Source organism: Anopheles marshallii, chromosome X (assembly GCF_943734725.1).
Source record: "Anopheles marshallii chromosome X, idAnoMarsDA_429_01, whole genome shotgun sequence".
Lineage (NCBI taxonomy): Eukaryota > Metazoa > Arthropoda > Insecta > Diptera > Culicidae > Anopheles > Anopheles marshallii.
The window spans coordinates 12,277,192-12,330,176 of record NC_071325.1 but is presented as its reverse complement, the minus strand read 5'-3'; the positions used below and the strand labels follow the sequence as shown (position 1 = coordinate 12,330,176).

Here is a 52,985-nt window from a genome sequence, read left to right as displayed (position 1 = left end):
ATACACCGTGTAATAATGGTGCAAAAAGGAAAAGGTTAGAGATATATCAATAGTTCTAATAATACGTGCGCGGTTATGCGTAACCACCACTTCTAGGAAGCGGATAGGGCACTGGCGGTTAACAGGAGGCCAGTTTTGTTTGTGTATGTGATGATATCAGTAAAAAGGAACAGTTGTTTTTTTTTTATATATTTTCTTCGCCATCATGGCAAAACTTTCTAAATAGACGTTATATATATTGTAATGTGTGTCTGTGTGCATATGTGTGTATTTCTGTTTGAAATCATCAGAAACATGTGTATATTACCAAGTAACAAGCAAACAAACAAAACAAGTGCGCAAAACCGACCCATATCGAATGGATCAAAAGACACAAGGAAGGAGTTAGAACTAATTTGATGCAAATGAAAAAAAGAAAGATTTGTAAGAAACGATATCCCCACTCACAACACACATTTGTAAAATTGTCTGCATTGCAATGAGTTGTCCTAAAGAGATGGGTCATGTAAAAGATATACGAATGAGAGAAGGAAACAATGTACAGCAAATCCCTTGCAGTACGCCACACTTGATATACGCGATTTTTTTTTTTTTGAAAAATGACAGTACATAGATAGTCAAAGGAATTTTGCGAATGGTAGTGCTCGAAATTTGGAAACGCAGTGAAACAACAGAACAAATAGAAAGTTATGATAAATGTGCGAATTCCTCTCAGCTCCGCGTAATTTAATAACGAAATTTTCACTGACTCCTTATACATGGTTATATTTCAACTGGTCAATATGAAGTTGAAGCTGAATGTTTTTTTTAGAAATGAAAGGAGAACTCATTGTAGACAGACAAGGTCAGTTTAACCCCGTGCTTAGGAACAAAAAATCTGGTTGCAACGAACACACACGCAAACTCACACACCAACAAAGATCATCTAAAAGAAAACCGGATTGATAAAGAATCGAAACACAGGAGAAAGTTAGCTAATTGGAGACATAAAACACAGGTGAATACTTTTACATAATGTTAGTTTATGTTTGGAGCAACAAAAAGGAATACAGAGTGATTTTGAAAATGAAAAATCCAAGGATAGTTAAAGCAAGTAGCAAACCCCCCTTCCCACACACACACACACAAACAAATACGAATAGTAAGGGAACATATTTTAGAGAACGTGTGTCTGTTTGCGTCTAGTTGGACAGAACCGTAAAGGAATTAAATCAAAAAATGGAAAACTAGAACAAAAAAAAACATAGAAGAAACAAACGGATTTCAATGTTCTGTGTATTTGCCGCCAACAAATGGAATGCCCCAAACCCGATGAAGTGTGGATCTTATAAAAGGAGCATAAGTTTAGAGAAACACAGGATGAGATTAGGATGAAGCTATGCGCAACAGGGACATATAACGAAACACACACATACACACAGTCGACAGGCTTTGCGGTGATTGTGTGGGAGTAGACAGTTCTATACCACTACTGGTTCGCCAGGTGGATAACGTCCATCCTACCAACGTACCGACTCATCCTTTACCCTGTGTTCTTTCACCTTTGACACTAGTGATGTGTACTACAGAGTGGATTAATGAATCCACTCCGACAAAACCGGATTCGAACCCATTAAAAAACTGGAGTCCGGATCCGAATTCGAAGCTTAATCCGGAGTTGAATCTGGATTAATCCGGAGTTGACGCCGGATTACTCCCGATTAGTTCGGATTAATCCGGAGTTGATTGCGGATTTTATTCTCATTTTTACAATTTTATTAGTTTAATTCACATGTATAAGTGTTGTTTGCTTATTAGTTCACATCATAATTGGAACGCTAGGAACATATTCCAAGCGATATGCAAAACCAGAAACGGGAGAAGGCAATCCTTCAAAAGGTGCATCAACAGAACTCAGCTTATATTCAAACGAAACAGTTCAAAAGATGAAAAAAGACCCATTTCTGTGGTCGAATGTCCACAGTGGATGGGTGTTTTTGAAGCAGAGAAAATGTTACAGAAACTAATTCGCCTAGAAGGAAGTAAAGTGAAGCAACAGCAGCAACACAATAAGGAGTTTGCGCAGTGTAATTGTGATGTGAACTAATACGCTCATACGTGAGAATGTTTTTTATTTTTTTTGGGTGAATCAGGAGGCGGCCGTCCCTCTGCTGCTCGGACCCTCGGGGATTTAATATTCCGGAGTTACTCCGGATTGACCCGGAGTCGGGGAATTAATTCGGCACGGGAAAAAATGGATTTTACCCAACACTACTTTACACCATATGATTAATCCGCATTAGTGTTTGCTTGTCAAACCGCAATGATCCGTATGTTTAGCTGGGTCATTTACCCGCGTCATCTTGGTATACCTGATCTGTTACGTAGTAGGCAAGACTGTCTTATCCGGAAGTTCAGAGATTAGACCAAACACACATATACACAACAAGCGAAACAGAGAGATATAAATGTATATTTAGCGGCGGAACGGAACGGGATAGAGAGAGAGCCTTTTTTGTAACTAAACAAACGAAATGAAAACGAAAACGAAAGAGTGCTGGACACTCCCTATTTTTTCATCCCATTTGTTTTTAAGCATATTTTTGAATACTACGACGATAGCGAAATACAACAAGAAACAAAAACCGGAAAAGCGGGTGTTCCTCCTCCCTTTTCAAAGCAAAACACACACAAACACACACACACAGTGAGTGTGGGCTTCTGGTAAACGGAAACAAAAATAACATAAGCTAAAAGTTAGGGAAAAGGTGAAACTTTTGCAATTATAATTTTATCCAATTGAAGCAACAAAAACACAAAAAACAGAAAAATGGGCAATACGTATTTGTTTTTTTTCTTCTTCTTTAAGTTAGAACACGGAGCCCGGTTTGATATAACTTTAAAATCAGCGTTCCTTTCTGTGCCCATCTCCACATCTTAAGCCTGAAGATGGAGAAGTAAAGATTGTTTTATGTTTTTTTTTTTATTTAAGTTAAAGTAAAGATTTTGTTTTTTCTTTTGTTGACGGTGTGTGACGCCTTCGTTGGTTTGTGCTCTCATTCCTCTACACATGTAAGAGTAAAACAATTTGAAACGTAACTATTAAACAATACGCACTAGAATGACACTTTCACAACTTGTTCCTCGTAGTAGAGCTGGAACTTTGTTTGTTTTATGTTTTGTTGTTGTTGTGATTTTCCTTTCTGTCTCTCTATTCTTCTTTTACGTACGAGATATCGACCGGTACTTTTAATAATAAATATTCTCTTTTTTTAACTTTCGCACCCTTTTTTAAAGGCTGTTAATAGAAGCTAAAGCAAAACTGGCAAATGTTTAATGATCGATTCGTTGTTTATATTTTCGTGTTTTTGTTTCTTTCCCTCGCGCGAATTGCAATTGGAGTGCAGAGAGGTTAAAATGGATTAAAGGAGGGGAACATTCTTGTTGCGAAGCAAAGTGAAGAAATTAACAAACAGCAAAGAAACACAAACCTGTGGACACAGCCGTTGCGAAAGAGAGCGAAAGAAAGTGAACGAGGGAAAACTAGCGTGTCGGAACATAAAACAATATATACTTGGAAGCATGTTGCTAAAGAAGCAACACACATAATAATAAATCATCTTGAGACATTCCTATTAAACAAAAACAAACAAAAAAAAACAATGTTGTTATTCTAAGAGAACAAAAAGTATTTTATGAGAGTAAAAAAGAGTATAATAAAATATGTTATGCATAAAATAGCTCAAGTGGTACATAACTTACGTGAATTCTTTGGAATACGAACACGATCTCGTTACTTTTCGCCATCCATCTGAGGAGGCGCCCGGTAGCTGACCCCCAAGGTAAGATTCAAAGTCCCTATAGAAACGAGCTGTTTTCAGATTTCTAATACCACGAGAAGTAGCTTTCTACAAGGTAACACTAATACACCTTCGGCGTGCATGTAGCTGTTCCGCTTTCGCATGTTATCATTGAGCGTGGTAGCAGATCTACTAACACATTGGCTATTGCATACTGACAATTGCAAGTTGCAATCGTTGGTGCAAGCGAGATAGGGGAAATGGTAAGCATCCTTTATCTCTCTCAAACTTCCCGTCGGCTGATACGAAGTTCCATACAAACGGGCCGATTTTCGGATAACGATAGGAGATGGCATTGATTTACCTTCAGCGTGCCTGTAGCTGTTCCATTTTCTCATTGTTCATCATATTGCTTGATCCGTCACTGATTCCGAACGCATATAGCAAAAAGTAGAACAGGTGTATTTTGTTGTTGCTGTTCCGATTTATTTCGCTAAAGTTCATGTAAATATCACTTATCGTTCTGAATATATATGTGGAATCGTTTTGTATGTGTGTGTGTGTGTTTTCCTTAATAGTCTATATATGCTCCAGAGCGACACAAAATAAAACTATCTGTAGTCATTAAATGAAAATGCAATATCCTGATCTTAAACGTGTCGCACCAGCAGGCGAACGATAAAAGTTTTCACTATAACAACTAATTCGTCTTTTTGTGTTATTGCTTCCTGCAAATCTGCATGAGAGTTTTGCGCGCATCGCACGGTGCGCGTAAGAAGTGATGGTTTCACCTTTCCCGCTGCTTACACTGGCCATGGATTTATAAATTGTGCTCTCTGCCTTCACTTCAACATCAATCCGTTAAACAATGAGATAAAAAACCAACAAAAAAAAAAAACAGTACGGAAAAGTATCCGCGAATGTTTGAGATTTGTTCCGTGTGATTTTTTGATAATATATGCTAATATATCGATCAACGTAAAATTAGGAAAGGAAAGTGTCTTATGCTTCCAGGGTAGATTATATCTCCCTTTAACAATGCCTACCTAAGCTAGATTACATAAGTATCGTGAGTACAATAAGGATGATGTGAGTTTTTTTATGGCTTGGATGATTTGATCCAAATTTCTTAATTTATTGAATAAAATAAACGATAAAGTGGGTTGTTAACAAGGATTTAAATATTGTATAGCTTTTTCTTTATAGGTCGCATATTAGTTTGAAGAAGTCATAAACGGCAATAATTGAATAATTGAAAGCGAACCTGTAGCATAGGTAAAATAAATGGTATTGGTTGAAAAACAATGAATGCAAAATCAATATAATCTACCCTTAACGTATCCTCTGTCTCGCACTAACTGCTGTCTATGGTTTAGAAATTATCGGTAGTCAAAAGATGTGGAAATACTTAATTGAGGAAGTCAAAATTCTTGCAAACTGGCGGTTGCGCTTTGGCTTCGTTGATTATCTTAAGTAACGCCACCCGGAAGGTTGAAAAATCCTGTAAAGAAATGATAACAGAAATGATTAATTGACCGTGTAAAGTTTAGGACAACATTCGCTGGTAACATACCGCAGCGGTTCGGAGCATGTGAAAGGTGTTCAGGTCGTGGGTCATACCCAGACTACATATGATCGTCTTCAACTTGACCGGATCGACATCTGCCATTCCGTAGAGCACCTTGATTATTTGCTCTACGTGAATGAAGCCTGGGTTGGAAACTGCCAGCTTTAGCAGCAACTTCACGAAATGCTGCATTAAGTGTTCTGAGAACTGCTGCAGGCGGTATAAGTTTCGCCGCATATGCAGCGTATCTAGCGACCTTAATACCGTTCCGACCACCAGCGAATATCCGGTGTTGCTTAGCAACGCGTAACCGTACGCGTTCATGATGGCCAGAAATGCTTCGGGTTGTATGATTCTGCGGACCGCCGGATCCATCCGGCCCAGGGGGTTCGTTTCGACGAAATACTGCCAGCGATGATGCAATAAATCATGCAGCAGATCATACAGCCTGTTTAAAACATCCTCATACCGAAGCGATTCTTCCTTTTCCGTATAGCGTTCGTCGGAGGCGACCACTGGGAGCAGTTCGTCAATGACGACGCGTATGATGTCTGGTAGAAGCGTGCGACTGTGCGGGTCCATCACCAGTTGCCGGAATGTGTTCAGGAGGGTTAAGGCCGACCGTAGCCGATGCACGCCAATTTTCTCCTCCGCAGTGAATAGCTCTTTCAGCAGCTGCACTATTTCCTTCAACAGAGGCAAATCGCGCTTGAACTGCACGGTGCTTACCGAGTAGCTGCAAAACTCCAGCAGCACTTTGAACAACCGGGAGCTCTCCTTATCATGCGTAACCCACGAACTGGCAGCGAGCGAACCGCGGAAAACAATCAGGACATGTTCGATCACTTGGTACATCGCACAAGACAATCGGGAGCGCATGATGCTGCTTTGCGATTCGTAGTACGACATGATATACGTGAGGTGTTGCAATTCGTCGGTAATGGCTTCTATGATCCGCTTTTGGTGCTCAAATTCTAGGTGTTCCCATAGGGTCGGCCGCGAATCGAGCAAAACCGTTGCGATCATGCAAATGTACTTTTCCAGCACTGCGGACGGTAGTATTTCGTCCGTATTGGCGATGTTTTCATCGTACATCATAAGTATACATGTGCATACGGTCCGGTATACCAAGCTGCGCGTTTCCTTTTCCAAGTGAAATAATTTTGAATGCATAATGTCGCCTTTCAGCACATCAAATATCATCGAACTTGTTTTCGGGCCCAACATTTTTTCGGACAGGTAGACGTTAAGTAGTTTGATGGTCGCAATAATGACACGTGTCCAGGCAGCAGGATCGACGGAATTCTGGTGCATGATGTATCTGGGAAGTTTTGTTACAAGCATGAACTTCTGCTCGTTTGTAACGATATCACATATTTTACGCGTTGCATAGGTCTGGCCTTCGTTTGATTGTGTGGATGAACTGATCTGCATGCACAGCTTTATTTGCATAATGAGGCGAGCCAACCTGCAAAGATAAAGAAATACATTTAGAAAAAAAAAATTATCGGCACTGTACATGTCCACCGAAGTACGTTTTACTTACGCAGGAAAAATGTAGGGATTGAAGGAAACCATTCGTGTGCACATATCTACCACGGGATCCAGAGCATCGGTAATCTCGAAAAACAATTGAATGTGGCCGACGGTTGTTTGGTGCAATGCAAAATCAATCACCGGATGCCTCCCGTACAACACCATCGCCATTTCGACCACCAGGTTACAGGCAGTTATATAATCCACCATGCAGAGACGCGTCATACGTTCATCTTCATACCGTTGGAGCAGTTGCGCGTTGCCTTGCGTTGCCTGGGCCATCCCTCGGAAAAAGGTGTTACCATCCACATATGGGCTTGACGAATTGTTTTCCAGCAGCGCCATCATTGTTTCCTCCAACATCGGTGGCTCCAAGAAACGCAACAGCTGACAAATCAAATCGATACTCTGATTTTGGAACCGATTCAACTCAGTTTCGGACTGCAAAAACAAACGTATAGGAAAAGGGTCAATCGGAAATACTTTTGGAGGCATTGTCAATCTCCTTACATTATCATCGAATTCATCGTCGTCGAGCATTTCCAGATATGCAAAGGAGCGAAAGAATAACGTTGTCGTTAGAAAGCCCATCAGTTGTTGAGCAAACTCTGGCGAAAGGTCCGTCCCCACCAGGCAATGTTCGTTCTCAATGTCCTCGGCGTACCGCGAACCACACACGTGCGACCAAATGTTGATTCGATCCATCAATGCATGCGGCGTCTTTATGCAAAGTGTGATCTCCAATAGCCGGTGCAACAGACGTGATCTATCGCCTTGCTCATATGGCCAACCGCGCTTAATGTATTGCCGGACCAGATCGCACACTTTCTCTTGATACAAGTCATCGGACGCTTTAATAGTTTCTTGAGCTAAGATGTGGTACACGCCTTGTGCCAATTGCTGTCCTGCTTCATGTGTGAGGGATTCGTTGCGATACAGCAACTCAGTTAATGCACCGATCGCTTCAATCGCTCCGTCACGCAGCATTTGCCAAGAGCAGGCGATGAACGAGATGTTGCCGACCATCAACGGTTCCACTTGCTCCAACTTCATCCAGCTAAAATACTGCTGTATGATGTTCAACAGTTGAGAGCAATGTTGATTTTTTCGTTCATCGTTCATGGAATCGAAAACAGTTGGCTGACTTCCACCTCGTACCAGTATTACAAAGACGGTGCAGTATTTGTTCAGTGCCTGCATAATATTCGGTGTGTGACGGCTTACAGTGTCTGTAAAGTTTGTTGCTTGAGTGTTCTCCGCTGACGTAACGGTATCACCGATGGCAGCAACTAGTGCCATTCCAAGGAAAAACTTGTTTTCCATCAGCTGCAGCACATGGGTTACAAATTCCTCGTAGTTATTTTCGTTGCTGATGCACTGCTGTCGTGCAATGGTCGCAATAATCTTGGCTACCTTGTCTCGTTGCAGAGCCGGCACATCTGTCGGGTAGTTAATGAACAAATCGAACAACCCCGTGTGAAGTTGTGTTTGATCCATCGGGTTGAGATGGTTCCACAGAAAGTTAACCGTACGTTCGATCGTGGTGGCAGCAAAAAACCATAAATGCGAATTGTCGAATGTATTCAAGTATGCCAAACAAGTGCGCCAATTAAATGATGTAGTTTGCAGCTCCTGTAGTTGTAATTCTATGGCTTTTTTTTCTTCGTTATTAGTTTGCGAACTATAGAAACGCGAGAGCAGCTCTTGCACGGCGAGCAATAACGACTGTTGCTAAGATAAGAGAGCAAAGCATTGGATGAAAGTGCAATAACAGAAAAATTAACCTAATTTATCAAAAAGTCTACTTACAATCACAGTTGCCATGTTGATTTGATGTATGATTGATTTCTTTCGATCAGTCTTGTCGTTTACGAAGGTTCTTTTCTTTTACCTACTGCTTTTCTCGATTTTCTTTGATTTTCACTGCTTAAGTAAAGGGAATGTTGGTAGAGGTATTCGTAGATAAAATGTGAATTAAATGCAAATATCGACAACCGACGACTGTATAAATAATCAACTCAGTTAGAGCTTAGATACACGCCATCTTGAAAAAAAAAACACACGCCTAGTTCATCCGGCGTTACGATGCCAAACTGTTCGTTTTCTACTAGCTAATTACACGAAAAGCAGACAACACGCATCGCTAATACTATGAGGAATGCAATAAGGAACAAAATGCCCACAAATGACACCAAAGACAGAGTTTTTAGGACAATTCATTAAATTTTCTTCACAAAGACAAACTGCGACACCACCAAGTTCTTTCTTCAGACGAAAAGACAAAAGTGAGCAAATTTAGCAGAATGATTTGTTCTGGACAATGGTAGGCGTTCCGGTCCGCAATAGTGACATTTTTGACATATCGGACAAGGTATATATTGGACAAGGTATATATAGACTGGTATGGTCAAACCAACACATTGAAAATAGCGAAGCAACAGTACATTTTTAATTTCTCAAAATGTCTGGACATGTGAAAATGTTGCAAATGTAAGCCTTTTAGCTGTTTGCGTGCATATTGAGAGAGTTTTCACCGAGAAGTAATTCAATTCGTTAATGTTGGTTCATTAAAACCCAACCCATCGATCATCAGTTTGTTTTGGTTAAAAATCATATTTGATTAAAAATTTCTTTCCATACATCTTATCTATACCAACCTTGTGCGAATCGGAATGCAAAACTCATCCGGTCAGGAAACTGCATTCCGTCCTCTTCTTGCTTTTCGTTCTCATATGCAGTATGCATAAGAGCATAATAAACACGCCCAAAGTCGTGAATAACACTTCCGGAACGCTCGCCTAACGTCACCAAAGCAATAAACATTAATTATTTGAAATGTTTGTCAATGTCATCGAATACCTCCCCTACTCACTTTTGTTAATGGAACTGTATAACAGTTCCAACCGTCTGTATTCCACAATTTTAAATTAACGTCAATGCGACGGTTAAGAGCAGCATTTACAAAATAACTACGGAAACCAATAGCAAGTCACCGTTTAGTTTGTTTATTATTTTATTGGTCATATCGCAGATTCTGGTATCAATTCCTTGTGTGAACTACTCTAGCAACGCACTGTTAGCACGCGTCACTTCTCTCGCTAGGTTTCAGAGCGTGTTTTCTTCAGGATGCTGCCTTTCCATACTTTGGTCAGACCCGTTGCCAGCAGATTGTTGAGTGGTTTGGTCGTTCGCAAGCTTCCTGAGAATTACTCCTGTTCGACCTTTCAACAACGACAACTTTCTCCCGCAATTCTACCGGCCTTTTTTTCTACCTTTGCTTAGCTGTATAGTTAGTTTTGCGATCTTTCTGTTTTATTTATTGCTTTATCTTTGTTATACGCTTTATCTCCTTAAGTTTATTTAATTCTGCCTGGATTAACTTTTCTTCCTGCTGTTGCAGTTCACGCGTTCTTCGTGCTTCTTCAGTAGGGTGTTCATCTTCTGATTCACACTTGCCCGGATTGAGCAAGCCTTGCGACATTTCTGTTAAAGCCATTTGCTGCTTTTCGTCAATAGTCGTCTTTACTAACATATTCTACAACAACTGGGTCGAAGTTTTGCTCATTCGTGATGGCTTGCTCCTGATGGACCATTTGATTCTTCAGGTGAAGGTAATCGTCGACTGCTGGATTGTCACTGATGCCTTCGTATGGTACCTACCATTTTGTCTAGCGATATATGTTGGTGGGGTTTATCCATCCGTTCCAGTAAATTCGTTACTGACGGTTTGCCAGCTCGCCGAAGTGTAAGATTTATCAGATCTTGCGTGATCCATTCGTTTTTCAGCTCCTCAAGCTCGCAGTCTTTGATCCAGATGTTTTCCGAAGTGGCTGTAGCTTTGCCCGTCGGTGGTTACCGGGAATTTAGCATCTTTGTTTTTCTTAATATCGCTCTTGACGATCGAGTCGCTAACATTTGATGTATTTGATGTAGGAACGGCAAAGTTCATCCTTTGTTTGCCTTAGTTCACGCAGCGATATTTTCGATTTGATCGGTTTCTTTTCCTCGCGGAACAGCTCTATACTGGGTTTGTCCGCGAATAAGCTACCAATACGTTCGTCTTGTCGCTATTCTACGAGAAATTGGTCAACATCCGAAATATCAATGTGTCTATGCGCGATATGTGCTTTTGTATGTGCGTTTATCGAACTATGTCTTACAAACTCATTGTATTATTTGATCGAACCAGCTGGTGTTTTCAAAAACAAATAAACACGAATAAATGACAAAGGCACCAGCTCTGTGTTCACAGAGACACCATCTATAACCTATTTCCTTAAAAAAATGCGCCTAAAACAAAATTTGCATTCCAAGGATTACCTTGAAAAAGAAAAACATTTTTACTATTCGGTTGCAATATTTCAACATCGAATTTTTATTGAAATAAAATAAAGAAAAACAAATGTAAAATTATTCCAATCCTTTGGTATCGTGCGCAGTGGATGTGTCAAATATTTGATATAGAAAAACCAAGGTTACTAGGTCTTGTGTCAAACATTTTGTCTTCAAGAAAAGTAAAGAAAACAACAACCATATCCGAGCAAAGATCGATACAGCACCAGTGGAAAATGAGAAATTTTACTTTCAATAGAGGAGTTTCCTGTTAAAGTGATGTTATATTGGATTTCTAGCACAAGTCACACCACATTGGATTGAGAGGTTTGTTAGCTTTATGTATTTTCATATTTCATGTGATAAAAGTGTATTGAAAGCAACCTACACAAAACATACATGTAGCTAGTAAGCATAGGCAGTTGTTCTGGCTTGTTTCAAACAAATACATTCTTTCTAGCAAACATTGCTAATAAGATGATCTGGTAGAAAGCATTGGCAGAAGTAGGAGACATAAAATGGAAAGCGAAAAATTATTGATGGCCGCTGGTGTGACAGCGGCAGTCGTTGTTGGAGCATTTGTCTTTTGGGGACCGTCGGGTGAGGACTCTTATCGCTTATCACGATTGCAGTCAGTATAATAACAAGCGGCTGCCTTCCCTCTTGCAGGTTCTTCCAAACTTCGTCAGCGTCGTGGCCAGATTGCGGGACTGCATAATTTCGGAAAAACGTGCTTTCTTAACACCCTGCTGCAGGCGCTGGCTGCATGTCCGCAGTTTATTGCCTGGCTGCAACTGCACAACACAAAGGACAAGAAAAGCTTAGTATCGTCGCTGCAGAACGTGCTGGAAGTGGTGAATGGAACGCATCCGACGTTGCGCGGTGATCCGTACGCTCCCGGTGCCGTCATACGAGCGTTACATGCCCTTGGGTGGGTTATATCGCCCGAGGAACACGATGCCCACGAGCTGCTGCTGGTAATGCTCAGCTCACTGGAGGAGGAAGTTTCGAAACCGCGCAAAATAGGCTGTTTGTCCGATGCGCTTGATGATGTTGCTGGTGGTTATGTTGGTGAGATGGGATTTCATGCCATTCCGGCACGCCCGTCAAGCGCGATGCTGTCCGACTTTTGCAACGCAGAGTACGACGAATCGACTAATCTGATGCGTTATACACGCTCGGAAGCGCACACACCCGATTCACCACACTCCGTGTGCACTGAGAATGAGGAACAGTCGCAGGAGAGTTCGTTGGTAGAGTTTGGGGCTTCACCTACACACACCATCGGCGTTGCATTTTCCGCAGCTTCCGGTCGACGGTTTGGCAGCCGGCAACCAGCAGTGATGCGGCCCACACCGATGCATGATCAAGGTGCGGTTGGTGATGGGGGCAATCATTTCGCTGGTAAGCGGCATTCGGCTTCCTATCGCTCGCTAGAAAGGTTAAATCGTGGCCCGGGCCGGGTGTCTGTTTGGGGCGATAAGCAACAGGCGCAAATTCCACATCCGTTCCGGGGCGGGATGGGTAGTCAGCTGTGTTGTGGTGGATGTGGCCACAAATCAACGGTGCGATATGACAAGTTTGACAGCATTACGCTGCCACTGCCGGAAACGGCGGCACCCGGGCTCGGTATCGGCAACTTACTCTCGGATTTCATTCAGCCGGAATCGTTGGATGCGGTGCAGTGTGATGCCTGCCACGAAATTACCACGCACACAAAGACACTCACATTTAGCAAGCTGCCCGCCTGTCTCTGTATTCACATTTCCCGCACCACCTGGCATGCGAGCGGCCACGTGCACAAGCGTATGGACAGTGTGCACTTTCCAGAGACTCTCTCGATGGCACCATACAGCTTTGTGCAGCCGGGACTAAACAGCAACATCAGTACGCCCTGGGGATCGACCACGTCACTGTATTCGGCCGGACTGATGGCTAGCATGGGACAGCATGAATCTAACACGGGCAGTGGATTAGATGCGATCGGTGGCAGTGTCAACAGTGGAATTGAACCATCTGGTTCAATGAGCTTTGGATCGTACACCTTCGGCGCTATGTTTCCGCGCAATTTATACCGCTTGCTGGCCGTTATTGTGCATTCTGGCGAGGCCAATGCGGGCCATTTCGTTACATACCGACGTGGTGCACTACGCAACTCTTACAAGTAAGTACTGTGCCCATCCACCAACCAACCAAGTGTGTGTGTATTAATCCGGAGTCTTTTTGTTTTCGCTGCTTTTTTAGATGGTATTACACGTCGGACACGGTCGTGCGTGAGGTTCCTATCGAGGAGGTGCTTAACAGCTCTGCCTACATGCTTTTCTACGATCGGGGTTCCTCGTCGAAATATCCTTAAGACGTACAAAACTACCCTCCCCCGGACGAATATTTGGTTCATCGTAACTGTTTCTTTTCTTTCCCGCCCCATGTGGGTAAATTGCATCTGGCGCAAATGTGATGTACAGCACTTAAGTTAAGCTACATACGCAAGTTACTGTTAGATGAATATGCGTTCTTCTGGGCGGGGAAAACTTAACAATTTGTTGTGCACATTCAATGTTTCGTGTAGCATCTTAACATAGCTTTCCTCGGGTTTAGCTTGGTAGATACCGAAACGAAATGTTGTGACAGTGTCACTGTGGCAATGAAAAAAGGCGTGTGGAAAATACTCCATTTGTTGTTGATGTCGTTACGCTTCAGTAGCAGAAGGGACATGTTGTTGAAGAGATGACCAGCGAAACCAGTACATTTTAGAATCACAAACGCGTGAAAAGCATGACATTAAACCCGTTTTGCTTTCTACTACATCGAGAAAAAACACATCCCCATATTGATAGGCACCTAGCTTCAATCAAACATCGTTGTAAGTGTTACTAATTTTAAGCGTAAATACGGCAAATACGTTTTAAATAGTGTACATGTTACATGTAAGCTAGCAATGCAACATATTTTTCAGCTCAACCATGTCGTATCCGTAGGCGTAATTTTCCCATAATGAATTAATCGGTACAATATGTATCTGGTAACGTGTTATTGTGTACGTTTAATGAATTTTGTTCTTTAAGAAGCTTAGTTCTTGTAAACGATTTTTTTTCGATTCGATTCGATTCGATTCTAACTTTTCGAAGCAAACGTTAAATCATACCAATGCTATGTGCATTTTAAGCAAACAGCGATTGATTACACGTGCGTATTTTTTTCGCGTTACTCCATGGAAAAGCTTACTACAGTTTAAGTTAAAATGCGACATCAGGGCTTTATGAAGTACAGTAAATTTCGTTGGCTAATCCTTTAAGCCAAAGATAAACTAAACTCTTACTAGAAAAGGATGAACTATTTCCATATTATAATCGTAGCAGTGCGATGTGCAGCTAGATGCCGATGTATTGAGATTCTACTTCAAAAGCAGAATAAACAAAGCTGAAGATGTATTTTTTCGAAATAAATTCTTAAACCACAACAATCTTGCATCTTCATTCATCGTACTACTACTTCTGCTCAAGACCTCTTGTAAAACATTCGACAGAAAAATGGTAGCAAGTAGCAGGAACGTTGAGAAAATGGCGTATCAAATAATAAATGAACCAAATGACAGCGCGTAACGTTTCTTTTACGGCCGCCCAGTGGTGGATCAAGCCCCTTGGTGGCCATAGGCGGAGTGGTAGTTGGGGCGCCTTATTTCACAAAGGTTGAGGAAGAGTTATATCGAAAAAAAGTAGTGGAATTTAATTCCCTTTCGTCCTTCGAACATTACAAATGTTCTAACTTCTGATAACAAGTGAGTATCTTCTATTACATTAGTACAAGATCTGCTATTACGCTCAATGATAACATGAGAGAGCGGAAGAGCAATGCACGCTGGAAGGGAAGTAATGTGATCTCTTTGTTTTGGATGCTCTCCTATAATCAGAAATCGGCAAATGGTTCGTTTGTATGGAATTTCGTTCTCGCTCTGGAAGGTGTCATGCAAAGCGTGGGCATCGACATCCGGTGCACGATTTTTACCCGTTCTCTTAATTTCCTAAATTTTGCGGTTGACAACGATATATGCGGTTGGGGCGGCCCGGTGTCATGATGGTAGCGGCGTCGGTCTTCACACGAACGGACCGGACCAAAATCCGGGCCAATCCCCCGTAGCAAGGACTGACTATCCGGCTACGTGGTAATATAAGTCGATACGGCCAGGCCGTTCTAACGAAAAAAAAACCATATCTGCGGCAGTGTGCGAGGCGTACACCCGGCTGAAATGTGAGACCGGTAGGGTTGGATTGAGGATTAATGCGACGAAGACAAAGTACTTGTTTGCCGGGAGGTTCTGATCGGAAGCAGAGTATCAGTTAAAGGTGACGATTTTGCGGTTTTAGAGGTGTTCTGCTACCTTGGTACGATCGTAACTACGTAACACTGATACGTCCGGTGCTCCTCTACCGGTACGAGTCCTGGACTATGCTGACGGACGCAAAAGACCATCTTGGGCGGTTTGTGCGAGCAGGGCGTGTGGAGAAGAAGAATGAACCACGAGCTCGCTGATCTGTTTGGCGGAGCTGATATCCTGACGGTAGTCAAAGCCGGAAGGATACGAAGGTTGGGGCACGCATGCCCTACCAGGAAGTGACCTGTTCGGCACGAGGCGTAGAGGAGCTTAGCGAGTTCGTTGGTTCGATCCTCTTTCGCAGATGGGATGCAGCCGTGGATCGAGTTTCCGGGAAGCGGATTGGCAACCGGGCAATGTCACCACGACGTGCTCGACCCTGAGCAGACCAAGAAGCAGAAAAATAGAGTATCTAATGTAAGAGTATTTTGGGCGGTACATTGGGGGCGGCCGGGTGGCATTATAGTAGCAGCGCCGGTATTCACACGAACGGACCGGACTAAAATCCCATTCGGACCAATCCCCCGCACGCTGTATTGACTATCCAGTTACGTGGGTAAATAAGTATAATAGGCCAGAAATGGCAGGCCTCTAGACCTTTTGAGGTTGTGTCGATGAGGAAGAAGAATGTAGGAGTTTAAAGTTTCTCGTATCAGTTGACAGGAAGCTCGAGAGAGATGAAGGATCAGCAAACCTAAACCCAACCAACCTTGGGAATCCTCGAACGACACCACATCTAGAGATGAGAATAATCACTCTTTTCAATGATTTGAATCGGAGTCAAAGAGTGGGTTTAAAGATTTGAAACCTTTACTCACTCTTTTGAGATTCATTAAAAAATATTACACTGCATTTATGTTTTTACCACTCTTTTGCGTTTATACTCACTCTCACTCTCTGTGCCGACTAGAAACTCACTCAGGAGTGAGTAAAACTGTTTTATCACTCTTTGGATTATAATCACTCTGTACGAGTGAGTAAAAGAGTATTATCACTCTTTGGATTATAATCACTCTGTAAGAGTGAGTTAAAGAGTATTATCACTCTTTTGGGATTGTAAGCACCGAGGATGAGTGAGAAAACGTCCAGTAAACGTAGGAAGGGTATCCCCAGGCGGGCGGTGAATAAAATCCAAAGAGAGTGATAAAACACGTTTTCTCACTCATCCTCGGTGCTTACAATCCCAAAAGAGTGATAATACTCTTTTACTCACTCGTACAGAGTGATTATAATCCAAAGAGTGATAAAACAGTTTTACTCACTCCTGAGTGAGTTTCTAGTCGGCACAGAGAGTAAGAGTGAGTATAAACGCAAAAGAGTGGTTAAGGGAGTCATAAAAACTCTTCGTGCTGATTTATATTCATTCGCTCTCTAGAAGGTTTCAAATCACTCACTCACTCTTACTCAACGTGCACATCTCTAACCACATCTTCCATTCATCGCTCAAAGCTCAAAGCAAGTTTTGCTGAATAATTTGGAGTGATTTATTACGAATTACTTAAACCGGGAGTAACCATCGTGGGGGAACGATATCGAACGCAGTTGATTGGATTGAGCCGAGCATTACCGGGAACAACTTATCTGGAGATGTTAAAATGGGATGCTTTACCACACCCACCGTACACTCCGGATGTTGCACCGATGGACAATCACTTGTTCCAGGTCGATGGCCGGTGGAATTCAGGGCTTATGAGAAGATCCAGAACTGGCTGAATGCGTGGTCGAAAGACGCATCCTTTTATAGAAAAGGAATCCGCAAGTAACCGGAAGGATGGCAGAATGCAATAAGTAGCAATGGGCAATACTTCAATTAACCCATGTGCTGTAGATAAAAACATCAAAATTAACAAAACAAAACAAAAAAAAACAAACCGGTCGGTGCTTTTTTTTTTGCGGACCTAAACACAAGAATTCCGCAAGGTTCGTTTGGTGCATTGGCAATGAAACAAAAACACTGTGATTGGAAGCCGCATGCTTCTTGGGCGACTGTACCCCACAATTCCCGATTCGATTGTGTCTACACCGGGACGGCATCGGGAGGCCTCTCTCCAAGGGAAGCGAGAACTACCCGAAGGAACGATCAATACGTTCGACCAGTCGAAAACAGGATCAAAAACCAAAGCAAAGGAAAGGGGGGCGGGGGGGGGGGGGGGGGAAACAACAGCAAAAACCCACGGAACAACCTATAAAACCGAAGAGGCTAGCATTCGAATTTGTGCGCAGCCCTATTTAGTAAAAGTAAAAGGCACCCCACCATACGTCGTTAAGAACAAAGTCTGTCCGGAGCGTCCCTGTATGCCCTTCCTTTGCGCACCTCCTAGCCGGCCGACCCGAAGCAGCACGTTGCGATCTCTCCCGTTGCCGAACGCAACCCGCGGTGACAGTTGGCCGCGATGGGTTCTCGCCCGGTCGCGGCAAACTATTTGACCTACGCTGCGCACCACCATTTTTCGGCTCATCGGCAGCTGGAATGTTTGCGCCGTACCGAAAGGGATTAAATTTTAATTGCCTCCATTAGTGTATTGACCCAAAAGGATAAGCGGAACAACACTTGCCCAAACATTTGCGCGCGCGCGCTCGCGGAATCGATGGAACGAAAGTAAACAGTGCGGACGCTCCGTACCGATCGCCGCCCTAACCGATGTGTGTGTGCGCGAAATCGAAGGAAAGCAAAAGACAGCAACAAAACGATTTTTTTGTTGCTTGTTTTTTTTTTTTTTTTTGTTTGGTCCGAAAGAGGATCGACATGTGGATCGGGATCGATCGGATGAAGGTGGGAGGAAAAGCACGAGACGCGAGAGTTGAAGGTTGGAGGGACGGGACTGTATGGTGGGAAAAGAGGAGGGATCAAAGGGGTGGATGAAGAGGGGGAGAGAGAGAGAGCGGTGGTGGATTGGTGAGGTTTGGGGTGTGATCGAAAAAATAAAGACAGTCGGCCGGCTGCTCGAATGGATCAGTTTAAATTTTGCTATCCACGAGGGAAGCTCCAATCTTGGGAGCGCGTGCGTGTACACGGTTTTCGGCATTTTGTTTTTCAAAAAAACAAACACACCAAAAAAAAAAACCAACGGATCTGCGGAAACGTTTCGAGCGTTCGTGTTTGGGATTTTTCTTCGGCAGCTTCTGGTGCAAAGCCTTGCTCTAGCGATCTGACTTTGAGTGGAAATTGTGCTTTAATTTACATTCGTGATTTGCCGCTCGTTCGCGGTTAGTGTGTCGTGTAAAGTTCGTGCAATAACGGCAGAGAGAAAGAATTGTGTGGCACAGAACATTTGACTGCCTTAGATCGTAAGTGTTTGGTGTGGCCAGAGCACAGAGGTAGGAACCGATTTCGGTGTTGCTTTTAGTCATTTTACCCTTCTTTACTGCCAAACGAATTGCTTCCGTGCGCCCAACCAACGACATGAGTTGCATCCGATTGTAGGCGGCGTTGGGTGTCGCGCGCTAACGCATCAAAACCGCGGTCTGCAATCAATCAAATTCTAACGGACAACCAGTAACAAATGCGTGGAAAGTTTGGAAATCGACTCCTGCGGCATGCTCGCGCAAAATGTGTGCCAAGTGGTGGCGGAAAGCGATGAATAATTTTGGGAAGCCTAATCTTAACTGTAAACGCTTGCTTGACCGGAGTTTTTGGTCAGGTTTTGGGACGTAGAATCTCGAGTAGCTTTCGAAGCACCTGTGAGGATTTTATTTCCACCAATGGGGGGAGGGGAGTATCAGCTATACCCAATCAATCACAGGTTGTGGGATCTTCGACAACCATCTCCAAATCCTCTCCAGGCGTTGGAAAGACTATCTGACTTAGTGAAGAGTTGTAAGCCAGATAAAGCTACTCCTGAGCTGGACAGGGTCGTCAGTAAACTCGCGCACTGATAGGCGGCATCTCTCAGGCTCTAACAGACTTCTGGATAAGCAGGTCCTACGTTTGAGATCTGAACCCAGCTCAGACATGCAGTTAGCGAGTGCCATCACCTATCACTGTTGCAGGATCACGTGCTACTCTGTCCTATTCTAGACAAGCTCATCTATCTGTCTAATGTATCTCCTAGACGAATATCACCTTACGGTTGCTGTCTTGTGAGATTTGAGATGGTGTAGCCATGGTTGAAGCCACTGGCAGCAGCAAAAGATGCACCGCTTAGCGACTGCTCCACAAATTGGATCGATTGATCGATGGCAGAGTCATTAGGTAGTCATCCGCTGGCTGATAATCATTTCACCGGAGGACACACATGCAGTCGATCAACCTGCACGCGCTGCTACTCCCTCGTTTGATTCTCTCTCTCTCGCTCTTCTTCACTGCTCACTCGTTCCAACTTCCGTCCACCTCCCAAAGCCACGCCATGTTCGGTGTCGCCTTGTGCGCGGTGTGCGTATTCTACGACTTCGAAGGTAACCGGAGCGGCGGACAGCTAGGCGGTTGATTAAAATGTACCGAGCGTAATGACACCGACCCTGTTTCGGTGGTTTTAACTAACATTAACCATTGCGCACCCTCGCCCAACGCATTCCAGCGGGCGGGCCACGTTGATAGCCAGCAGCGCGGTGGTACTATCCGCCGTATTAGCGATGCATGATGATAAACGTACGGCAGTGTACGCCCAGCACCTCATAAATACCCGCCCGTTGCTTACCGCCCGCCGGGAAGGGTGCTAGACCCGGGACCCGGGGACATCGACAAATCGTGACACGTGCGGCCGTTTATTTTAAAACCCATTTCCCCGCTACAGTTTTGTGCAAGACACTTTCGTTGTCTGTAAAGAGGTGGGAGGGAGGGGGGGGAAAGGGGGGGGGGGGGGTTTGGGTGTGTTTTCCGATTGTTGGTCAACCTTAATTGTTTCTCAAAGTGGTATCCGATCTGTATGTTGACGAGTTTGGTTGGAGTTGGTCCGACTCCTCTGGAATTCTCGTGGAGTTGGGGAGTTCTTGACTTGATCTTCTTCTTCTTCCTTATCGGCATAACAACCTCAAGAGGTCTATAGGTCTGCCATTTCTGGCTTTCTTTGACTTTATTCACGCCTAGTCGGATGGTCAGTCCTGCGGACGGAGGTTTGATCCGGATGGGATTTTGGACCGGTCCGGGCTGTGTGAAGCCTTGGAAGCTTCGCCACCAATCTACCAATTTCTACAGGACGTTCTGACGTGAGTGACGTAGCGCGAGATTGGTGATACAACATTATAAGGTATTTTCCAATATTTCGCAAATGTCACCGATGGTCATCCGTTGGACGTTGAAATAACAAAAAATAGTGCTCTTCAGTGACTCATTCTCACACTCGTGCGCAAATAATGCAAATTTTGTTGGCACACCGTCGATGTGCACTTGTACACAGGCTAATCCATCCTGAGATGTGTCATCCTTGAAAGGCGCGTCGTAGAAGAATGTTAATCACCGGATGCGAGGCACCGAGGGGTTTGAAACAAATGCTCCATTTGTTAGAAACATATGTGCTGCCTCAATGCCTCACGCACGCCCGTCATCGCTGTCGTCCGTTTTTTTTTTTATTGCACCGCCCTGTGCCTGGAGCGAAATCAGCGGCACAACCTGCACGTCCACCGGACCGGTGCCGGACACTTCAGCAGGGGCACGCGTGTAGGCAGGCGTTTTGTAAGGTGACGAACTGCAGCGGATGTGCAGGTTTGGGTTGCAAATAGAATGAAAGTGACAGCAGTTCGTGCTCGGCTGCGCCAGCTTCGGGTTGCCACCTTCGGCTTTGACGGGGGTTTTTTTTATGGTTCCTATGCGTAACGCCCAATTACTCACGGCGCCGCTGCTTGATGACCGGGCACGATCGGTGCGCGGTGATTAATTTCTCTTCCGTGCGCGGCCAAAAGCTACCCAAATGTCAAGCCGTTCAATAATATCCAAACGAGCAGTCTTCCAATGAGGGTTTCAACATGATCCGATTAGCGGAACATTGGTCGGGGTTTGGGGTCACCGACTGTTGAAACGAAGCGTATTCTAGACGGGCGAAGACCTTACTGTAAATCTGGCAGGAACAGCGCAAAACGTCATTCCTCCGATCCCAACCCACCGGAGGCACCGTACAAAGTACTATAAGCAGATGCAAATTCGTGGAGAGATTAAAAAAATTTACATTTCCCTTACATCAGCTAGCGGCCTGTGACGCGTGAAAGCGCACATATTTTGCGTTCATTGATCCGAGGCATTGACATTTTTCAAAAAATATTATTACATAGTGGTGCGTTTCTGCGTGGTCTTAAACCGGCGTACTGTGTTCTGTCATCCCCGTGGCCTGCACAGAAGTTAGGTTTTTTGGTATTTTGACACGGCGGGCACTATGCGCGATAGGAATGTACGCGATGGGTGTTAAGATTTCGGGTCCCCATAAGCATTTTATGGGGCGAAAGCGAATGTAGGTCTGTCTTAAAAATCGATATCGAACCATAAAAGAAAAGAACCCCGAGCGGGCCCGAGGGAAAGGAGACCTAACACGAGCAAATTTGTATGGTAATGGGCCGCCCCAACTCCATGCCCTGCCGTGCCGTTTGCGATGCTTGTTTCGCGGGGGGATATTATTTGTCTTTTAGATTAAATACACACAAACGTGCGCGAAACGCTGGACCCCAAGACTCTGCTCGATTCGGTGCTGGTCTTGCGGTTTTCGAGAGGGGGGTAGGGGGTTGTTGTAGAATCTCGCCCGCCGGCATAATATGTTACCGCCTGCCCGGTGATCAGCAGATGAGATCATTGTCGGGATAGATCTTGGGTCGTGATATGGGCGTGAAAGGTGCCAGCTTTTACGGGGCACTGCTTTGTACGTGAGGCTCGTCATCACTTCGCATCTATTTTAAAAGTTATTAGTTTTATCGTGTTTTCCGTTATCGATTACCGCTGACAGCCACCGTGTTCGCACGGTTTGCTGGGGATCGGCGTGGGACGGGGGTTTTCTGCGTCCGGACAAGTCGCATAATTTATAGAAGAAAGGATCGCGTGTTCTGAGTTAGGCAGCGTGCGGCGAAAGTGGGCCAACGGTTTTGGGAGCCCACCAACAGGTTTGCGTATCACAGATTCACGTCCAAGTTGGCAAGAGGATTGCACAACTTACGCTACATTCCAAGAGTCCAATTTGAAGAACTCCTCTTGAGGTAACTCTCCGGACATATCTTATCTAGATATTGTGTTCTGAGTTGGACAGTACGCAGTTAGAGTTAGATCTCGTGTTCTGAGTTAGATAGCTATTGCAAGGAATCAAAGAATGGCGTGCGACTAAAGCGGGCCAATGGGCTAGCAACAGGTTAGCGTATGATTGATTGATTTGATATGATGTAAAAGTTAGTTGGACGATTGCACAACTTACGCTACGCTAGAGCCTCAGCCTTTTTCTACTATTTGGACATCATTCCAAGAGTCAAATTTGAAGATCTCCTCTTCAGGAGATCCGGATATATCTTACCTAGATATTGTGTTCTAAGTTAAAAAGTTCACAGTTTGAGTTAGATGTCGGTGATCTAGAAGTTAGACATCTATTGCAAGGTACAACTTACGCTACGCTAGAGCCTCAGACATTTTCTTCTATTTGTACATCATTCCAAGAGCCAAATTTGAAGATCTCCACTTGAGGAACACCTCCGGATATATCTTATCCAGATACTTCTGGGTTCTGAGTTAGAAAGTTCACAGTTAAAGATAGGTTTCGAGTTCTAAGTTAGATAACTATTGCGTGGAATCAAAGCTTGAATTGCGGGGAAAGTGGGCCAACGGTTTGGGAGTCCTCCAGCAGGTTTGTATATGATAGATTCACGTCTGAGTTGGCTGGATGATAGTCAAACATACGCTACACGAGAGCCTCAGACATTTTCTTCTATTAGAACATCATTCCAAGAGTCAAATTTAAAGATCTCCTCTTGAGGAACACCTCCGGATATATCTTATCTAGACATTGGTAAGAATGTGTGTCACACACTCCTAGAACATCTAGCCATTCCAGATCTCCAACGAACAGGTATTTGCGATCGTGTGGCTATTAAATGTCAGCCTATGTAATCAATCGCTGCTAAGCATTGTCAGTCGCTGTCAAACTATAAACGGTGCACACTGTCAGCACAGATAAACGCTTCTATCCCGAATCGAGACCAAATGATCCGTCAAAATCCTTCACACAAAGCTGTCAAGTGCAATTCTCAACTTGCTCCCGCGTCGGGTGAGGCTTGCGCATTTCCTCGTTCTTGGGGTGTTTTTTTTTCGCTGCTGCTGCTTATCTGTCTGTTCCCTTTCCGTCCAATGCCATTCGCGCTTCTCGGTAACCGGACCCGTACCCGGAGCGTTCTGGCACCCAAAGCAAACGCCAAAACCGGGCACATTAAAAATGCTGAAAACCGATGGCTGTGGTTGTCAATAGTTTTTTTTTTTGTTTAAACCAGTTCCATACCAATAGCACCGCTGTCAGCGTCATCACTTTTGTGGGACCCCAGGTATTCAAGATGGAAATGTCACACGGGCCGGGCCCCACTGAGTCTTTCGAACCGTTGGGGCGCCTTGTTGGCGGAAGGGAAGGGTTGCGATCGACCAAGATCCTGATCCTGTTTTCGTGCTGCTTCCGCGGTTCCCAACTGCTCCCCACTATCCCGAGCGATCTTATCCCAACGCCGGCGGTAACCTTATCGCATACGTTCGGAGGTGCTCTTCGAAATGCAATACAGCGCCGCAGAATGCGTTTAATGCCAAATGTTATATTGTTCTTGATTCCGGCACGGCGGCAGAACCATTCTCCTCACCTTTGGCGCTCGTGGGCCGTCGCGACATGGTCCCGGGGAGGTGCCGCACGTTAACAGGTGAGTTCTGTGTGACTCCTCATAATTGCGTTTGCCCCTTCCCACACGGTTATGGATGGAGGGTATAAGACCATAAAACAAGAATATGCCAACTAAAACGAATTAAAGCGATCGCGCTTGTAAGATACTGGCGGCAGATATGGGCCCAGCCCGCGTACTTCCCGTGAGGAGGGGATTGTGCGGAACTCGGCGGAACTTAAGAACAAACAGCACAAAACAGTCAAGTGGCTTATCGAGGGTGGTACATCGAAAGCGCTTGGAAGTGTATTATACGTTTTGTTCCCGCATGTCGTCATGCCATTCGGAAGATATCCGGAGCAGTGTCGCGATACGCTTTCTCATTCATATTTACCCTCGACGGGTCTTGTAGCTTTCATCACCCCTTTTGACACCCACGCGGACCAGTCCCTTCGCGATTATTCGACCGTAAATGTTAAGGGTACTAAAAGCCATTAGACGTCCTCCGATCGAATTCCCCAAACGATCGTCACCGCCCCGCCGCTGATGATGGTCCACGTTCGGTCAGATCTGGACTACCGCTCGTGGATGAAACAGGCGAAGGCAAACAATCATTTAATATTTAAATTACCATCCGACCGGGTGTACCCCGCCCCACCCAGTGCGCAACGCTTCCCGATTGTTTTTACCCTTCTGCCACGCCACGGTACGAAAATGGACATGACATATTGGATTTGATTGTTGTCGTTATTAAGGCACATTTGACAGTAAATGAAGCTGAGGATTGATTTCGTCCCCTTGGTGTGTGTGTGTGTGCGTTTTTCTTTCTTCTTTTGCGTGAAAGATCACATAATTAGCATAAATCGTGATCGCTCCTCAGCACGCAATCCCATCTGGACGCTGCGCCGCACGGGGGTGACTTTATAATCTAATATTATAATAATACCCCTCAGAGAGCTGAACCATCGGGAGACAAATGGGTTTGTCGCGGCATAACGGTGTGCGTGCGCAGCCTCTTCCTGCTCCGTGCGGTCGGGACGTCTCCGTGGTTGGGGCAACGGATCCGCACGCTAAGCAAGATTGATACACAAACTGACCTTGGTATTTGGGTTACCGACCTTTCAGGAATTTACGATCCTGCGCGAATCGCGATGTGGGCAAAGCGCTGCAGCACCTCGGTGCAGCCGAATTTTCGGACCGTGCCGTGGCTGAACTTTATCGAACGCTGATTGACAGATCGAGCGGCGGCTGATCCAGCGTGCATCCTTACAAAACCCCAAATAAAGGAGATCTCGCTGACGATCACCGCATTGTCCTTAACATTTACGTACAATGCGATTATTGATCGATGTCATGCTGACATATGCGATAGTGTTGCGGTTTGTTCGCATCGTGCCGCACGTCTTAGCCGCACTGCTGTCCGGACATCCAAGAATCCGTTCCAACAGAACCGCCTGATGCCCGACTGGGTTCTTTTTTCCCTCCTGCTCGTGTTCCCCGTCCGGTCCGGTACGTTCTGAAGCGCTGTCCTTGTCCGGTTCTGCTTGGAAGCGCTTTGCGGTAGGCGAGGAACCTGCTATCTCGGCGACAAGTTGTCAGCAGCACGAAGGGATTGACATTTTGCGCTATTGATTAATTGTTGCATTAATTGGCTCGACCGTGCCAAACACTCCGGACCGAAAATGGATCGCCCAGGTGCGTTGCTCCAGATATCGCATGTCGGTGGAAGTCCTCCTTCGCGCCCTGTGCGCGGGATGCCTTTCGAATTCTGGCCCCATCAGGTAATCCTCAGGTCGGGTGCTCTGGGCGATGGGCGCGTGACGCTGCCGCTGATAATTCTCTAAATTAGCTCAGGGTTTTGAAACCCCCCCCAAAACCAAAAAAAAAAAGCATTTAGCGAAAACAATTTTTTAATGTGTTCTGCAACAGTTTTTTTTCCCTCTTAATAGCATTCCAAAACTGGGTATCGTATACATTAAGAAGAAAGACGTTCTATTTGTCACTTGGACGATGTCAGGATGGGCTAATGAGTTTGGTGGTCATTAGCTTGGAAACCCACAACTTCCAGCAAGAAAACATGGAGGCCGCGATAGCGAAAATGTAAAGCGTCATGAGCGTTCCGTTAATTTTTCACCGTTGTAAGGCTCCGTTTGTGGTGAACGATTTCTGCACCTTCACCGTCACAGCCACGGTTGATTTACGAGGCCGAAAGCAGGTGATATCTTGAGGAATTCTCTGAGGATAATTTAAGAATTTCGACAGCAGAAAACACCAAAACGGTCTCCCAAAAGCTGACAATTTGATAGACCAAACAAAACCCAACAAAAAAAACAACCTCGTGCAAAAACTCCTCCAAACCAAACAAATGACAGCAGCGATAGGCCAGCAAACATGCAAGATTTCGTTGCTTGTTCTTTTTTGTTTTGCTGGTGTTTTGGGGGAACCAGAAATCGTTCTTCACCCGGGCGACAGTAAATCCACCGAGAAGGATGGCGGCTACGCTCGCACAACAGCTGGGCCGAGCCGCACGCTTGTCCACTATATCACACATTCCCTCATTTCCTGAGTCGTGGCCTGATAAGCCCGGGGTCGGTGTGTTTCGGGACCGGGCGAACATCCCTTCCGCCAACGGGGCCCGCTGGTGCTCCGACCGTACGGGCCGACCTCCATTTGTTTGCCCGCCGACTTGGCCCATTCCGTCGCCTATCGGACGTATATATATATATATGCGGTGGTGATATCGTAATCACAGTATTATGCAAAAAAAGCTTGCCTTTTACCACTCCGGAGCCTGCGTTTGCCCCGCATCGCAGCAGGACCAAGGGAGGTAGCAAGATCATTTGCGTTCGAACCACGCTTCAGTCCAGGCTCAGTACGTGGCGAGGCCGCGTACGCATCTTCCCGACTTTCTTTGCCCATTTTCTGGCTGTAGTATTTCCGTGCCGCTTACCGAAAAAGAGAAGCAGCTTCGCAGGAGATTAAACGTGTGTGTGTGTGTGGGAGGGAGGGGAATTTTTTCTTCCCGCGAGAACGGGATCACAGCACAGAAAATTAAAGATTTATTTAAATTGTGGCTTAATTTATTTGTTCGTCCAAGTGGATTGGGTGTTTCGGGGTCGGTTTCGCTTTACCCCACCGTGCGCCATGTTGGGCGGATCGGGGTTTTTGGGCAAATTAATCATTCCACTGCTGATGGCCGAAATCGCGCTGCTCGGAACGCATCCACCTAGCGGCATCTCGCCGGTAATGGCCACCGACGCAAACAACCCGCCGCCACCGGACGATGGTAAAGTTCTGATTCACTTTAACGCAGCCCTCGCCACCAACCCTCCCCTCCCCTCCCCCCGGGAGGTGCCCGCAAATCACCCCAACGTCTGGGCGACGGCCACCAATCAACACGACACTAATTGAACGTCACGCTTTTGCATGTGGTGCCTGCATGCCCTGCTCGCGATGCTGGGATTAAAGTGGCAATGAACTGTCTGGAGCACACGGTAACGTCCGGGACATTCGACCGGTACTACGCGCTGGAGGACATCGGGAACGAACCGTCCGGCAGCTATCTGCTGAACGTCAGCGTCACGGTGGAGGTGCGGAACCGGCAGGAGGAGCTGGCCGTCCTGCTCTCCGGCCAGAACCGCTCGTACCAGCATCCGGACTTTGCCCGCACCTACGAGATGCGGCTGACGAACGTCTACACGGTGGTGTACCGGGAGACGCTCAAAATGCAGGCCTACCACAGCCCGACGGACAAGCTGTTCCCGGCGGACCGCTTCCGGCTGCGGTTCCTGCTCAGCCGGGACGGCAACCTGACCGTGCTGGTGAACGACAACATCCGGCGCCCGCTGCTGGCGGTCGTAGACGCGCGGCCGGCGCTCGCGGTGCAGTACGTCAGCTTTTCGTCGCGCATGAACGCGTACCCGGTCCGGTTCCTGCTCGGCTGCGGTCTGCCGCAGTACCGGGCGATCGAGGTGGCTGCCGAGACGGTGGGTGCGCCGTCCAGCCTGCCACTAACCGACGGTTCCTGTCCCGTCTGCCCGAAGCAGCGCTGCGAGGTGGTCGTGAAGGCTTGCGCGGACAGCAGCAAGGATGCGAACGGGGCCGGCGGCAACGGGGAGCTGGAGCAGCAGAAGTACTACTTCTACTTCAATCTCTACCTGCTGAAGAACAGGACCAAGTCCAAACCAGCCGACGGGCCGTAGAGCCGTTAATGTCTCAGTAAATAATAAACATATGATAATGCGATGACTTTCAGCCGTGGTACTGCTCCCGCCATTATTCGCAGGTGTCATCGCACCCACGGCACCACTACCGCAGCGACAACGTGTCGTGGCGTTACGGGCGTCTCGGTAATTTGACGGCAATGCTGCATCAAAAAAAAAAAAAACACGGTCCTACCTCAACGCGTCAAAAAACGGCCGTCCCGAAAATGTCATCCCACCGTGCGTAGGTCAAGTTCGGGGAGCGTGTGCGGATGACGACGGGGATTCGGACGGTGCTGGCACTTAATAATGTCCGCCAAACGCGATGAAACATCTTCATATCTCCCTGTCCTTAAACCGGCTATGGAGGGAGGGTGGCTCTGGGTGGCTTTTGTCGTTGTAATTGTTCACCCATTCGCAAGGGGGCACTTTCGGTCCGTCGTTCATCCTGTGAGCGGGTGCTTCGTTTTTTTTTTTCAATACGTATTTCGGTACCATAAAAGTCACACATACACACAGCCACGGTAGGCTGGGTGCCGCGCAAGGGGGTGTAAATGACCGCTACATTATTTATGGACGTCTGGTGGGCTAAGCCGCCATGGTTTTACTAGCCCGTTATGACTTACAAAACATGTGCAAAATTAAACGCACCGGAGGGACTGGGCCACACAAGACTCCTGGCACCGCTCGTCGCTTATGTGGTGCGGTGTGGGTTATTTATTTTTTTTTCCCCCAACATGCGCCGCACCTACAGTGCTGTGCGAAAGGTTAAGCCATAGCCAATTCACCCCATGCCCTATGGTGTGATTCCGCTGTACGCCCGAACGAATGGTCCATCCGTCCGGGCCGGCCGCAGGATAAGGCGCTACCGAGATCCGGTGATCGAGGACGGTCCGAAATGTCAAACAAAACAAGACGAACATTATGTATCGTTAAACGCGGGGAACTTGCGTTGTATCGCGTGACGTGGGCAGCGGCACGATCGGACAATAGCAATCTGCGCGTTATCTCGAAACCCGGCTACACCGATAGTGAATACATCAATATAGATGTAGCTGCATGCTTACTGATGCCGGTTCCCCAACGTCAGATGTCACTGCGAAACGATGTCCGGTGTTGCATGGTTTGGGCAAATTGTATTTACCGTACGGACCGTAGTGATGTGTGATTTAAATCTTCGTAGCGAGTGAATCAATTCAAATCTCCGCATGAAGAGGATTTTTTAACTCTTTTGTGACTTAACTCTTTCGCGGTGAATTAAATTATTCAACACTATTTTTATTTAACTCTTCTCACGGCGACCTTTAACTCCTGTTTTAAATCAGTTAACTCATGTGTGAGTTAACTCACGATTTAATTCTTCTCACGGCGACTTTTAACTCCTAATTAAAATCAGTTAGCTCATGTTTGAATTAACTCACGATATAAATCTTCTCACGGCGACCTTTACCTCCTGATTAAAACCACGTAACTCATGTGTGAGTTAATTCAGGATTTAAATCTTCTCACGGTGACCTTTAACTTCTGATTTAAATCAGTTAACTCATGTGTGAGTTAATTCAGGATTTAAATCTTCTCACGGCGACCTTTAACTCCTGATTGAAATCAGTTAACTCACGTGTGAGTTATTTCAGGATTCAAATCTTCTCACGGCGACCTTTACCTCCTAATTAAAACCAGTTAACTCATGTGTGAGTTAATTCAGGATTTAAATCTTCTCACGACGACCTTAAACTCCTGATTGAAATCAGTTAACTCATGTGTGAGTTAATTCAGGATTTAAATCTTCTCACGGCGACCTTTAACTTTTGATTTAAATCAGTTGACTCATGTGTGAGTTAACTCACGATTTAAATCTTCTCACGGCGACCTTAAACTCCTGATTTAAATCAGTTAACTCATGTGTGAGCTAGCTCAGGATTTAATTCTTCTCACGGCGTCCTTTAACTCCTGATTTAAATCAGTAATCTCATGTGTGAGTTAATTCAGGATTTAAATCTTCTCACGGCGACCTTTAACTTTTGATTTAAATCAGTTAACTCATCTGTGAGTTAATTCAGTTCATTAATTCATTTAAATCTTCTCACGGCTACCTTAAACTCCTGATTAAAATCAGTTAACTCTTGTGTGATTCATGCGTGAGTCGTGAATAGTTATATCCGGAATTAACTCGCACTAGTCACAGCCCCCTCCAGCTGCTCGTTTTTATTTAAAATTGTTTAAATATTTACGAGTGAGTTAGAGATTCAAAACGTTACCGTAACTCGTTGACTCAGGCGTAAATCCTTCCAATAAATTACATTTCCCATCTCTAGTACGGTCATCACCTTTTGCTGCACACTGTACAATGTGCCGCTTACCGATCGTCGCGCGTCTCGTTGCAGCTCACATTGCGTATCATCTCCTCCCCTTCCCCTTCTTCTCCTCCTTCTTACGCTCCTTGGTTTGCGATATATTACTTAACGCGGTGTTAATGTCGAGGATGCGATCTGCTTTTCCCAACCGCCGCCGCCCAACATCCTTCACGCCCGGCCCGTTCGACATCCGCAAAGCGATCTCCTTTTCGCTCTTGCCACATTTTCTTATCTATGGGTGGCTGGCGACAAAACAAAAGATTCGTTACACTCCTCGGCGGGGACCGGGTGAGGCTACCCGGGCCGAGGGGTTGAAAGGGCCTCAGGGAGTTTAACAAAGTAAGTCCGCTGCGTGTAACACCGCCAATTCCGCATCCCTGGGTCGCTGCTGCGAAAGGGCAGTGGCGAAAGTGCCGTAGAATCTTCATGCATCTTCAGTAATAAAAAAACAACCTTCCCCCTCCCCCCCACACCCCCACACCCCCTCCTGTGGTAGCTTTTTAACCTTTAGCGCAACACCGCTCGATTACTACGCGAACCGGACAAAAGGTCAATTTGACATGTCGCGCTATGGTTTTGGCGGGTTTTGCCCTCTGTGTCCTTCCCCCCTCCCCCCCCCCCCCCCCCCCCCTCATCCGACTCCCCTCCTCCCGCCTACCCAGCGGTGGAGGATGCAGGATGAAAAATAGGACCCACGATGTGATGCGCTTGTCAGCATCGGTCATCTTCGATAATCTGCGTCTGGGCCGGTGGGTTACCTCTCCACCCCCCCCTTCTGCTTCCCCTACAACCTTCTGCCCACCGTCTGCATTCTATAATCTCAGCCACCCCCCACCAGCCTACACCGTGGTACCCGTGGAGGCGACAGCATCTTCTCATCGCTGGCTCGAGATGGCTCATCTGCCATCGGGGAGGACGGTTCGACCGGGCGGGCACAATAATGACAGCAGCGGCGGCAAATGTCAAAACCACATCGCTTCCAGTTGCGGCCTTATCGAGTACTGGGGTTTTGGGGGCGAAAGGGAGGGGGCGGTCTTATATTTACGGCAGTAAGCAAAAGAGGAATTAACACATCCCGCGCGCGAACTGTTGCCCTTTTTTCTTTATTGCCCCATCGGAGAGCCCTCTTCCAATGGTGAAACAATATAGCAGAGCTTAAGGATAAACTGGACGCGACGGCATGTTCGCCGGTTCTAGCTGATTTATTAAACACACACACACACACGCAATATAAGACAATCGCTGTCGAGACAAATGCCGCTAATTGCCCCAGAGTGCTAGGGCTGACGGCCCCAGACGTGTGCCCTCCAGCACACTCCCCCGAACCTCCACCCAGGGTGCTAGACATTCCGGCACGCTTCGGCTGGCCTGGTTTGTTCTTCCGGTTACAACCCGTGGGCAGCTGGTTGATAAGCCGGCGAAGCATTCACTCTCGAACAGCCGCCATAAAGTGGTACCGGCGGAAGGCGGCCCGCGGCATCGCAACGGCAGCCCGAATAGGATTGCCCTTTTCCGGAGGCCGCCGTACACGGATGTCCTTGGCATTTAGGATCGCGTTCTGGAATCGGAACGGGCCGGCGACGGGATCGGGTTCGCACCGTTCGCTTCGCCCCGTCCTGCGTGTGAACCATTTTGCGTAACGGCGACGGGTTCTTTGCAATCGTCTTAGTTCGGGAATTGGAAACACAAAAAACAAAAAAATATACGTTCTACAACCGTGGAACGGCGAGGCGAGAGCACTGCATGCAGCTGGTTATCGTGTTTTTGTCTTATTAATACATGCGGTGCGACTACCACGGGACGCGGGATCGCTGCCTGTGTGCAGCTATCGTTATCTACGCTGCCCTACGCGTATGCGATGCCATTACACATTTCCATTACCATTGTCCGTGCGTGCGTGTGTGGGTTTCGGTTTCGGTGCTGGTGCTAGCAGCGAAATATATGGTAATGCGTCCAGCACGTTCGAGGTGAACGTTCTTGGCCAACGTTCTGATGCTTTTGTCTGGCTTCACGTTCACCTTTTCGTTTTGCCGTGCGCTTTTTTGTTCCTTGCGTTCACCAACCTGCAGACAGACATCCTCGGGGAACCAGTACACAGACAGCCGGTTCTGGATGACATTCCAAACGAGCGTACAGTAAATTAGCCGCAAATACACATTGCTACACGCCAAAGTGTGTACGTACGTCCCCCGCCCCACCACCGTGCCGTAATGGCTGTTCAATCGCGTTCGGATGACAACGGCGTTGAGGGAAGCGTCAGGATATACATACATACACACCACTGTGTTCAAGTCTGCACGAAGAATGCGCGATAGGTTTATTGGAAATATAATGTCATCATTGTAGGCATCGACTCGGTGCTACACCCACACGCGTACGCGTGGAACGTTGCGCACGGTATGATCGGCCGCAGCCCCGAGCCGATCGTGTAAAAGATCGTGTAAAATCGTAACAGGATTGAAGTAGAATAGCTTAAAATTTGCCTTGCGTGGCCATTTGCATTGCACTGGTGTGCGCCCGGGCCGTTGCCGAGCCGGACTGATTACACACCCGGTGCTTGCTGAGGACCGATATGTGAGAGAGGTGCAGTATTGGGAAGCTCCGGGGGGTTCTCTATGCGATCTGGTTGGTGGCGTCCGCCACCGGCACCTTGGTGCCCTTCTCGCTCTTGCTGCTCAGGTAAACGTTGAAGTAGAAGAAGTACTTTTGCTTCTCGCTGTCCGTACCGGAGGCCTGCATCAGCAGATCCTTGGACGTGTCGGAGCACGCCTTCACGATCACCTCGCACTTTTCCGGCTTCGGGCAGACCGGACATTTGGCGGGCTGTTCGCCGGTGGTGTCCTGCCGCGGGCCGTTGCCGTCACCGCCCCCATCGCCCGACTCGTCGTCCGGCTCGTCGCGGTCGTCGTCGGTCGGTCGGCGCTGCCCATCCTGCTCCGCGTCGCGCGTGGGGAGCGAGGCCGGCTGGGGCCCCCGTGCACCGCCCGGACCGGCCGCCTCCTGGTCGTCCGCCGGCGGCTTCCGGTGCGTCGTTGCCGCCAGCGCCGCATCGACGCAGTTGAAGTAGAACGTCACCGGGTAGGCGTTCATGCGCGAGCCGAAGCTGATGTACGAAACCTCGATCGGCGGGCGCTCGTCGTGCACGGTCAGGATGAGGGACTTCTGCAGCCCGGGCACGGAGACGGTGATGTGGCCGGCCCGTGTGATTTGGATGCGCAGCCGAAACTGCTCGCCCGGGAAGAAGTTGAAGTTGTGGCTGTGGTGGGCGGACATCCGGAGCGTTTCCTTGTAGATGACGGTGTACACGTTGCTGATCCGCACCTCGTACGTCCGGCCGTAGTCGGGATGCTGGCGGGACCGGTTGCTGGCGGACAGCAGGATCGCCAACTCCTCCTGCATGTTGCGCACCTGCACGAACAGCGTGAAGTCGACGACGTTCTGCTCGGTCCGGTTGTTGCCAATCCGATCGATGTCGAAATACTCCTCAAACTGGCTGGTCGTAGTTGTGTGCTGCTCGCAGTTCTCGCCCACTGTGAAAAGGTCAAACCGAATGAAGGGCATCCGCTCCGGATGTGCTTCCGCCTGCCTGCTACCGCTTACCGTTTTGAGCAGCGACCAGGCTGGATTCGTCAGCTCCGCTGGATGTTCCGTGCGCACCTCGGAATGCCTGCGTCCCGAGACACAGCAACCCGAACAGTACGCGAAACGCCATCCTTGTCAGGGTCAGCACAGCCCGGGGGGACCTGCAACGGGACGCAGACGGGACCGATCAACCGAAGCCCCCCCTGAGATTATGCATTTCCTTTCCCCCTCCGTTTCGCTTGCAGATGGGCTGGGGAGTGTCGAGGGTGCGACCGCTGTTGCGGTGGCTGCTCCCAGTGCTGCTGCTCGCCCGCGCACCGCCGGGCGTACGCGGACACGGCCGGATGATGGAACCACCGGCGCGCAACGCCATGTGGCGGTTCGGGTTCCCCAACCCGGTCAACTACAACGACAACGAGCTGTTCTGCGGCGGGTACGCGGTGCAGTGGGAGCAGAACCAGGGCAACTGTGGCGTCTGTGGCGACGCGTACCATCTGCGGTCACCCCGGCCGCACGAGGCGGGCGGCGAGTACGGCAAGGGCATCGTGTCGCGCCGGTACGTCGCCGGGCAGGAGGTCGAGGTGGAGATCGAGCTGACCGCCAACCATATGGGCCGGTTCGAGCTGTACCTCTGTCCGAACAACAACCCGCACGCGGAAGCGACCCAGGCGTGCTTCGACCGCTACCCGCTGTACCTGGCCGGTACGCGCGAGGTTCGGTTCTTCATTCCACCCGACTCGAAGAAAAAGGACGTGTTTCGCTACCGCGTGCAGCTGCCGTTGTACGTGAGCTGTACGCAATGCGTGCTGCAGTGGACCTACTTCACCGGCAACATGTGGGGAAGGTGCGACAACGGTACCGAGTCCGTCGGATGCGGTCGACCAGGTAAGTAGCGAGTCTCGCTGTGGAGATGTCGCCAACTGTTGTTTCCCAAAACCGTCCAAGTATTGGCCGAACCCGAAATTTGTTGCGTCTTTTTCGGGGAGTTACAGCCCACAAACCCCCCCAACAGAGTGCTTTTTTCTCTACCAACGCGAAGTTATTCTTGACGTTTTTATCCTCCCCGGAATGTTTGTTATTACTCCGCGGATTGTTTTTCCAGTGCGTACCTGCGCGTCTTTACCACTCACAATCTCTTTTCCTTTTTTGTCGTTGAATTTGCCACCAAAGAAACGTTCCGGAACTGTGCGGACATCAGCGTCGTGTCGAATACGGGCGGTGGCCGGCCCCCGCTGTTCGTCGGCAACAATAACCCATTCCTGCTGTACTACCGGGACTTCCGCGACCCCAAACCGGACAACGTGTATCCACTCATCATCCGGTACGGTTCCACCGAAACAGATTAACCCTTCAAACCCACCCCCCCACTAACACCCGGTCCGTTTTCCTTGCACCTTCCAGGGACCAGGTGTGCCTGCCCACTGCCACCTATCGCGGCTTCATCGGCATGGAGGACTGGTGCCAGAACAACTGCCTGCGCTATCCACCGAACTGCCCGGAAACGGTCTGCCACTGCCCGTAAGTATCCGGAAAGAAAAAACCCATTACGTACCCCACGGTGGTGCAATGTCTGTGGAGGCCGCTGGTGACACCCGGATACGGTTGCGCTCCCCGCTTGCTGGCGGTGTTGATTAACTGCGCTCTGTTTCTCTCTTTCCGGCCGGACGGCAGACAAACGTGCGAAGCGATCGGTGAGCTGCGAGGCCGCGAGGGTGCCGACGTGTACTGTCTCGACCAGTGTCTCAACTACAGGTCCAACTGCCCAGCCGACAGATGTCGTTGCTACTGAATGCGCCATTGCAGAAAGCGCGCGCGCGTGTGTGTGTGTGTGTGTGATTGCGTGTGTGCCGTATTGCGTCGAATGAACGAGAACCATCGGGAAGGACGAAGCGAAGGACGAACCTAGACCGCAATGGAGCAAAAAGGGCTGGAAACGGGGCGTGCTTCGCCGAACTGCTTTCGTGTGTTTATGTGTGTGTGTGCGTGTGTGTGTGTGCGGTATGGTCGTCATGTCCGAAATGTGACGGCATTCGGCAAGCGTTACTCTCCCGCACTCCCCCCCCCCCGGTGCCTGTCGTGAGACGGAGGGGGGATGGAGGGGGGGGAGGGGGAGGGGGGGGGATAGCAGGCAAACTTTTCCAAACTTCTTCCAAGCAAAAACTAGGACTTACAGCACATTGCGGCAGTCATCGCTCCGTCTGCCCCGCCTCTTGCCGCTATTATGCAGGGTTAGCATCACTGTACCACTCTCTGCAGCAACAGCAACAACCGGCTGTAGAAGGAGAGGAAGCTAACCGTCCAACATCGTTTAACATACCGGAATGACCTGCAGCGACTGTGGAGTTCAAGGGAACGGAACTTGCAGAATGCCTTTTTAACAGTTGAAATGTACGATAAAATAAATCAGTAAGCGACCCCTGTACCGAAACGTGTATAGAAAAAAAAACAACAACCCAACCAACAACAGACTTTCTGCTTTGTTTATATGTTTTATTTTATCCTTCATATGCTGAACTAGATTTATATCCTAAACCGCTCGAGACGCGGATTGCGTCACGCGATTTTTTGGGGAAGTTTATTCGCAGTGTTCTCTCACGTTCCGCCCGTTCTGGTGTTTCCTTTCCCGGGGCCCGGAACCGTACGCTCGCTACTGCGGCTTGCCGTACTGGCGTCGGGCGGGGAACGGGTTGCTGCCATCCGCGCGGCGCAGCACCTCCGCGTACGAGAGATCCAACTTCTGTAGCTTGTGCAGGTGCTGGGAGGCGGGCGAGGGTCGGAACTGCACCACCTCCTCCCCCTGGGCGTCATCCATTAGATCCGCATAGCGATTCCGCAGTCCCGCGGAGTTCCGTTTCTTCTCACCGGACCGCCGGCCGGATTTGGGCGGCATTGCGCTGGCACTCGGGCTGGCAGCATCGGGCAGGGCGGTGGCGCCCTGTTGGCTGTGACTCGCCGGGGCCGACTGTTCCGGTTTGGTAATGGCCCGGTTGTAAACGGTCATCGTGTTGCCGTTCCACTCGCCCGGCACGACGGTGGCCCCGTCCCGTTCCGGGTTCCAGGGTCGGTACGAGGGCCGGTTCTTGCGCGCACTTCCCGTGCGCGGCGGTGTCGGTGGCATGAGCTCCACCGTTTGGTTATACTCCCTCCGATGGCTTCGGCGGCGCGACTTGCGCTTGTGCACACCGACCGTTACCGAGATGTAGTCGAGCGGGGCCGCGCCGGGCACTGTGTGTTGCGGGTGCTGCTGGGGTTGCGGTGGTTGGCGGTTGGTCGGATCGTCCGCGTGATGACTTTCCAGCGGTTTGGGCTCCTCTTCCCCGTACCGACAGGCGGCCTTCGCCTGCCGGGCGATGCGGCGACGCTCTGACTTAGTGATGCACTCGGACATAGCGAACGACTGCTCGCTGACGGCGGAGGACGAGATGAAGCTGACCGTCTCGTCGTCGTCCTCCTCCTCCTCCCCCACACCGAACCCGGCAGGCGGTTCTTCGTTCGCGGGCGTTACCGGCGGTACCGGGTTGGTCGTTCCCCTGCCCGCCACCACACCAACGCCCGGTTTCGCATCATCCAGCAGCGGGAGCTGGTCGCCCTCGTCGCGGTTTTCGGCCGCCTTGCGCAGCACGCTAAATATCTCCCGGAACAGCTCGCGGTGCGCCGGACTGAAGCGGAACCGCGAATCAATGGCGCTCTCGTCCTCGTAGATGCTGAACCGCCAGTCCTTGCCGTCCGCGATCGTGCAGAGAAAGTTGCGCGGGCTCTCATCCGTCTGGGTCGCCTTGTTGCTAACCTCGTCCGAGTAGCCGGAGCTCGCGGTTTCGGTTTCGGAGCACTCGGTGGCCGCCACCGCCGCCGCCCTGATGCCCTGATGCTCGCCCGCGTGCCTTTCCTGCGCGTCGCAGGCTACGATGGCGGGATTGAACTGGATCATATAGCGCGGGGCCGGTTCACCGTCCACCGCGTCCGCCAGCAGCTGCTGCGGCTGGCAGCTGTCGACGGGTGTGTTGTTACCCGAGCCGGCCGTTGCCGCTCCCGCCGATGCCGCCGTCGCCTTCCGCACAATCGGCTGCCGGTGGACCTCCAGCAGTGCCTCATACTTTTCCACCAACTCGCGGTACGGATTACTCGGGCCGGCACATTCGCTCGCGGAAAGATCCAAGCTGTCCGGCTTCGTCGGCGCTATCTGCAACACAAAGTAGGAAAGGAATGTTTATATCAGTATTACACTCTGCACTGCACTGCGCATATCTTTCGGAATAGCCTTTTATAGCCAAACACAGTTTCTATAATCTCTCTAACTCTCTCTCTCTGTGACTCTGACTCTCTGTACGCCTTTTAAAACAATAAAAGAAAACATAAAATTTGTAAAAGATAATATTTTTGACGTTTTACGTGTATTCTTACAATCATTTGTTTCAAACTCTTCCCTCTGTTTAGTCTGTTCTTACAAAATAAAATAATAAACACCACTTACTTTCTTATTAGTAATTTATGCAAATATTGTAAGTGTGTGTGTGTGTGTGTCATTATAACTCTTAAAACAAAGTAGCAAATAGTTATACATACATACAAACACATATACAAGGTAAAAAAAAAAATACTTATCTAGCAGGATCAACAGGAACAAACATTGGTTAACAGAATAACGATCTAGAGCAAAAGCAATCCACCTACATTTAGCAGCTAAACAAAAAAATCTACACATAGCTCCAACAATTAGTGTTAATATTTTGTTTTACAATTTACAGTGACAGGATGCGGATTGCCTTTGTGTAAGCTACAAGGGGTGGACATCTGTTAAATACGGATTGGTTTATGTAAGCACCCGGTCAGCGCCCGTTTGGCCCTGTTATTAAATTACTGTTCCCTTCCTTAATTTTCTTAAGATCTGCTTTGTACATAGAAGAACCACCACTCGTAGTCCCGTAGCGCTGAAACATTGCGTGCGAATTACTGATGGAAGAACAAGTCTAGCCTAAAAGCGATGCCACTTCATGTCGGATAAATGCACGCGGAAAGCCGCAGCGTGCATTATAAAGTGCATCAACCGAGCGAAAAGAAGCCGACCCTTTATAAAGGCAAAGTATCCGAATCCGAAACCATGTCGGCACTGCTGGTATTTAGATTTTTGCGATGTGGTTTGCAATGTCCGTTTCCGCACATTCTACAGACAGTTGAGCTGCTCGTACGCTGGCAGGCTAATCAGCTGGTGTATGAGCAGCGCGGGTCGGTACAAATAATTAAGCATCCGCTTGAGGATGGTGAACTTGCGGGCTACGAGCAACCAGAGTTCGAGCAAAAGCCTAACGATATTAACGGGCAGCTCATGCAGATATTTAGACGAATGTGCGCATATTGAGCAAGTTTTGGCCTGGAAGAAGAGAAACGAAGAAGAAGAAGAAACAAAAAGAAAGAAAGAAAGATGTAAGATGACACAACAAAACAAAACGAGGCAAACAAAGTGGTAAACAAACAAAACGGATTCAACTGATGCAACGTTCAAGAAACATAACCGAGGGAAGTTGTTTTCTCTGCTCTTGCGCTTTCGCTACGGTGCGAGGTCAAGTTTGCTTGGCGGCAGGCTGGCGTTGTCCAGCACCGTTAGCCGCCATGCGAAAAGCCTCGAAATACTCGCGCACCGGAGTTTGCCCAATTTGGCACCTAACGCATGCAAATCATGCAACGAAAGGCTGCGGGTGCTGCGGGTGTTGCAGGCATATTGACGGTGCGGCAGTGCGAAAGTTAGTATGGGGTTTTTCTGCTAGTTATACTTTAGACCAGGGGTCTCCAAACTACGGCCCTCGAGAGTCTCCAGTGTGGCCCGCGAGAGTCTCCAGTGGGCTATTGCTAATGTTACCATTTTAATGAAAATGTATAATTTAGGAAAGTTGTAATGTTTTTAACTGTTACAATATTAATTACTGTAATAGTTAGTAGCATTTAATACTATAAAATGTGAAAAAATCATCTCGAGCGCAACATCTCTGTAAATTATCCGGAAGATGCAGGGTTTTACAACAGATAGAATATGACGAGCCCAATTTAATGAATCGTTTAAGCTTTTAAGATAAATGTGGAGATTGATAGTGAAACACAACACATTTAACTGAATCGCAAATGCTGGATTTGGAGTCACGAGCACAATTTCTTCTTCGTCTTCTTTTTCGGTACAACAATCTCAGGAGGTCTAGGTCTGCCATTTCTGGCTTTCTGTGACTTCATTTACCCGAAGCTGGATAGTCAGTCCTACGTACGGGAAAATTTACAATTTTAGTGCTTCGGGATTTAGTAGCACAATTTTGTGGATGTCATATCCGGCCGGGCTGTTTACGTACCTGGCGGATTCAAGAGTTGAGATATAATAAAAATAATTAATGTACAAAATGTCAAACGAAGGTTGCGCAAAATATCGGTTTAAAATAATGTTCAACGGTGATAAATACTAGTGATTAATTTCCAACTCAATTCTGTAGTTCAACGCTTGAATCCGCTTGTACGTAAATAGACCGGCCGGATTTGACTTTCACTAAGTTGTGCACGTGATTCCATATCCAATTTTAGCGATTCAGTAAACAATGTTACTTGTTTTATTTGTTACTTGTGTTAGTGTAACCTTGTTTTAGAATATCGATATTCGTGTCTACCTTATTTGTTTGTGCGAGTTGGATTCGCCATGTCCTATCTAATGTAAAATCCTGTAATGTGTAAGTGGCCCCCACTCTATCATTATTTCAACCAATGCGGCCCGCGGGCTTAAAAGTTTGGAGACCCCTGCTTTAGACGATTATTATTTTACACATAACTACAAGCTTATTACCATCGGATAGCACAAGCAAATTATAATCAGTAAAGTATTATGTATAAACAACAGTGAGGAGAGTGGGATAGAGAGAGAGAGAGAGAGAGAGGGAGAGAAAACAGAAACAGGAGTAATAGTTTGTGTACATAAGTTTTGTTAACATTATTCTTCAGACCTCATGAGAATAGCAAATGCTACGTCAAATGTTAGTCAGATCAATTCTTTGGTCAACTTTATCAAAACAGAAAAGAAACTGAAAAGGATAAAAACTGGTGAACTAGACCTTCACACGGTCAGAGCAAGTACGGCTGTTTAAACAATGAAAGCTGCCCAATCGTATCGGTACCTCTATCGTGACAGACGACCGATACACTTTCGGTATGTCCGCGGTGTGGATGAGATCCATCAGGCTGGCGTCATCGTCCTCGGTGCCAGTGATGATGGAATCATTGTCCGGTTGCTCGCCAAGATCTCGCAGGCATCTGGTACACACCTGCCCTTGCCTGTGCGCGTAGAGGAAGGTGTTTGTGTTAGGCTGTGGCCGTTGCATCAAAACCCCACCTTATGCCACTTACCCGAACTCCGCCAGCATTGACAGCTCATCGTGCACGGACTTTATTTCGTAGGAGCGCGTATTCAGCAGCTTCGACTGGAGTGCCGTATTTTCCTGGGCGATGGCCGCCAGCTGCTCTTCCAGTTCGCCCACCTTGCCTTGCTCGGACAGCAGACACTTTTGCGTACGCTGAAGCTCCTGCATAATGCGCAGCACCTCCTCGTTATCTTCGCACAGTATGTGTTCCTCCGTACCATCGTCCCTGTCGTCCCCATCCTGGCACGGCGGAACGGAACCGCTGTTGTTCGCCGCTGCGATGGACATTGATTTGCTCTGTGGACACTGGAATGGCAACAAAACGCGTATCGCGCATTGGTTAGTGAGGAAGCTCCAGCTACGCTTTGCGTGCCCCGCTTACTGATTCCTCTGTTCGTCGGCTGGTGGTATCGTCCTCCTGCGGCGAAACAACGGGTATGGCGTCTTTCGATGCATGGCTGGTTTGGCTGTTGAGTTTAAATACTGCCAGTCCCGGTAACTGTTGCTGCTGCTGCTGCTGCTGACTGAGTAACCGTTCCGTTTGCTTCGTCCTTCGATCCGCCTCGGCCTGCCGTCGAGCATCTTCGAGCGATCGCGACAGTTCTTCTACTTTGGTTTCTAAGCTCTCTATATTGCTACACAGCCTAAAACATAGTCGTCAAAGGGGGGCGTTTAGTTTGCGTCGTCACCGTTGGCATCTGTTCAGCATCCGCGTTGGACACACTCACTGTTTAACGTGCTTCTTCTCCGCCTGATACTCGAGCGCAAGTTTGTACTTGTCCCTCTCCAGATCCTGAATGCTCACCTCCAGCTGTTCGTAGATTTTCATCCGCGAGTCGTTGACCTCCCGCAGCGCAGCATTCTGTTTTGTTAAATACTGCAATGAAAACCAATCAAATTAAATGTATTAAATTAATGTAATGTAATTAAATTAATGTACTTTATGCAATTAAATTAATCAAATACGCGGACGTGCTGTTGTATCGGCAGCGAGCATTCTTTCGCGTGTCGGCAGTGCGACCTCCATGCATGGGAGGGCTCTGTGCAGTCTCTCGACTGTTGAGGGGCCATTTTGGCGTCCGGCAACCGTTAAAGCGCGCCGCGCGTTTTGCTTCTGTTACACAACCATCACCCATCCCAAGATTTCGTCGCTCACCTCTATTTCCTGTACATGATCCTCAATAATATTCTGATGGTGCTTTAGCGTTGCTTCGAGCTCTTTGTTTCGTTCTAGTAGCGTTTTTCCAAGTTCTGCTGCCAACTGCAAGTCTGTAAAAAAAAACATGGTTGAAATAACATATATTTCAGCACAGTGTAGAAGAATATGTTTTGAACTATTTTAACCACGATGTTTGGGTAAAGCAAATGAATAACTTCAACGAAAGTCGTGCATTGTCTAATGGGTGCTTTATCTTAAATTAAATAAACTACGCTTACAAAATAACCACCACAAAGAAGCATTTTATCTACATAAAGTGATGTGTATGTTTTTTTAATAACATTTGAACTGTATTACATATCTTGAGCGGTATTCTATCGATTTGTAATTTTTTTGTTTTTAACTCGAATTTTCAATCTCGATTCAAGCAAAATACCAAAAAATTGCCGCTCCTCATGCACAAAATGTCTGGGGTGCAATGTGCAGTGATATGGTGCTATGCTATCTGTGGCACTCTTTACACACACTCACACTGTTTTTAAAAAATGTAAGTAACAAAGTACGCATATGTGTCGGTGCTGTATTTTACGGTGCATTGTTTTATCGGACGTGAATTAAGTATTATTTATCGCTCGCTACAGTCGGAATGGGTACAACAGCAGTAGAGACATGGATGTAGATACCTAATGGCGTATATGGATGCGAGTGTACATGCAGGTGAGAAATAAAAAAAAGCACAAATCAAAACAGATAACTGTGATGCAAATATGCGATTCCAAGGTGTTTTACGAACAAGCTCTTGTTGGGTTGACAGTGCGGTAGAGGCAAGGACATGCAAAGGACATGCAGCGCACACGGTTGGAAGCTGGGATGTGGGGAACTTACCGTCCAGCATGTACTGTGAGCTTTCGTCGACGAGATGCTCATCGAACACGTCGCTCGTTAGGCCGCTCATAATGTTGCCTTTAGTTTCCCCCTATGTGTGTTTTTACTCTCGCTCCTATATGAAAAACCAATGTACAGATAGAGCAACTCCAGAAAAGGATGTGAGTGTGTGCGCGCGCGTGTGTGTGTGGGAAAACCGTGAAAGCAAAAAAAAAAAAACGCCGAGAAGGTTCGCGAGTAGAATTTTGAGTTCTGCCGCCGAATGTCTGCCTGCGAAAACTCAGCTGTATCGTCCTTTTTTTTTTTTGGAAGGATATGGAAAAGGATATGTTGGATGCGAAGGAAATGCAAGAATAAAATGTATATTTTACACCTTGTGCCGTATTGAAACCGGCTGACGGTTGCGCATTGGTTAGAGAATTGATTTGAAGAAAAGCTGAGGAAAGCCTCATAGAATTACACCCTTTATTTTACCAACTTGTACCGAGTCTGATCGGACACCAAATGCTGGAAAGGGAATCAGTAGGGACGTACTGAATTTTGCATCGCTCACCGGCAATAGTCAGAAGTTGCAAGTAAGGGCTGGGGAGGTAAAAATGCACACACTCACACGAAAACCTTGTACACGGTAAAACCAAGAGGGTTCACCGTCCCCTTGCTGCAGGACTTTTGGGCGATGTCTTTTCTTCCGGTACGTCCGAAGGCTGGATGCATTCGCACCGCTCTGGTTGGTTGCTGTGTTGATGGACGTGATGTTATGGCCGGGAGCTAACAAGGCCCCATCAGCAATCAGCCAAATTCCGTACAATAAGTTAGTGCCAGCCCGAAGATCCACACACACACAGGAAAGAAAAAAAAACAACTTCACAATCAGTTAGTCGCTCCCGCAAGCGTAACTCTCACACGCCCGTACTGACCGCGTACGGACGGCAACTGACGGGCAGACAGCAACGGTGCGAACTCTACTAACGTACCGACGAGTGTGCTGAGTGTGCAGTGCTGTACACGGCAGTACTCACACATAACCGTCCGTGTGCGTGTCGCGTGTGCCACGCATGCCCAATCGAAGCCTGCAAACAGCGGCCCTTTAACAACGGCGGGCATCCCTTTTGTTTCCCACACCAGCTTACAACCCCTGCAGCCGTAACGTTGCACGAACTGTATCGCAAAGGACGGCGGACCGGCGGGGACAGGATGACATGGAATCATCAACCTGCAAAGCCTATGCGCACGCTCTCCTTGTTCGTTGGTATTGAAGCAGTCCTTTCCGTTCGCCTGTTTCGTCCCCCTTGATGTCTGTCTCCCGGGGAAGTGTCCCCGACGCGACCAATACTTATTACGTCTTCCGAGTTCGTACAGCTGCATATCACGCTACGAACCACCAAAGGGCAAGCTAACCCTTTAAGGGGTGCTACGGAGTGGTCAGGCATTCTCAAGAACATTAGAATGTCTACCTTTTCTAGCGGATTTCAAGAGACACCGGAGACCATAGGTAATTTCCAATCAAAACCAGCATCTCGCAGCGCTTCAAAATGTTAGTGTCCGCGAAACGTCAACAAATGGTTTTTATACATAACCTTTGACTTTGGAACAACTATTTTTTTTTTCCACCCGTAACCACACCAAAGTATAATCGGGACAAGGTTGGAGCTAATTGTGTTTAATTACTAGCAATGTAACGCCGGGTTGCGAATATTTCCCCCTGATACACTGGAAGGTTATTCGCATTTTGGCTGTAATGCGACAAAGCTTCGCATCGATTGCATCGATTTCGTTATCATCTCCAGCGGACGGATCAGTGTCGCCTAAGCCGTCCGCTCTCGTGACCCGACTTGGCAACCGCATAAGCAGCCATATTTCGCCTCCTTTCCCATACACCGTCGCGACCATCATCTGTGGGGCGTTATCTTTCGCTGCCGTTTTTTTAGCATCGAACGCCATGCATCGTGTTGTTGCTGTTGCTTTGGTTCTACATTTCCGACTTGCCCTTTCGTTTATCGTGGGTTCGCGAAGTTTAGAGCTATTGCCGTGCGATGAGGTGCGTTTGATCCCTCGTTCAACCGTTTTTGCTTCCGTTTCAGCGCAAACAGAAGCTGAACCTTCGGTTGAATATACCTTCCCATCCCGCAATCAAGCACTTCAGATCGGTATCTTATCGCTGGGTGGGCAAACGTATCGCTTTTTTGCACAATACCGCGAGTTGAATGGTGCAAATCGGATCGGTGAGCAGCAGTGTATTGCGTTCGCGCTATTGCTTTAAGTGATTTTTTCCTCACTCATGCGTATGTATCGTTGGCTTTTTTTTTTGCTGTTGAAGCACGTCCAGTGTATCGCTGATGAATGGTCGAGATCGTGCAATGTATGCGACCGGAGTATTAGCACAGATTTGATTACTGTGTATAATTATATCGCAGCAGCAACTCAGCAGCAGCAATCGGAAGGTGATTAGATCAAGAGGTAACCAATATCATAAAAAAAGTATTGAAATAAGGCAAAAAGCGTTGAAAACAATACCGACTTGCTGCACGTGTGTAATGATGGGTAAAATCAATTTTTAGAGGAGTAGAATCAACCGGAGTAATTCAGAGTCAATACCGGAGTAATCTAAAGTCAACTCCGGAGTAATCTAGAGTCAACTCCGGAGTAATTCGGACTCAACTTCGGAGTAATTCCAAGTCAGCTCTGGAGTAATTCAGACTCAACTCCTGAGTAATTCGGAGTTAACTTCGGAGTAATTCGGAGTCAATTCCGGAGTGATTCACAGTAAACTCTGGAGTAATGCGGAATAAACTACGGACAAACCTAGAGTCAACTCCAGAGTAATCTGGACTCAACTCCGGAATAATCCGGAATAAACTCCGGAGTAATTCGAACTCAACCCGGGAGTAATTCCATGTCAGCTCTGGAGTAATTCAGACTCAACTCCTGAGCAATTCGGAGTCAACTCCGGAGTAGTTCCGAGTCAACTCGGGAGTAATCTGGAGTCAACTCAGGAGTAATCTAATCTAGTAATCTAATCTCAGGAGTGATCTACTCCGGAGTAATCTGGAATCAACAGCTCTATCCAGAGTAATTTGGAGCAATCTCCAGAGTAATCTGGAATAAACTCCGCACTAATCTAGAGTCAACTTCGGACTAATCTAGAGTTGCTGTGAGTTAGTAATCCAGATTACTCGGGAGCTGACTCCAGAGTTATCTGGAGTCACCTCCGGACTTTGGAATAAACCGGAGTAAGCTTTGGAATTTTTTTTTAGTTGAAACCAGATTTCTGGCGTCGAAGACGGAGTGGATTCATGAATCCACTCTGGAGTACACATCACTACACGTGTGCATCCAAGGTTCATCAAGGTTAGCATAAATGACTCCAGTAGGGTTGGATGCTGGATACGAATATCTGAACCCCAACCTCAATATTCAGAAGTTGTTTAATGATGTCACGGTTAAGGAAACTAACAAACACTATACTTTTCACAAAAAGATCACTTCGTATGCAAAGCGTTCCAAAGCATATCCGATGATGTCAGCTGTTTGGCCAATGGTGATTTCAGATGTTTACAATTGACGCAAACCATTAGCCGTGAGGAAGATGTCTAATGTCCCCATACCTTGAACACTGAATGCTCAAATAATGTACCTTGCAGGTTGGCATTAAACAATACAGGGAAAAAAACAACATCTTGATTACTTGCACACGTCATCACGTGATCTTTGAATCCATGTTACTTGGACACTAGCTGCTTACACGTTACTCGTGTGGAAATGGATGTACATTAGGATGTTTTATGAGCCCACAACTGACCTATATCGTGCATCTACTTCTGCCTTCCTACGCTAGTTAGACCCGGTTACTGCCAGGAAATATGTACAAGGTAAAGTTATTAGGGGTAAGCGAACCAAGGCAAGTAATATTAAACGATTAGTGCTATTCTCATGTACCGATACATCACAGTGCGCATCTCACTCACAGTTAAGCTTTCGACAAACTATTGTACAACAGTGACTGGTCAGCTGCTGCAGATGCTAAATCTTGAGCATATAAAGTTTATTTTACAGTCGGCGACAGAGCGGTTTTTGATAGATGTGGTGAAAGGACGGATAGACAAACTCGGCTCGAAGATGTAGTGCATATAGCTAGAACTTTGGAGTACACAAACTTACCGGCAGTGTTCCACTTGCGGCAGTCCTTCTTGGTGAGCAATGACCATTCGAAGCTGAGGTCAGTGTTCGATGACATGGTGGTGAAGGTGATGGTGCTGCGAGTTGGCGATCGGCACCAAGTTTGACATTTGCATTCGATTTCGTTCGTCTGCTGTACAGCAGATCTCAATCTTCCTTACGCGGTTTCGTCACCGTGTGCCGCAGCGGGAAACGATCAGCTCGTGTTTGGTTTTCCTTCGCTTTCTTTCTTTTACTTCAACGCCTAACCTGGCGCTATTTCATTTTCTCTACGGGGTTTATCGAAGCTGCGCAGTTCACAGGCACAATCTTTGCACCGGTGCTTCGCCTATGCCCTTGTCGACGAGCACAGCATTGAGCGGGGCATTTGGGGCGCGTGCGGTTGGTTCGGCTTGGTTGCGATTTCCTCAAACCACTTATCAATGGGGTCGTGCTTTTTGGTACTTTTTCCTACGAAACAAGGGCAGAAAAAGGGCCTATAAGTATGTGAAAACTATTTCATTCAGAAAACGAAGATAGCCGCAAAAACAAACAAAGGTTAAATACGTGTACAAATGTTCCGCCGAGACGAACGTTATGATATGCTGGTTTTTTTGTTTGTTTGTTTTGCCCCTTCTTTGCCGAATATATTAATTTAATCCGCCTTACTGCTTGGGCAACGCTTTCCAAAAAGTGGACCAGCGGAATGTTAATGCCGTTTAAGTATAAAACAAACGACTTGCAAACAACTGCAAATATCCAGTTGCCAGCGAACACTACTCCAGCGACTTACACTGCTCGGTTCGGAAAGAAATGTCCGGTTGCTAATGAAAAGAAGCACCTATCTCCTATGAAAACTATGCAGCCAATCACCTGGTGTGCGAGTATGAAGTCACCAAAGACCGCACAAAAAATAAAACCTCAATAAATCTTTGATCTTCAATGTTTCTGCAACACTACCTTCGATCGTTCGAAAACTGGTAAAAGTAAACCTTCCCCACCAGCCCGCCCGGGTAAACCGATTGTACTGGCGCGTGAGATATAGAGCGCTGCCAGCTCACCAGTGCTCACTCACCAGCGGCGAACTCACTTAACAACTCAACGCTGCCCAGGGAACGGAGTGGCTGTCTGGAATTGGGAAGGAGTTATGGAATGGACGAAATGGCGGTGAACGGATGATGGATGGTGTCGTGTGACGCCACACGCTTTCTTGCCTCACAGCAGCAGCGCTCTGGCAGCGCTCTGGCTCTGGCCTTGAGATGAAGTAATAGTGATTCGACACTTTCCGTTTTGGTAGGCTTTTCTCTCTCTGGTCGGTTTTTTTTTTTACTTTTTGATAGTTGATGCTTGACTGCGGTGGAAGGGAGACTTGTTTGATAGTATAGGAGAAGAACCATCTTCTTATTCTTTTTTATGTGTATGGTTTAATGGGCATCCGCACTGTTGGCTCGTGAAGTGATCATCCACCTACAGGCTGTTTTGGAGCTTAACTACGGTGCGCCTATGTTCGGTTGCGGCTTGTACGCATTTGGACAATGATTTTGCAGCTGCTGTACCAGATCGGTGTGTATGGCGCTAGCAGATGTTGTAAATAAATAAATACACGAAAGCCCACCAACTAATTCACGTACTTCACCTTTAACGCGAAAGAACACAACTGGAATGCTGGAAGATGAAGACCCCCCCCCCCCCCCTCCCCTTTCCCGCTATCCCCTGTAGACACCCCTTAGCAAAAAGAGACACTGGAGATTGTCTAAAAAAAAAGAAAGAAAAAGGTTCATTGTCCAAAATGGCATCGACAGCAAGGTTGGGTGTCTGTTTGCCATGTTATTTTTTACTTCTCGTCTTGCAGCGAAAGTGATAGTGCCAGCGGAGTTTTCGTGGCAAACGTAAGTGAGCGATGAGGTGAAACGGGGCCTACCGTCAGTGAGAAAGGTAGGTGTGTTGGACTCTCCGGTGTGAGAAACCAACCAAATAATGCTCCAATGCTCAGCCATATTTATTCGCCTTTCGACAGCGTTCGTTTCCTCATCCCTCCGCTGACCAATTCTCTTTCCATTTTTTGTTGTTGTTGTTGGTGTTGTTGTTATATTTTTAGCTAATGTTTCTGCTACTATTTTGCTTTCGAAATGCATCCGAAGCTTTCTCCCGCGCCACGGCTAACACCCACCCGTCCACCATCAAAACCGGACACATACACCACACAACCACAACCGTCCACAGGCCGATGATCCCTGCGCCCAGTGTTGCATTATGGTTGCTGTGCGTATGTGTCTGTGTGTGTGTGTGGAGCGAATGGGAGGAAATTCGGGCGCTGATTGTAGGTCTAATGCACGCGTTTAAATCACCCACCGCTAATCAAAACCAATCCTATTCGGCCCTCCTGCAAGTTTTCTCTCGATAGCCCGCTCTCACACACGCTTTCGCTCTATTTCCCTATCGCTTGTATGGCGTTTCAATTCACTAGCTGTTGCATTTTGCGTTGGATTTGGTCCATCGCTGCATAGGAATGCAACCTCTCCTCTTCCCCGCTATCTCCCTACAGCAACCGCCAGCAACGCGTCTACACGGCAGTGCTGGCTTCTTGGTGGCGTTCGTGGCGGAACCCAGTGTTAGTTGTAAGATGAAAGAAAAGCGAATTACGATGTAAAATCTTGTTACAGCCTCTAACTCCGACGGTTCAGAAGGTGAGCTTACACTTTAAAATACGACACAAATATATATATATACACACATATATGCTCACAGCACGCCCATACACTACAGAAACACACACACACACACGCGAATTGCGGAGGGCACCCAAGTTTGCAGAGCAATGGCTATTAAGGCGATGACGACGGCACAAATTGGATGTCCTTTTGACTTTTTGTAGTTGTTGTTAAACTTGTTGCAATTTGAATTTCCAGCTAATGTAACAGTCGTTGGCACACGGGTTGATTGGTAAATACTGCTTCCCGTAACGAGGCGAGCGCATGGGCTCAGCGGTTTTGCCCAAGACCCGGACTAGGAGACGCACTAAAAACTACTCCAGACAGACACCTCACGAGATGCAGAGCTCGCTTCGGACAAAATGCCTGCCCTGTCGTTGACCGTCCGAAACGCGTCGTGCAGGCAAACCACCGCTGAAACTCTCTCGCACGCACTCCCCACGATCAAGTCAGACGTGTCAAACCTTTCAACGGTGCACACTGCTGCACGCGTTCGACTAGCGCACAGAAATAAATAAGAATAAATTGTAAATGAATACCAAATTAATCAACATTTTATTATCAAATGTAAAGAATATCAAATTATCAAATAATTGTAAATTAATATCAAACGATTATTAAGTCATTTAAGAAAAGTTTTAATATAATAGTAAGTAGTACCAAAGGGATTCCTTTTTTAAGCTATCTCTTTATTACCTGAAGATCAGAGATCGCAGTGCAGAGTGTGTAGCATTTTAGTTGGGCAAGGTGGTTTGGTTAAATGTAGTGTAATTATAATTATCTTATAACTATATATTTTATCAAACAAAATGGTTTATAAATTTTGTTATTGTTATTGCTGTCCATGCGCTTTACCCGCAGCACCATAGTGCAATTTGCGTTTGGGGATGGAGTGTACGAGAGACAGCAAGAAAGAGAGGTTTACATTTATAGCTTAATCGAGAGAGCTTTCTGTTCGTTTCCTCTAATGTTTTATTTTTTATGTTCCATGCTTATGAGTTTGGTTGCATCGTGAGATCATCGATGTGAAGTGGAGTGTTCAATCAATTCAAAGTTGATTCACGACCGGTGCTAATGAAATATGTTATTGAAACTAAAGTATTCATTCTGGTAGCTAATTTAAACTTTTATTACAATTTTGAATATAATAATAATAGGCGAAAATCTTTCGGAATTTTACTACAAGACGGACTCTATTTGATCTTAGAGTGAAAAAATAATACGATTAGTTTTTCGGATCTGTTTCGCATTATCAGCATGCAGACTACTTAATATCACTTTGACATACCTGATCTAGTGTCTTTCGTTGTTTTACTACACTACCACCGTTGCACGATGAATTGATCGTCTGCACCGTCGGCTGCAATTTAGCCAACGATGGAAAGCATTACCGATCTACGCAACTAGCGCTTGCCTGCGTGTATGGTGAGTGGTTCCTAATCCTATTGAGGTGTGCAGTGATGTTAATAAGTTAACGAACTTTCAGTTGCATATGCTCATTAATCAGTTATCATCGAAGTTAGAAGATCTGGTTTGGGTTTCGTACACCGTACCACGATGCACTTTTAGAGCATTGGCTCAGTGCTGAAGCGTGGTTCGTGGCAACCTTGAACGTTCCCTTTCACCACCCTCCACATACACATACATAGATACGTCCGCTCGACAACGTCACGTCACCAGGGATCACGGGACGAGAGGTCGTTGGTATATCAATATTTGCAACGTTCATTATCAAATATTTATCTACACCAACCTTCACGTCGGTAGGCTGATCTTTGCGTCGGCAATAAGCAATAATAAAATACTACCGATTTCACGATGTATTTGTTGAAGCTTTTCTGTGCGATTAGAAGACAATCGTAGAATCCAACGTTGTATTGAATATTGGTAAATTACTTTAGGTTTGGAAATCCCGTGATCTATATGAAGACTGCAATATAGTTGAGTATGTTATAACGAAGATTACAAATAGTTTATGTCTAAAGCTCTCCTCTTTACCGGCACAACAACCTCAAGAGGTCTATAGGTCTGCCATTTTCTGGCTTTCTTCGACTTAAGTTACTCGTAGCCAGATAGCCAGTCTTGTGTATGGGGGACTGCTGCGGTTAGGATTTCATTCCGCTCCTGCCGTGTGCAAACTGGTGCCACTACCAATACACCACCGGCTCGGCCCGGTCTAAAGCTTTAGTAACAATAAAAATAAAAATTT

At 47.0% G+C, this 52,985-nt stretch overlaps 6 protein-coding genes across 6 annotated transcripts; 3 read left to right on the top strand and 3 right to left on the bottom strand.

Annotated features, from left to right (window-relative positions):
• Positions 1-5,187: 5,187 nt before the first annotated feature.
• LOC128719810 (uncharacterized) lies at positions 5,188-8,706 on the bottom strand. The gene is made up of 5 exons (XM_053813451.1): positions 8,692-8,706; positions 7,393-8,613; positions 6,893-7,323; positions 5,353-6,814; positions 5,188-5,280 (listed from the first exon to the last, which is right to left on the bottom strand). The coding sequence occupies exons 1-5, from the start codon at positions 8,704-8,706 to the stop codon at positions 5,188-5,190; spliced, it is 3,222 nt and encodes a 1,073-aa protein (XP_053669426.1).
• A 3,026-nt stretch (positions 8,707-11,732) lies between these two features.
• Positions 11,733-13,570, top strand: LOC128710084 (ubiquitin carboxyl-terminal hydrolase 30 homolog). Its single transcript, XM_053805127.1, has 3 exons — positions 11,733-11,814; positions 11,884-13,378; positions 13,459-13,570. Exons 1-3 carry the CDS (start codon positions 11,733-11,735, stop codon positions 13,568-13,570), a joined length of 1,689 nt encoding a protein of 562 aa, XP_053661102.1.
• Positions 13,571-27,487: 13,917 nt separating this feature from the next.
• On the top strand, positions 27,488-28,545 carry LOC128719788 (uncharacterized). Its single transcript, XM_053813428.1, has 2 exons — positions 27,488-27,629; positions 27,812-28,545. The coding sequence occupies exons 1-2, from the start codon at positions 27,488-27,490 to the stop codon at positions 28,543-28,545; spliced, it is 876 nt and encodes a 291-aa protein (XP_053669403.1).
• A 4,967-nt stretch (positions 28,546-33,512) lies between these two features.
• LOC128712676 (uncharacterized) lies at positions 33,513-34,611 on the bottom strand. The gene is made up of 2 exons (XM_053807567.1): positions 34,500-34,611; positions 33,513-34,429 (listed from the first exon to the last, which is right to left on the bottom strand). The coding sequence occupies exons 1-2, from the start codon at positions 34,609-34,611 to the stop codon at positions 33,513-33,515; spliced, it is 1,029 nt and encodes a 342-aa protein (XP_053663542.1).
• A 115-nt stretch (positions 34,612-34,726) lies between these two features.
• Positions 34,727-36,270, top strand: LOC128719448 (uncharacterized). Its single transcript, XM_053813109.1, has 4 exons — positions 34,727-35,366; positions 35,652-35,802; positions 35,883-35,999; positions 36,153-36,270. The coding sequence occupies exons 1-4, from the start codon at positions 34,727-34,729 to the stop codon at positions 36,268-36,270; spliced, it is 1,026 nt and encodes a 341-aa protein (XP_053669084.1).
• An 858-nt stretch (positions 36,271-37,128) lies between these two features.
• LOC128708448 (uncharacterized) lies at positions 37,129-48,144 on the bottom strand. Its single transcript, XM_053803429.1, has 7 exons — positions 48,069-48,144; positions 43,023-43,135; positions 42,595-42,743; positions 42,249-42,510; positions 41,853-42,172; positions 41,624-41,780; positions 37,129-38,661 (listed from the first exon to the last, which is right to left on the bottom strand). The coding sequence occupies exons 1-7, from the start codon at positions 48,142-48,144 to the stop codon at positions 37,129-37,131; spliced, it is 2,610 nt and encodes an 869-aa protein (XP_053659404.1).
• Positions 48,145-52,985: the final 4,841 nt, after the last annotated feature.

What these genes read in the sequence shown, in the direction of transcription:
- LOC128719810 (XM_053813451.1), bottom strand. An exon ending in AATCCCTACATTTTTCCTGC is followed by an intron (nt 6,815 to 6,892) that starts GTAAGTAAAACG and finishes TTATCTTTGCAG; the next exon opens with GTTGGCTCGCCTCATTATGC. An exon ending in ACATGCTCCGAACCGCTGCG is followed by an intron (nt 5,281 to 5,352) that starts GTATGTTACCAG and finishes ATTTCTTTACAG; the next exon opens with GATTTTTCAACCTTCCGGGT.
- LOC128710084 (XM_053805127.1), top strand. Translation starts at nt 11,733, where the DNA reads ATGGAAAGCGAAAAATTATTGATGGCCGCTGGTGTGACAGCGGCAGTC. An exon ending in TGTCTTTTGGGGACCGTCGG is followed by an intron (nt 11,815 to 11,883) that starts GTGAGGACTCTT and finishes TCCCTCTTGCAG; the next exon opens with GTTCTTCCAAACTTCGTCAG. An exon ending in GCACTACGCAACTCTTACAA is followed by an intron (nt 13,379 to 13,458) that starts GTAAGTACTGTG and finishes CTGCTTTTTTAG; the next exon opens with ATGGTATTACACGTCGGACA.
- LOC128719788 (XM_053813428.1), top strand. Translation starts at nt 27,488, where the DNA reads ATGTTGGGCGGATCGGGGTTTTTGGGCAAATTAATCATTCCACTGCTG. An exon ending in CCCGCCGCCACCGGACGATG is followed by an intron (nt 27,630 to 27,811) that starts GTAAAGTTCTGA and finishes CTGGGATTAAAG; the next exon opens with TGGCAATGAACTGTCTGGAG.
- LOC128712676 (XM_053807567.1), bottom strand. Translation starts at nt 34,611, where the DNA reads ATGGCGTTTCGCGTACTGTTCGGGTTGCTGTGTCTCGGGACGCAGGCA. An exon ending in CCTGGTCGCTGCTCAAAACG is followed by an intron (nt 34,430 to 34,499) that starts GTAAGCGGTAGC and finishes ACCTTTTCACAG; the next exon opens with TGGGCGAGAACTGCGAGCAG.
- LOC128719448 (XM_053813109.1), top strand. Translation starts at nt 34,727, where the DNA reads ATGGGCTGGGGAGTGTCGAGGGTGCGACCGCTGTTGCGGTGGCTGCTC. An exon ending in GTGTATCCACTCATCATCCG is followed by an intron (nt 35,803 to 35,882) that starts GTACGGTTCCAC and finishes TGCACCTTCCAG; the next exon opens with GGACCAGGTGTGCCTGCCCA. An exon ending in GAAACGGTCTGCCACTGCCC is followed by an intron (nt 36,000 to 36,152) that starts GTAAGTATCCGG and finishes GCCGGACGGCAG; the next exon opens with ACAAACGTGCGAAGCGATCG.
- LOC128708448 (XM_053803429.1), bottom strand. Translation starts at nt 48,144, where the DNA reads ATGTCATCGAACACTGACCTCAGCTTCGAATGGTCATTGCTCACCAAG. An exon ending in ATCATGTACAGGAAATAGAG is followed by an intron (nt 42,744 to 43,022) that starts GTGAGCGACGAA and finishes TTTTCATTGCAG; the next exon opens with TATTTAACAAAACAGAATGC. An exon ending in GCCGACGAACAGAGGAATCA is followed by an intron (nt 42,173 to 42,248) that starts GTAAGCGGGGCA and finishes TTGCCATTCCAG; the next exon opens with TGTCCACAGAGCAAATCAAT.